The sequence below is a fragment of the Quercus robur genome, chromosome 9 (genome assembly GCF_932294415.1).
Source record: "Quercus robur chromosome 9, dhQueRobu3.1, whole genome shotgun sequence".
Classification (NCBI taxonomy): domain Eukaryota; kingdom Viridiplantae; phylum Streptophyta; class Magnoliopsida; order Fagales; family Fagaceae; genus Quercus; species Quercus robur.
The window spans coordinates 28,467,624-28,522,425 of record NC_065542.1 but is presented as its reverse complement, the minus strand read 5'-3'; the positions used below and the strand labels follow the sequence as shown (position 1 = coordinate 28,522,425).

Genomic DNA, 54,802 nt, shown 5'->3' with positions numbered 1-54,802 from the left:
AAAATTGTTTTTCAATCTTGATAAATTTTTTTTATGAATACTTATTCCAATAAATATCAGTTTTTGTCATGGCATTACCAGTTGAATTGCAAAAGTACTAAATTAGCAAAATTCCCAATATGTATTAGTTCAATCTATGCTGCTTTAGCATAAAAAGTAGTTTGGAAGATGATTTTTATGTATCTTTTTCTATTTATTTATTATTAATTTCTAAAAGCTAGTTAATGACTTGATGCTAACTAAGAAAATTACACTTTAAAAATATTTAGGTCATAAAATCTCTTATTGGCATCAATGTTAAACATTCGTTTTTTCTAAATAAACATGTAATATTCATAGAAAGAAAAGACTTAGAAACAAATCACAGGGGGAGGGAATTAATCCCTTCTCTATCTTGTGATTTAAAACGAAAATTTAGTGAGGAAGAGATAGTGTTAAATCTCTCATTTGGCTCCATTTTATGGGCAAAAACACTAGCCTTCCTAAAAATATGATTTATAAACCCAAAAAAAAAAAAAAAAGAGAGATAGATATTAGAAGGATCCCCCTAATTAAAATACAAATAACCTATTTTCGACTAAAAAAAATAATTTTAAATTTTAAATTCATTTAATTAAAACCAAACTAAATTCCAGGTTCAAAAAATGAAATTCACCACACACAAGAAAAAGTGAAATCTTTAGTGGTGTGTTTTACCTGCCCATTCCAAATGGCTTCTGATCGATGGTTGGACTGCAACGTCAACACTGACGTGTCAATGGGGCCAAGCTGCGCATGGTTAATCTGTCCAGCATTTGCAGCAGCCATACTGCACAAAAATGATAAGCAATTAGCACATACTAGACATTATTGAAAACAAAAACAAAAACAACCTAAAAAATATTGTCAATAATAATACATAATGAAACAAGGTATGCATTTGATGTTACATCTAACTTTTTCTTTTATATAGGTTATTTGAACAAACCTCTAACAAAACCACAAAATACAAATAATTATTACTTTCAAGTTGCATCCATCTAATAGGTCAAAAATAGAGCACAAAGGAACAATCTCTGTCCCAAAGCTTTAATTAAGCAACTTGTTGTTGTGTATGTATTGCATGGTTTGCAGAGTGCATATGAGAGAGAGAGAGAGAGAGAGAGGGAGAGAGTTCAATAATTTGAATAACTGATTATTGACAATTATATGGCATTAGATTTTTTATTTATTACAATATGCAAAATACGAGAAATAATTTTAAAAAAGAATTCAATATGCAAAATAATTTAGTTTAGTTATCTAAAAGAATTCAATATTCAAAATGCTAAAGCTTGTTATTCCCTAGAATCATCAACAGCACTACTCAAGATGAGCACTTCGTTACAGCCTCGCTCCCTCTTCGGTTGTCAGTATGATGTGAGCAAAGGTGAAGTGGCATTTACATTATTGAACCATTACCTACAGGTACTCTCTGTCTCTGTCTCTCTTTTGATTTTTCTGTTTTGATAATTTGGTAGTTTGAGGAGGAGGATTTTAAGCCTAAACATTTTCATTAGAAACACCAAGAAGCGCCAATTTTCACAGCAATTCCAAATCACAGCAATTCCACAATTTTAAAATTTTCTTTAAAGCACGTTAATATTCATAAGAATCTTCATTTGTGTGTATCAAATTTCAATGACATAATTACCTAGAAGCCAAATTTCCTGATGTAAGCTTTCTTCCATGTATACACTAAGTTTTGGTACCAATTTGTATGATGAATTTTCATTTCAGCCATCTAAACTGAAGTTTTTCCTTTCGTGTTATCTGCACTTTCATTTTCCTTGCCTTCTAAACCTTATTTCTAGCTGTTTGTCTTACCTGAATATCATTTATTTTTATTTTACCATTTATCACTGTGCCCAAAACAAGTCTAGTTTCTAAGAATCCTATTTAAAGTTGGAGAGTTTTGTTTTCTTTGGCCAGGAAAAAGAAAAAAGAATTGGAGATGTTGAATTATACTTCCACATAAAATAAAAGAAAACAAATGCATCTCTCTCTCTCTCTCTCACACGCACACACACGAACACACCAGCATCTTATATATTGGTCTGTCAAAGAGAAATTTGGATTTTTAAGTGCTTTGCTTATTAATTTGTCTTATTTCATTTCTAAGTGTTTATCTGCACAGCAGTACATTCTACATTTCTTATGGTCTTTCTAAAACCTACCAAAGATGAAATCTGAAGCATCTGTGTTATCTGCAATCAAATACCCAAATTCATCCCCTTCAAAGCTACACCACATGTCATGCCATTTTTTTGTCCTCCTTCATCACAATAATATACTCAAACAAAAAAAAATAAAAAATACTGATGTTATCTAAAATGGGTCTTCGAAATTTGTCTTAATTCGAACATAAAATTCGAATCTAAAAAAGTAAGTAAGTGAGAAATGGCATACTTGAAAAATGGGAAGGAATTGAAGCAACAATCTGGGAATGAAGAAGAATGCTTCTTATACAAAAAAATAAATAAATAAAATAAAATAAAATAAAATAAAAACAAACAAACAAACAAACAAAACGAACTGATTACATTGCAAAATGCATAAAGGGACTCACCTTTTTTTCTTCTATTTCTTTCAGATACCGCATAGGTGAGCGAGAGAGTGACAGGGTGACTGAGACTGGGTCGGTGAGGCTGAGAGGGTGAGTGGGTTGGGGCCGGCGTCGGCGACGGTGACGCTGAGAGAGTGAGAGAAGGAGAGGGTGAGTGAGAGTGTCGGTTTGCTGACACTGAGGCTGAGGGGGTGAGTGGGTTGGGGCCGGCGTCGGCGACGGTGACGCTGAGAGAGTGAGAGGAGGAGAGGGTGAGTGAGAGTGTCGGTTTGCTGAGACAGAGAGGCGTTTGACTGATGAGGGAGAGTGAGTGGGTGGGTGACTGAAAGAGAGGGTGACTGGGTTGGGGCAGGCGTCGGCGACGGTGACGCTAAGAGAGTGAGAGAAGGAGAGGGTGAGTGAGAGTGTCCGTTTGCTGAGACAGAGAGGCGTTTGACTGATGAGGGAGAGTGAGTGGGTGGGTGACTGAAAGAGAGAGCGTTAAATTCAAAAATATGCTATTAGAAATCGACTTTCATAGACTCGGTTTCCAAGTGGCTTCCACGTGGGTCCACGTCAGTCCACGTCAATGGCACGTGACACCAACATGGAAATCGAGTCTCTGATAGTCGATTTTCAGATAGCTGCCACCTGGCAATAACGCCACATCAGATGTCACCGACCATCAAAACCGACTCTGTGAGAGTCGATTTACACACCCCAAAATCGACTGTCATAAACTCAAGATGTTACTAACCCAATTTCTTTCAAAACCGGACCTATTAACTAGATAGTTGGGAAATTATGCCTATTTTCCCATTTCATTCCGTTGGGCTCCTTGTCAAGTTCAATACAGCAAGAAAGTCGCTACCCGTGGCGCCATCAAATTAAAACCACATTGCTTTTTCTTTTTTTCTTTTTTTTGAAATGGGGACATTAACATTATTGATGTTACCCAAAATTGAATCAATTATCAAAGTAAGCCTAAAAAAGGGAGCTAGCCTAAAGAAAAGGGGGGGGGGAAATCAGAAAAAAATAAACATTTTTTAAAATTATATTTTAATTAACTTAGAAGTATTAATCCACTCTCATTTCATTCTACTACTTATAAAGTCTACATGGCATATGTATAACGACATCCTAGAATTATTTAAATTCTAAACTCAAATTTTACGTATACATTAATACATATATGTAAGAGTAGACAATAATCTTCAAGTTTGAAAAATTATTGGGAAAACATATGTAACAAATTGTATCATTGCTCCAAATGACTACAATTTGCAAACGAAATAATTTAAAACACAATTTTTGCTCCACAGTTCTAAAAATGGATAGATTGTGAACAGTTAACAAAAAGTGATAAATCCATATAAAAATAATTCTATTAAAATTTTAGATGGACTCAATTATCCTCTTTTATCATTGGCAATTTGATTCAAGAAATTCAAATTGAACTGACAATTGGAATTAAGAACTGACAATTGGAATTCGTTAATGAATCCTTTGGTTTTGTAAAGACGTTTTGTAAGCTACATGACCCTCAGCTTTGGCAAAATTGAATTTGATAGGGATAGCACCAAAATCAGAGACACCGAGATCAGAATCAGTTTTAATAGAATATTGATTAATATAAGCTGTATTGCTACTACTGTAACAACGGGAGAGGGATTCCTTAAAACTGCGTATGTTAATATAGATATGGTAGTAAGAACAAAAATGTGACAATTCCTTGCACACTGTAATTTCATTACAAGGGCTTATAGCCATGATTTCTCAGCAAACCCTCACCTTACACTTAATTATCTTGAGCTTGTTGGTTGTAAGCAGCCTTCTATAATTCAAAATTCTACAATTTACAGCTTTCCTAGAAAACCCTACCAAAATTGAAGCCCCAAGCCCATATCTGCTATACCAAATATGTAAACCCTTGGGAAAAAAGAGAATCATTCTCAGCTAGTGTACAACATCAAAGATACTCCTGGAGGCTTTCACCACTCAAGAACTCCATGTCCTTGAGAATCTCCTGTGCTAGAGATTTAACAGATAGCTCTACATCCTCAAGTAATTCGCCAAGGAAGGGGATGGTTTCAGCCAATAACACTAGATATTCTTCTTTCAGATTCTCCAGAAGATATTTAACAATTCTGAGGCCCAAAATTCGAGTCCGCACCATGTCAGAACGAGTTTGCAACAAAACCTGCAATAACATTTTTTGAATGGCAAAAAGATATGAGAGTTTGCAAACTATTGTTCCCAATTTTATTCCAATATGCAAGAACATTCCTAACTAGTTAAAAGACATAGCAGTTATATACTACCGGTAATTGAAAATATAAGATGACGAGCACATTTGAGCACATCTTTCTCCAATTGTGCAATTAATACATAAGATGTCTTGCATTTAATTTTTAGCGTTTAAACTCAATTATTTAAAGCCCAAGAAGCTAGACTCAAGACGCTGAGCTTTCTTATGAAACCCAATGAGAGATTGCAGCAGACTAGTGTAATAGCTTGTAAACTCACCTCATGGTTCAAGGGTTTCCACAAAAGGTCAGTTCCTGCAGTCACAGCCATCTGACCTATGCACACAACCAATAAGTCATCAACTTCCTTTGTGGATGGTACATTTTGATTCTCTTCAAGAGAAGAGGGTGGTTCTATGGCAAGCTGTGAAACAATGGGCTTCAATAGAACCTGTGAAAAGGCATTTAAAGAATAAATCAGTAAAAAGACAACCAAGAAATGAGATGTCAATAGAATTAGGACATGTTAAAAATAAAAACTCCAATAATTTTTTATTGCTTCAATTTTTGGTCCAAAATTTCAGAGGATTGCATCGGAATCAGGTAATTCATATCTCAAACTAACTATTATGCTTTAATGTACAATGATCTATGAAAAAATAGGAATAAAGCTTTAATCAGCCCAGTATAACAGCCATTATAATGCAAAACATACAACACCCATTCAAGGTTAAAATGCATGGAAATTACTTTATCCAGGCAGTAAAAGCATTTGTGTATTTGATGAATAGACCAACAAATGATTTATCCAGGCCCCACTAGTACAAATACCACAAAGGTTGCAACAATTACTTGGAAACATGAGGAACTATCACTACCCAACATGTGCGCATGCATTTTTTTCTTTCGATTTCTTAAACTTGTGAAATTGAAAATTTTATTATGTGTGACAAATAAACAAGAGAAGAACTCAAGTGATAAGACATTCCAGAAGCTCAATCATGAACTACAGTGGCTTCAGTGTCAATAGAGGAAAAATCCCAACATATAGGAAATTAAGAGCAATGCTACAACAACTGCTGTTAGTGTCCACAATATGCAACTCAAAAATTCCCAAACAAATATCTAAATTTGGAAAGTACTGGAAGCAGCTGCTTTTTGTTTGTTAAAAATGTATTCCACAGTCTTGAAAATTGTCAGAGAATAAAGTAGAAATTGACTAGCCTGAAAATTTGAAGAGTCAAGAAACTTCTTGCTCCCAGTATCATAGAGAAAGCACTTATGTAATGATGACAAGACCAATGCCCTAAGATGCCAATTTCTTAGTGATAACACACTGTTTTCCTCGTTCATATTGCCTGCTTCCATAATCTTGGCCTTCTTTTTCTTACGCGTCAAACCAGAAGTTTTTGCATCTCCAGCATTAGTAAGATGCCGTATGCAACCGTCCAGCAAATATTTAAAGTAAGGAACAAATAAAGACCTGCATCATAGAGAAGTATAATTGAGATGACTGGTTATAATGTAAGAATCGATAGATAGATACAAGTTAATTAAATCAAAATTACAAGTCTCTGTCCCTCGTACTCTTAGAAATTTAAAAAAAAAATTGATAGGTAAAACTTTCATTGAGAAAAAATTGAACATTATGTTCATGATGGTGAACACTTTGAACAAGAAAACAAATACAAAAAGATCAAGAGCTAAAGGAAATGGAAACTAAAAAATCAGATACAGTAGTACAGTTCGTACACCCCCAAACACGAGCCCAAAGAAACAGAGTACAAAAAAGGAGACATTTTAGATGTTCTAATGTTCTCGCCTTGTCTTCAAAAATGCGGGCATTACAGTCCTACCAGACTAACCACATTAAACATGCCAGGGTCATATTCCAAATGGTTGAAAGATGCTTTCCAAACCAGTTTCTCCAAATAAAGAAAAAAGAGCTGGCTGACCTTGGCATTACCCACTGGATCCCAAACACTGCAAAAACTTCACACCATAAGGCGTGAGAGAACTTACAATGAAGAAGGTGGTCCACTGATTCCCCATCGCAGCTCTTAGAAACAGAAAATCAAAAACAACTTTGACATTTTAAAAAAAAAATTACTTACAAACAACTACAAATATTTTATTTGATGAGTGGCCCCAAGAGGTCAAAGAGGGGGGAGAGTTAAACCAATAACCTCCAATTTATGAGGCCTGGTCCCTAACCATTGTGCTAGCCCTTAGACTTATTAACAACCACAGATTTACTTACAGAGTAACTATGGTACAAGAGATGTTAATGATAATTGCAGCCTTGCAGGGGAAAAAGAGGAAAAAGAGGGAGAGAGGTTGGGAGAGGAGGAAGCAGTAACTCGGAATAGATTATGATTTTTGACAAGCCCATACATGCAGCTATCTTATGTTTTGAAGATAAAACCAAGGGTAGTACAAAACTTGTACCATTTACATACACACTCATCAATAAAGCATTGTTACTTATCAAAAAAAAAAAAAAAACCCATTTAGATACACACAATCTAATCCTTTCAGAGCCTAGAGAGGGAAGAAGAAGAAGGAAAAAAAAACAAACATGGAGAATGTTTGCAAAGAAACTCAATAGATGTTTGATGATACAATTGGCAGATGAGAGATCAACTTAAAACTACTAGAATTCAAGAGAGATGAAAGGATAAAATAGAAAAGAAAAGATGCAAACTGAAAACTACAAGCTAAAGTAACTAACTGTTCATCTCTAACTAATTTTATATTTCACCTAACTATATGTGCAATTACATACACTATAAGGGACAAATTATTAAATCCGGTGCTTGGAAAGGCATCATAATTTTGATCCCATTGAATTCAAATCTAGGGCAAACAGTTTCAACGAACAACACATAGATTGGGTGTTAAAAGACCAGGTAACCAGCAAGAAAGCAAAACATGAAAAAAAGAAAAATTAGATCATTAAAAAACAAAACACTGGAAACCATAAATAGAGCAACACCAAGAGCATATACAAGATGTTTACTCACCGATGGCTCTCTGCAAGTTTGTTCATCAGGCTATAAAAACTTATAGCCCTATCAATATTTGAACTTCCCATACTTTCAGTTTCATCCACATCTGAGTCTGCCCACTCAATACTCCTAACAAAAAGAGGCTTGAACATGGTCTCAGTAAGTCGCATGGTCAGAACAATAATTGCATTGATGACATTGTTTTCAACAACATCAATATTTTGAACTGAAGGTGGGTGTTGACGGCGTAGATCAAGAGCGAGCAAGCAAAGGTCAAAAATATTTGCATGGTAACCGCTAACAGATGATTTATCCATTGAACCAATAAAGTTAGCAAGCATTTCAAAAGCAATTGCCAAGCTTGAATCTCCAGATTGAACAGCATTGGAGTATATTTTTAGCAAAGGCGGAAGTGCAAGCCGTACCTGGACAAGAAAAACAAGGTTTGATACAGAAAAATAAACAAAAGCCATCTCAACATAATGGGTTCTCAGAACATGGTCATATATCAGACTATGATAAAAGGCTTACTGGGATTTTCTCAGTGAGCAGTTTTCGGACTGCATCAGCTTTCAGTTTCAACTTTAGGTCTGCCTCTGATAAATATTCAGGATGAAGCACCAAAATTTTCATGATATCTCCAAGATATGGGTTCAAAAAACTACCAAGCTTGTCTACAACTGCCTCCAATGTGATAAGAATAGACAAAATAAGAGAATCTTTGGAAGTTGATACTGCAACAGGGGTGTTGTCATCATCACATTTTGTTTTCAGACCTGAGCATGAAGACACTTCGCCAGAAATCTTTATCAAATTCTCCATTATCTGAGGAAGCTCAGCTAGTGACCTTGTCCCAAGCACATTGATCAAAGCACCAGCTGTGCGAAGGCAGCTAGAAGATACGGCCAAGTTGTGCGAAGTAATACCTTTTGTGACAGAAGCAAGGGACATGCTATAGATGGAATAATTAGAAGGAAACCTGTTGGCCAAAACTTCTAGTGCAGAAACTGCTGCCAGTTTCAAGGAAGCATTTGAATCGTCAGTAGACTCATCAACTATCAGAATAATTTCTGAAGACATCTTCTCAAATGTTTCAACTGAACTCTCATCCATATGAAGCCAAGTACTACTTGAATTTGGGTTGATACGTCTTCTGCCCTTATGCTTTAATTTAACTGTGTCATGGTCCCTAACTGTTTCACATAGAAGTCCAAGAACCTGCATGAAAGTATTATTTATTATGTAAAGAGATTTTACTCTTATTGCGCATATGCCGTAATAGACAAATATAAGTTTTTTTTTTTTTTTAAATGATAAGTTCTACATGTACCCAGTGGTCTTAAACCCATACCCTCACCTTCCATCCAATTATTATGTGATGAGAAAGTGCCAGTTGAGATATCACTCATTGGTGACAAATATAAGGTAGAGCAGAACCACTTTTAGACCATAATTATCCAAATAAAATAGCAGTATAGGTGTGATATATGGTGCCCAGTTAACATATTTTACTACTGTCACTTCTTGGTCCTCTTACGATATTTCCTTTTTCCATTTCATTTTCACAAAGACTAGTACAATTTACATACAACTCAAATTGTTTTCATATTGGTATTCCACTTTTACCAGATATCAGAAGAGGGATCAGTAACGCATATTAATAAAGAAAGATGCACTTGATTTTGAATTCCAGTCCACGATAATCTATAACACTCAAATATTTCCAAAATTGCAACAAAAGTAACAACAACAAAAGAAAAAATATATATATACATATATATATAACTGATTTACAACTGATTTACAGTGAAGCATAGTAAGTATTCTATGAGAATCCTATATGTCAACAATCTCTGGTCCACTAGAGACAAGAAAATATGCACTCCAGTCACAGTTCCAAATTTACATCTTTCTCAATTATCTTATATACAAAATGCATCATGGGAAATACCTTCTTTTTAACATTTCCATCTGCATGGCCAAGCAATTTGATGATGCCTCTGAAGTATGCTGAAGGGATCATATGCATGGTAATAGTCCTCAAGACAACGCGCATACACTCCTTTAATTCTTTCCTGATAGCAACAGGAATACTTATTTGCTTCCTACTTTCATCCACAAGTTGCAAGAGAGGAGCAACCTGTTCCATGAGATCTTCAAGTTTCCTCTGAAATTAAAGCACCAATCACCATCATTGAAATTATAAGTGCTCACTATCATACCTACCCACAAAAAAAGGGGTGCAATAAAGATAGCAACAGATATAGCGGACTTCAATGTCACAGTATCCTCCCCTGATCATACTTATAAATAAATAAATAAATAATCTCCCCCTACTCATTCAAACATACTCTAACATATATAAAAGATGTTTTTTTAAAGGTAAGTAATGAAATTTTATTGATAAAGAAGAAAAAATTATGTACACGGTGATGAACACAAAGGATAAAAAAAATTTCGATTGCTTTGATCACTAAACATGTAAAATAATGACCACAAATAATTTATGTATAAAAGAGTGGTCACTAAACATGTCAATTGTAAAAAAGAATTAAATTTATGTAGACTACAAAAAAATAAAGATACGGTCACTGTCATGTTAGCTCAAACATAAACACAAAGGATATGGGTAACTGAAGTAGTGAAGATAACATTCTTTAATAATTAATCGCAATTTTTTTTTTGGGGATAATTCAATAATTACAACAAAGAATGGGAGATTTGAACCCTGAATACCTCCATTGATAACACCAGCTATAACGCTCTTGGCATAATTAATTGCAATTTATTATTAAAAAGACACCAACAAACTTGAAGTCTGATTGGCACCTACCATCACCACCCCACCCACCCCCCAAAAGTTCCCAGTCACTGTGTGGCAGATTTGACCCACTCCTTCCTCTCCCCAAAAGAGCAACAAAAAGAAATAATAATAATTAGATACAGTTGTCGTATGTGGGAAGTATAGAGAAGATTCACAAAATCAATCCATACAATTACAATGATCTAAAAAAATCCAACAAAGAGAAAGAATGGAATCCCCCAAGTGACTTCATTCCGTCTATAGAGATCTTGAGAAAACAAATCAGAGATCAATCTAAATATTGATAACTCTAGACCATCAAAAGTTCTAGCATTCATCACCCTCCAAATAAACAAAGTTAGTGTCATCAGTCAGATCAAAAGTGGAAGATTTCATTAAATTCAGAAAAAAATTGAGAGATGAATTATATCTCACGTCTTTATAAAAAAAAAATAAATAAATAAATAAATAACTCACATCTAGTGACATGCATATAAATATGGATCAACCAATCAAGAATATAATTGCAAAAAAAACCAGCCATTTCCAATCCCTTCTCCAAGAACTTTATTTATTCATAGACTTATTTTAAAGTACGTATAACGTTATAATCCACTAGATGATTCCCGCTGCACTACATTTCTATCAGAATGGCAATACAACATCTGTTGTGACAATTTCAGAGGAATCCTGCAGTTTTATCATTTAACAGGATAGCAGGGTACAATAATGTAAGGATGCAGATAGCAGGACATAATCTAGCCAACAAGTTCTTGGAAAACAACCCAAGGCCTTCAAAAAATAAAAACACTTAATAATTAACAAAGCTAGAGGAAAGAGAGTAAAAGACACATACCTGAATGTCATCAGAACATTCCCCTGACTCAAGCTTGAATGCAAATTCTGGATCTTGCATTTTGTGCAGAGTGAACTGCATGGCAAACAACAATTCCATAAACAGTTCTTGGCACAGATTACCTTTCCCTATTTGTTGAAGCAGCATAACAAGAGCAGGGAGCCATATCTGGCATGAATATTGCTCACAAATTTGCACTGCAAAGACGTACTCCCACTCTCTATGCATCAATGACGTGAAACTATCTGGATTTTGCAAAGTTTTAACACAAGGTAATCCTTTCCTTGAAACCAATGAACGGAATAGCAGGACAAGCAACGAAGGCAGGCTACTACATTCTCCCAGAGTCCTGAGGATAAGAACATTAACGTAAGCAAGAGATGAAGAACCAACAAGAGAAGTACAGTTAAAAAAAAATAACAACTTGACAGCACCTTAATAAGTAGAAAACAATTGACAGCCTCCGGTGCTCAGCAACTTCAGGCAACACATGCATAAAAACCTAAAAGACAAACTCAACCAAATTAGAAAAATAGCTTACATACAATTACGACCAATGGTGTAGAAGAGATGCTAATGCTAAACACCAAGGTGAAAAGTTTACCTCAAGTAATTTTTCCACGTTGTGCATCTTAGATAGCCAAAATGGAACAACAGCAGATATAAGATCCTCAAATACATGCCGCGAATGACTGTCAATCTATAGAAAGATTGAAGGGATTAGTACAAATCTAAGGCAAAGAATTGTCATCCCAAGAATGGAATTGAATTTTAGACAATAGTCATTGGACTAAACGGAATCTCCTACCCCCATAAATAAGGGGTAAAGGTTGAGGTCATGGGTCAAACCCATATGGGTGCATAAGTTTTGTTTACCAATTTACCCAATGGGGGGACATTTAACATCAGGCTGGCAACTGACACTCTATGGTGCAGACAACACATTTTATGGGATTAATTCATCTTATATATATATATATATATATATTTTTTTAGGTAGGGATTAATTCATCTTATGTGATTTAGGGATGGCAATGGGGCGGGGCGGGGCCGAAGGATGGGGTCTTCGTCCCCGCCCCGTATGGTTTTATCTTGCCCCATCCCCGCCCCGCCCCGCATGACGGGGAATACTTTCTCACCCCATCCCCACCCCTTGGGGCCCCACGAAGCCCCGCCCCACCCCGTAAAACTCTACTTTTTGTTAATTTGCCCTACAACTAGTATAATTTTTTTAATGAAACCTGTTTCATTAATAAAAATATACTTGAAATTACAACTAAATTTATCCTATCAAATCAAATCAATTTTTAGAAAAAATTGAATAATATATCCAAGTGTTTATCAAGACAATCATTAAAAAAATAAATAAATAAAAATCTCATAGTATAACACAACAAAATAAAGGCAAAGAATCACATTGGGTAGAATAAAATATGCTAATATTAATATGTTTGTTTAAATAGTAGGGTTTTAGGGTATGAAAATTTTACAATTATAACCTTTAGTAACGCGGGCGGGGCGGGGACGGAGAGGGGCGGGGTGGGTCTAAAAAGCCTAAACCCATCCCCGCCCCGCCCCGTGATGCGGGGCTAAAATCTTGCCCCATCCCCGCCCCACCACCTTTGCGGGGCGGGGAAAACCCGCGCGGGACGAAGCGGGGAGGGGCGGGCTAAGTGGGGTGGGGAAAAATTGCCATCCCTAATGTGATTAGATTATTTTATACTTCATTTTATTTTGAATTCAAATAGGTAGTAGGTTTCATATCTTTCAAGATAGGAATAAGTTTTTAGATTATCTTTAGTTGAGAGCTTAATGGGACATGATCCTTTATTCCTGGAAACTTTACAAAAGGCTCCAGGTGGTGCTTTTTAAATATGATTCCAAGCAAACCATCAGTGGTGAGGCCTAAGGTTTTCAGGCTGCTCTAGGTCGTGAAACCTAGACTGCCCTGCATCACTCTTAAGTCTTAACCCATACTTGTAGTCACCACTGTTATGTACACACAAAAATGTGAGACATTAAACCTATTCAAGGAAAGAAAATATATCATCAAACCTGTGAGACAGCAGATTCTCCAATGACAGTAAGAATATCCAGTATATGCTCCAAAACTTTTTCAGGGGCAACCTTTGCAATAGAGGAAATTAATGAAAATATAAGGTTGAGGGTAACTCCATCCTTCGCAGAATGGGCACACTCAACCAACAATTTAATGTTGATTTCATTTAAGATGTCATCCTGCCATGAAAATGAACCACGTGTAATTAGAATAAACAGGAATTAATACTGAAATGGCAGACCAACAGAAGCCGTAATCATCCTAAATTTCCAAATCCAGAAACATGGGTGGCATACCTTAATTGGAACAGCATTGATGAGCGAAGCACAAATATCTTCCAAGATTATTAACAGTGTCTGTTGAATGTAGCATATTGTACTGGACATGGACTCAGAAATGCTGGGCGATACTTGGACTAACTTATCATCCCGAGTAAGAGTACCACCTATCCACTCATCTGAAAAAACTTTTCCAAGAAGCTTGAATAAGGGTCCTATAAGAGAATCCCTGAAACGAATAACATGAAACGAGTTAGTATGAGAATGTACAAGGTCATGGCATTAGAAGTGGCAAGTAATATGCCAACCCCAACAGCATGACTTTAAAAATCCAGAATTAGACACATTAATAAAAGCATATACCTATCTGCTATGTCTTTCTTCAGTAGCAAAAAATCAAGAAGAGAGCTAAGAAAAGAGAGTGCATCTTCTCCTTTACATATCACATCTGGAGACAGATTGGACCAACTATGCACATTTGATTTCTTTTTCTTGCCATTCACTGAACTAATTGCAAGACTTTCCTGCTTGAAAACAAAATCAAGCATCTTCCCAACAGTAGAACAAGAAATCTGCAAAATCTAAAGCATCAGTTATGTTTACATTACTCAAACAAACAAAAAAGCAAAGATTTTGAGGGAATTTTTCTTTTTTTGATAAGTATATAATTCATTAATTAAAAAATTGACCCCACCCTCTAGAACTAGTTAACAGGTAATCCAGGGGATTTTCACCCCTAACGGGCTAAGCAGTTTATCCTCATTTCCAGGAGGCAACTATAGACTCACTATTTCTTGCAATACGATACAAGTTGGGATAACTCTCCTTAAGCAGAGCCTCCCCCTGCCACTAATCATGCCAAAACCAAACTATAGAGCCACCGCCAATATCATATCTGATGAACTACAGGAGGTTGTCCCAACCTCCGAGAATATACTTTCTCCACAATGCCAGTACTTTGTGCATATAACACCACAGCAATTTTCCCAACAAGGCTTTATTTAAGCCCAAGAGTTTCTTGATACCCAACCCCATTTGGCTAATTAGAGCTCAAGAAGTATCCCAATTAACTAGATGAACTTAAAGGCACTGCCCATTCAGCCCCACTGAAAATACATTTGAAGTTTTTCCATCCTATTAACTAGATGATACAAGACAAAAAGTTGAGAGAGTTTTGCTAGAGCCACCAATTTTTTTCCCCAAAAAATCACCCTCACACACACACCCTACTTGGGCCCCACCCAACACATATAAAAAAGACATGGTGTGATGTTTTTGGTGGAACAGTCTGTCACTCTAGAAACAAAGAAACATCTAGCATGATTCACATTTTAAAAAGCTATCAAGAAGATTAAATTGCGATTATGGATGCAAAACAAAAGTCTAGATTGGCAGGCCACTCAAAAAAATTTGACATAGAAACAACAATTTTGTTTGGGATATGCTTTTGTTTGTATATATCCGATCCCTCAAGCTCAAAAAATGGTGAATTAAATAGTCACCATCTTAAAATTTTAAATATAAATATCCTTCATAACTCTCGGTAGAGTGACAACTATCAAGCTTCATCCTATAATGTTTTTTTTTAACCATGAATAACAACTTGTATGTAGGTACGCACAATGAACATAGAAAAAAGAGGGCTGCTCAGTAGGATTTTTTTTTTTATCTGCTATATTTTATTCTTAGAAGGAAAAACCATATGCAGCTTATAAAGGAAGTAGATAACCCTCTGAGAATCTTTTATCTGCATAATTCCCCATGTGAAGGCTTCCATTATTTTAATTTTTAAAAGCTTAAGAAACTATTCTTCTAAGAGCCATATTAATCTTTTGCACAGCAGGACAGATGCCCAATTCAGCTCCTTCATGCACAAACCAACCTCACAATAAACAATTAGTGTTTGTGACCATCACAATTAATTCCTCTTCTCCCTCAGATTATCAAATAACAGTCTCCAATTTATCACACACACCCAGTGGGTCCTAAACCCACGCCCTCACTCTCCTCCCAAATAAAGGGCAACTGAGCAGCTCACCTGCAACTAGCAGTCTCCAAAATTGAAGTAAATACGTGGCATGAAAAAAAAAACATTCAACCAATAGAATTCATATGCTCAAAAAACTATAGAATAACAAAATATGCTGAAAGTACTACAACAAAAGAAAAGACACTGAAAAAATTAAAGAGTAAGAGACAAACATTTAGGCACAGTAGGGCCTCTCTGGTTGCATTTTGTACATCACCATTAGCATTCCGAAATAAAAATACAAGCCGATAAAACAGAAGATCCTGCTCAGACCAAAAAAGAAGAGAGAAATTTTTAGCCCTTAACAGGAGTAATTAGAAATATTCAGTGTTTCAAAGAAATGATTACTCCCATGTAATTAAAAACTCACGCCTACAGGTCATTCTTGACAATTTTTTTGTCCAGAAATTGCAATTATATCTTAAAAAATAATGCTAAAAAAAAAAGATTCAGGCAGATTCCAAATATTTTAATGAACAAACTTAAAATACAGATTGGGGGTAAAAAAGGCAGGGGAAAAAGTTATGCAGTTAATGCATTTTAAACACATAAAGTCTACGAACTCAGTCTTTTTAATTTAAAAAAAGAAATCACTTTTTAACCTTTTTTTTTATGATTTATGTACAAGTATTCAACAATTACATGCAAACTTGATACAAAAGTAGAACAATGCAAGCAGGGTACATATTTCCTTTTTAACATTACCAAACATCTATCTGATATAAAAATATATATATGTCATAACAAAAAAGACAAATTATAAAAGATGGTATCAGAAAAGACAACAATCACTTAACTCAAGCATTTATAAATCAAAAATGTCTTTTTCTATCATTACAATCGCTTGTATATTGCATAGTGACAATTTTATGTTACTCTAATTATAGATGCAAGTGGCATGCATTATTTTAAAGCCTATCATGGGTACATGAACCATGTCGTTAACTGTTAGCCTAAAGTAATATTATTTTCTTTTATTAAATAATGGCACCCTGAAAGTTTTTTTTATAACTATTTTCTCTCCTTTTCCCCAGAATTTCATATGTATCTATACATATCCAGACTCCAGAAGGACCAGAACAATCATCCTAATAATAACTAGCTGGTAGTGGCATGTCAAAACATACATTCAAGAATCATGATTTCCAAGCGATATGCTGTGTGAAGTCCTGGTTAATTAAAAAAGCTCACCTGCATATCTTTCTTCAACTCAGTGTATAGATCACCATTGAGCTTCTTTAAAACAGTGATACAGGGCTGTATAATAGCAGGGTCTTCTGAGCCCATACTGTCCAACTGAGAGACCAAAATAAGATGTCAATACAAGCAAGGTAACATCAAATTCCAGAAAATTAGAATAATATCTGTACGAGTTGCAAGTGACTTCTTACTCGCAAAGCCTGAAATAAATGGTCTTCGAGAGCATATCCACCAGATAGAGAGGGCACAGCACAGATCTAATACAGCACATTATGAAGTGAAATTAAACACAATTACCAGACAAACAAAACAATCATTCAAAAACATCCATTGACTTACCTCCAGCAGAAGGCATAGCATTTCAATTTCAGATTTTGACAATTTCTGGCATGACTTATCCAAGTCAAAGTAACATCGACTGCGTCTTTCCAAAAGTAAACTTAAAACTGAATAAACATCCTTATAAACCATAATGGTACTGCCGATTCCTTTGAGTAACGATAGAATCATTAGCTGCAAAAGACATCAACTCTAGTTAACCTTATTTTCCTGCCAAACTTATATAGGAAAGTTCTAGTGTGTGGACAAACAAATATGTGAAAATAGATAAGAGTGCAAACCTTTCCATAATTAGACATGCTTAGAGCAGAACGCAAAAGAAAGGCAAGAATCTTTTCTTTTGTAGATTGATCAAACCTGAAAGGGTTAAGAAAAATTCATATACACAATAATAGACGTAAGCATAACATCAAACACTTCAACAAGTTTCACAATTGACCTACTAAGATGATGATGGTAATTTATCAAACAGAAAAACTGCAGGAGGAACTTGAAGGTTTCCTAGATATGAGAAACCATAAAACATGGAAAATGCAAAAAAATTTCATTTCCAGGCAAAAAACCATTAAGAAGCTAATACGCAATAGATGGGGAGAGAGAGATAGAGAGCGCGTGCTTGTGTGTCAATTATAAGGCTCTGTAGCTCAGAGGGCATTATGATGAAGCCAGAAACACAAGGCAAGAAACATTATTAAGGTGTGATTTTAAAATTGAAGTCTTTTTCTTTGTTATTTACTGACATTTGTCAGTAGTGTTCAGGAATCAGGCTCTACAAATAGACTATATCAACTAAGCTACCAACATGACAAGGTACTGAATCAATCAAATATAATCATCTATAATAAATTGAGCAAATTCTTCAGGGAGAGGGTTCTACTATAATTTTATAAATCCATGAGGTAATTATTTATTAAATCATTAAAATTTGGATGTTCAGTATCCATAGTAATCACTTAAACCATCCCTACTATTGACCAATTTGCAAACACAATACTTATCATTGACAGCTTAGAAATATCCATACTGTACATGGAAGTATGGTCAGAGATGTACAATGTACAGTTGGAGAAAAGTGAAAAGAAACCCCCATATAAAGACCTGTTCCAACTTCCAACAGCCAAGTGAAAAAGCAGCAAAACAAAGAAATATAACTAATATAACATAAGCAGGAGAAGGATCAATTCGTTTATAACATATCATAAATCTTCCAAGTGATGAGAAGGATGAATTGAGATGACAAAGATGGTGATACAAAGCATTAAAAACAACATTATTATAAATACCTCTGCTGAATACTTTGTGGCACTAGAAGACTACTGCAAGATGAGCTGATCAAAGATTCCAACAATGACGGGAGAAATTGTTTGTCTGATAATATAAGCCTTTTTTGTTGAACCATTATGCCCAAAAGCTCATCAAGAAAATGGCTCCAAATTGCACTGCTCCCTGTTGATTAACAGATTACGAATATAGCCATACAAGAGCAAAAAATATATATAACCAAGGAGGGTAACATATAACACGTAATTATGACAGCAGGAATACCATTTTTCTTGCTAGAAAAGTCAACACGAGCCCACTGTGCTTGTAATCCTTCAATGCAGTTCATCGCAGCAATCTTTATATCCTGAAAGTAAAGACAAACATCAAAAATCTGTATACTTACAATGCAACAACTGCAGGAGGAAAATAAACAACCACCTCACTTCATAAGAGAACATTTAGGAAACATCTTTTCTAAAACCCAATACTTCGAAGAGGCCACAAAAGCCATTACAGTAAGAAAAAGTAATAATAATTTGCATTGGTACCTGATTATCACTAGCCAATGGAACAAGAACCGAAGGAAAAAATTGAATTGACAAGTTATCTTGTAGATGAGAACAAAGAAATGAAAAACAGCGGAGACTCTCAAGTTTGACAGCAACGGGACCACCTACAAGAAGTAATAGACAGCATCATATCATGTGAATGTAAACTGATACTGAACAACAATAAAATAGAATAAAATAATAATAATAATAATAATAAATTTTTTTGTTATTAACAAGTTTCTGAAATATAAAATATACCTCAAAAAGTGAAATTTTCCAGGAAACAAAATAAATTTTATGTTCATCATTCAGATGATTGAAAAACAATGATTAAAAAACAGTACCCAATAAACCTGTTACACAACACTGAAAAATGCATCGGTGGACAACACACCCATTTTCAGAGTTTGACACATATCATTCAGCTGTTTTATGATCCAACACTTGCATGTCAATGAAAAAATAACTCTCAATTCTTAAAATTAAATAAAACACAAAAAAGAGTCAACCCTCAATTTTATCTCTACACACATTATGAAACTAACCAGCCACCAGCAAGATCTTTACTTGAGCCAAACATGTCTCTCCCTAAGCCCATTACCAGTCATTGCAAAGGTGCTCAATACAGAAAAAAATGCCCCATCATTATGGAATTTGATGCAAATTGACAAATTGTCCAGAAATAAAATTTTATTTTGTACAAATTTAAGATAATTCTTTCATGACATTGCCCAAAAATCTGACATTGCCCAAAAATCAATGTGCTGATTCAGCAAATGATGATTGTCATGCTCAGCAGTGTGAATCATGGCCAAGCACCACCCTAGGGGTGTTTCTATCTGAGCCTGGAATCTAAGCATGTACAACAAAGTTTTATTGTTCTTCAAGGTAGATTGAAGAATGAAAAGGCAGTTGCAAAGAAGGAAGCCAAGGTAAGCATTTCTAGAAAAACCAAAAACAACCTAGTATGTTTTTTAGGTAAATAAAAGAATAAGAAAGCAAGTAGTGAAGGGGAAAACCAGGTAAGTACCTTCTTCCGTAAAAAATCTGGACAGAAAACAGGCAGGAGCAATAACCTTGCAGCTTTTGACAAGGTAATGAAGGTGTTCCTTGAAAATATGCTTATATTGAGAGGTAGAGAAGAAAATGAACAAATCTTCAAGAATACTAACCCATTTGTCATTATCATCCTGCAATAATAAAAAGTTATACATTCAGCTGAGACCACATTAAAAAGTCATGCCACAATGTCAATGACCAGTCACCAAAGTAGTCTTAGAAGATATGATAGATAGACCCAAAAAATTCACTAACCACTAAAACATCTCCAGGTATTTCTGATAATGCCTCCAGTAACTTCCAAAATATGAAAATCAAGATATTTGTATTTAATGCTCTAAGTTTAGTATCAGATAGCTGTTCTAGGAATCTTTTGCCATCCCAATTTTGAATTTCAGATTTGAACTGTCAATCAAACACCAAAGACAAACATTAGACATTGAAAAAATAATTAGAACTCAGCTTTGTCAAGATGAACAGAGAAAACAATGCCAATCTGCTGCTAATTTCCCATTGTACAATTGTACCTCTTCCACAGAAACATCACCCGCAGATTCAAATGCTTCCCACTCTCTCTTCAGAAATGGAAAGACAGCTTCAAAGAGTATTGAAAACTGGCCTCTTTCTAACATGCAAGAAAATACAAAACTTAGTATCCTACTATCATAATTCAAAGAATCAGAGCAGCATAAGTATAAGAGGCAAGGATCAAGGTAACAATAAAAGCAGAGTCTCACAAAAGTGAATAAAAGAGTTCAACAACTTAACATACCATGCTATGCAACACCCCAGCAACAGGGAAACAGGCAACAGTGAAGTAAAACCAAAAAGCAACAATAGTAGCTCAGTAGAATAATCTTTTAGATTGTCTTAATCAAGAAAAGGCATTATTGTGCATCTTTTGGCATGTTGGATGCAATTTAGTAGGCACCAGAGTAATATGACTCAAAACATGGTCCCATTATGCTTCATGCAATGCATTTGAAGTACATGCTCGCAGTATTGTTTGCACACACACCACATATTCACTATAAACATTCCCCATTTGATAAGGTTTGTCTACTGTGAAAACTCCCCAATGCTGCTGAACACAATTTTTTTTTTTTTTTTTTTTTTTTGCTATTGGTAATTCAGAACATCCCCATCAAGAACCCCAGATTCCCCTTGTGAGTTGAGAGGGGAGTGGAAACCAGAGTTTTCCACTGTGCCAAGAGGCTCACGCAACAAAAGAAAGTTACTTTCATAAGGACTTTCAATCTTCAATTGCCTTCCAAGTGTCCTCCCGCCCCAAAATAAAATCCTTCACATGTCCGTTGAAACAGATCCATCTTAATCTCCTGCAAGCAAATTACATCTCCTCTCCACTCTAATAAATTTTAGTAGAAGGTAGAAGAATAACTCAAGCAGACAACAGGTATACACTGACTCTAGAAACCAATATCTAAAGTTGTGTTATGCCACAATCCATTGTGCAGCAGCCACCCATATTTCATAGCTCACATTACAGCCAAACAGACCCTTTACCACAAGTAATTGCCTCTGCAAGTGTCCTATGCATCACCCAACATACTCCTAAAAGAGTTGGCACTAAGAACTATAAATTTCTCACCACCCTACAATGAAGTGAAAAATAGTCTACCAACTCACACTGCCCTTACACTCTTTTTTTAAGTAATGAAGTTATATTGAAAGGGGAAAAAAAAAGGTACTTCATGTACACGGCAATGAGCACAAAGAATCTTAAAAAATTACAACAAATACAGAAAGAGAATGAATTTTGGAACTCAAAAATAAAGTTAAAATGAGTAAAACCCCACACACGAGACTATTCAAACAAAGTACGGATTAACAAGGATTTCAGCTGATCCAGAGGTCTCTCCCTATCCTCAAAGTGCGATTATAACATTCTTTCCACAATAGCCACATCAAACAAAGCAAAGTAACATTCCAAATGTCCAAAGAATGCTTCCCAATTTAACCACCTTGGGCTCGTCTGCAATCTCAAAGTGTTGGACCCTCTCACCACAGACCCCAGTCCTTCCACATCTCAAATCAACATCACACCTCCAAAGATGACTCTGCTCACCCCCAAAACACCAAAACTACTCCCCCACCAAACATTGATTAAAGGGTGTCACTTTTTAATGCCATATTCCAATCCATATTACAACATATCCCTTTGTGGTGTTTCCTATAGATTATCCAAGGAACAGAAATTGTAAACATAGACATAAATGAGTAGGTAAACTAGAAAGCATAGTATTAATCAGAGTGACTCTTCCACCTTTAGATAAAATACCATTTCTTCACGATAGGCTAGCACAATGTGCTTCTTTTAATAAATTTACCACTTGCAAAAGTAAAAACAGCAAAATTAAGTTTAATATTATAAAGAAAAAATTGGATTACTATTCTAAATCACATAAGAAACCCCACATCCCACCATGATTAAATGTGCTAGACCCAAATTACTTTTCACAAGAGGGAAAGAAAATAAGAATGTCCCAAATACAAACTTATAAATATGGTTAATGATTTTTCTATTTAACTAGCTCTAACACAATTTTCAAGAGAAGAGCTAAATTACAGACTTGGGGTTTTATAGGAGCAAGGAGAATGAGACATATAGAGAAAGCGAGCATATAAAATATTTAATATACCATTACTTATCAAAAATCTATATATATTTAATATACCATGCTTTCAACAAAAAATTAATAATAAAATACCTTCTAAAATACAGTGTGTGCTAAACATGTGTACAAAGTTCAAAAAGAGAGAGGATCACAACCATTAAAACAGAAATAATAGATCAATCAATTCTCAATTAAAGGAAAAAAGAGAACACACCATTTTTCATCATAATAAATGACTGCATCAGCATAAAGAGTAAGTGTGTCTTTAACAACTGAAAATCATCGTTAATCTTGTTAAGCCAAGCCATATGTTCTTCAGGGTGCATCAAAAAAGCCTCAGCCAAACTAGTAACCGTCTTCATATTAATTGAAGAAAGGGTTCCAGATTGCAATGTCTGCATTTCAAATGCAACTTCATAATTCACGGGAGAATAAATAAATAAGGAGATAAATACATAAACCACCATAAAAACATATCCGACAGACATGGACCATAAAATAAAAATATCAGACAAAGTAGAATAACAACTGAATGCTAAACTATCCACCGACATGACCCTAAAATCATGTTTTATGGGTCAAGCCAGCCATCTCATCGAGGTTCATGGTAAAACACACTCAAATCAAAGTAGCTGGCCCTAATGCATATAAGCAATGGCAATTTTTTATCCACACCAACAATTTGAATGCCAATGTCGTAAGTGGATTTCCACATAACATTAATATTTCTTTAGATTGATTTTAAATGAACATTTTCCAACTACATTGCTGCTCCTTGATCTCATCCGCCAATCACGTAGTCCTTTCCCAGAAATATATAAATCGTTCATAGCATGATATTTGGCAGTGCTACTACTCACTCATGAATTGAAAACTCCAAACCTAAGTTTATATTGTAGGGGCACATGAACAAACAGGAACCCCCTTTTGACTATGGCCAATACACACACATAGAAAGTTATTAATATTTTCCTTTTCTATGGAAATCCAAGAATGATCAGAAGATCAAGATAATCTATCAAACATTACACACAGGAGTTCTTGTGAAAATATAGACCAACTCAATATAGCGGGCTAAACAGAATCTCACAAGTCAAAATAATTTACCATTTCTGCACTGGGGGCAACAGCAAGATTCTGGTAAAGCGGCCACTTTACTTCCTTGGCTAACTGCAAAGCCTTCAAATTTAGCCTCTGTGTCTGTACATAGTAAGACAGAAAAAATAAAAGAATCAACAACCAAACAAAATGAAAATATTAAAAAAAAAAAATTATAAGATGCATGATTGATGCCACAATGGAAATATTAGAAAATCAAACATAAGGTCAACGATAAAGAACAAAAAACCTTTGGTAGAATTAAGAGTAAAGGAAACAGCATGGCAGCAAATGTCTTCAGATAATCATCATCATGACAATACTTTGAGTTGGCATTCTCCAGGCATAAGATAGCTACATCAGTAGCTAGACTATTTTTATCTGATGAACCTGCAAACAGAAACAGAACAACAAATGAGACATGTTTTACAACGGACTAGACCACAAAGAAAGAAATTTAATTAGCAATTTTATTTTATTCCCTAGTCTGCTAGTATATTTCTAATGTGTTTTACTTATTTAGGTAGAGAATTCAATAAAATCTAAGATTGATAAATACTTCAAGAATTTCCATGAGAATCTTCTCTGACTAGTTTATAATTTCCTAATGCCAATTATTTAATAAGCCCATTCTGCCTCTTTTTTTCTTCTTTGTATTAGTAAGTTACACATGCACCAAGTAGGTCTTAAGCCCACGACCTCACCATCTAATCCATTATTATGGGAGGAGGAAGTCAGTTGAGCTATGGCTCAACAGACCTATTCTGCATAGCATTTATGTATATCTTCAATTCATAATTGCTCAGACATTTTGCTTGATGGCATGCACACCACAGACTCAAATTCTATAATTTGATGTATAATATGAACAAAAAATAAACAAAAGCATGGGTTCATTAAGTCCCCAAACATGTCCTAATAGGGGACAAATTTCTTGGCCAGAAAAGCTACACTGCAATTTCCTTCTAAGCAGAATAAAACTATAAAAAAAAGTTGATTCCCTATGCCTTTTTTATAGGCAGACCACTCATTACAAGTTCCTTTACCCCTTTGATTCTTCTATGCTTCCTGAATCAACCTTCTTCTTCCAACAGGGAGAAAAATAGATAAATAAAGTTTTAAAGGAACATCAACTGTCATAACAACAAAAAATCCCTTAGGCTCTATTTGGTTGGAAAGATGGAAAGTAAGAAGATGGAAAATGTTGGGAGAATAAAAAAGATTTTAGTTTTTTTTATATAATTCAATAGTTAGTGGAGGGGGGACTTGAACCTTAGATGTCCCATTTGGAAAAACTAAGAGGTGCTAACCAATTGAGCTACAGGGCTCTTGGCTAGAAAAGATTTTAGTTTTCCACCATATTTTTTTGGTAGGAGATAAGGAAAAGTGAAAGGATAGAAATTATATTATTAGCATGCCCTTATTTTAGTTTGAAATAATGAGGTAATAGGGGTAATAATGCCTTTTGAGTCTCACATTTTCATTGCCATTTTCCTTCAAATTTGGGAGTATAAGTTTTGGTGGGCCTGGGTGGAAGACATCCCCACCCATCATTTTCCATCCACCCAACCAAACAATGGAAAACTACCATTTTCCTTCCACAGTTTTCATCCTCCCCTTTTTCTACCCAACCAAACAGACCATAAGTGAAACAAGAAACTACTCACCAGCTCCCTAAAATTCAAAGCTAAATTTATTGAATGGTACAATCTTGATGTTCAGACAGCCTTCTAATGCAGAATATAAGGCCATTTTTAATTCAAATATTGACCAACAGACGACATTGGGTACAAGGGGGCAATATCCAAACTTGCACAATTAGGAAAAAAAGAGTCAGAACCACCCATTTAAACTAATGTGATTCCAGAAAACAATAGGCCATCATGGAAATTTCATGAACTATAGCACCCAGATATAAGCTGTGCCCCTTCTAACTATATTTGATAAATTTTTTTTTGATAAGTAAGAAGAGAATATTATTAATAAAAGAAAAGCTAGAGAAACACAAAGAGTTCACGGTAGTGAATAATGGAAAAACGAAACAGCAAGACAAAAACAGCCCCTAATCTATTCTAAAAGAAGAAATAAAATCCATAAGGGTAGAACAATCCGAGAAACCCCAACAACAAGACCAATCAAATAGGGTCCTCTGGCAAAACTCTAATAACTGAACCACAGTTTTCTCCTCATCCTCAAAGGCCCGCCGATTCCGTTCAGACCAAATAGTCCACATTAAACAGCCTGGGACCAAATCCCATATATCAAAACTATGCTTCCCAAGCCAATGAAACCAACAGAATAATATGTCCTCAACTAAACCTGGCATGACCAAATCGATCCCAAACAACCGGAGCATATGCATCCACAAAGAATGAGTTATCGGACAAAAAAGTAACAAGTGATCCACAGATTCCGCATTACAACAGCACAAATAACATCGATTCACCAAAGGGCAACCACGAAGCATAAGGTTATCCAATGTTAGAATCTGACCATGAGCTGCTGTCCACATAAAAAAAGCCACCCTTTTAGGAACCTTAACTTTCCAAATACCCTTCCAAGGGAAGGTGGAGGGAGCTGCATTACGAATCTTATGATAGAAAGACCGAGCATCATGTGACTTTCATTTTAACATAATAAGAGTAGCATATTAGTGCAATGGCAGAAATAGTGAAGCATATAGAATAAAAAGATTCAGGGCAAAGCATTCTAATTACGGTGCAAAACACCATCATATTCATCATGTGACTTTCATTTTTAACATGATAACGGAAGCATATTAGTGCAATGGCAGAAATAGTGAAGCATATAGAATAAAAATATTTAGGGTAAAGCATTCACTATATCTTCATACTCACTTGACATTAGAATGCCAATGCATCTTTTAAGCACATATTGCAATTCTTTTAGAAGATCAGAAGAACTTATCATATCAGACAATCCATCTAGAGATAGAGCTGCCCGAACCACAGTTAGATCATCATCGTGAAGCTGTCGTAATATGGCATCTTCAATAGTTACAAGACTCTAGTACACAATAAGGGGAAAAAAAGTATGAATAAGAACCAGATCTTCAATAGTTACAAGACTAGTCCACAAGAGAAGATTTAATTTTTGTTTATAAGTAATAAACTTTATTAGAAAATAATTGAGTCACAAGAGAATAGAAGGAAATTATGATTGAGAACCAAAGATTTTGAATCTGGAATTTTGTTGTCGAATATATATATATATATATAACACATCATTTTCTTGATATTTTAAAACCCTATAATAATGTAAATGAAACAAAAGGCTCACACACGTGTATTTCTGTGTGTGCATATATGCATATAGCACTAGATACTACCTGTGAATCAACAGCCTTAACTTTCAGAATGCCAGAGGAGTTTAAACGGGACAATGTAGCACATCGGACCACAGCCTATGCCATATGTTGACAAGATAAAAGTGTCAAACAAAAATAAAGCAAAAGCATTAGCAAACCCAGCCCCAAAAAAGATGTCAAATAACTAATACCTTTGGATGATGCAATGCCAACCAAAATTTTGAATCCGATATACCCAGTGACATATCCAAATTTGTATCCAACACCTTCCCCAATATCTCATATGTTGACTCCCCTTTCTTAGATTGCGCTTTAGTATCCTATTGAAAGTGGCGAAAAGATTAGAGCTGGAACTAAAAACAGAGAGGGGGGGTTGAGAAAGAGAGAAGGTGGTCAATGGACCTCAAGGAACTTGCGAATTGCTGCACGTAGTTCAGATGGATAATGCTTGTTCACAACCACCAAAATTCTCTTTGCCCAGCTTCCTAATTAAAAATTCAGAGTCGTGGTGAGAAATAAGAGCCAACTACATAAAGATACTTGTAGCAAATGACAAATATTCAGTGAAGTAGCTCTAAAATCACTTTCTTTTTCCAAACAAAAACAAAGTGACATATCTGAGGAAGCAATCACCAAACAAACATTCAACAATATAGAAAAAATTATGACAGAAGATGAAAAGGCAATCAAATAATTGAGTCTTTACAATATACACCAGTGCTGTAAAAGAAAAACACCAAAAAAGGTGGTATGATAATAGCATACCAGATTCAGATGATCCTGGATCGCCCATTTTTTGTGACAATTTCATGCAGGACAATAGCACCTTACTGACTACATGGAAAACTAAATCTTTTACAGGAACTGTCTCTATTATTGATACCAAAGCAAGACGGCACAATTCATCAGAAGAACTGCAAACACATAATCATCATTTTCAAATACTGAGTAAAAAAAGTGACAAATATGAGGACAATTGGAAAAAAAGAATCGATTTCCCACCTGCAGTCAACCAGGGCCTCCAAAAGCATATGAAGGAATCTATCAATATTGAACTCCTTCGACAATCCCAAAAGAATCACAGCCAAATCCCTACAAATTGGAGCAGGAAAGAGTTTTAGAAAGCACAAATGAAAAATCAACAAAAATATTAAGCACTTAATAAGCTCAAGCATGTTTATGGTAGTGAGGAGTACCTTATATCCTTCAAAATATCCAAAGCCTTCTTTGGAAACATATCAAAAGTTTGCATCTGACAAATTTTATGCAAACTAAAGTGAGGAAAACCACAAACAAAAAATTGATATTCAGCAAATATAAAACTACTTCAAAAAGCTTTTGTGTATTACTAAAAAATGACTCTCAAATAGACACAACAACATTGGCAGTTCTCTCCAATAAAAGGTACATTCAGCTCCTATGTTGAAGAAGAACCCATTAGGACCATTGATAAACAACCACTAGTCCCAAAAGATAAAGATTTTAGAAACTTATGAATTTAATCATTAAAAATTACTCTAAATACTCCCCCCACACATGTGGGAACAGACTCCCCTTAAATAAGTAAAGGCCAACATATAGGATTTTTAACTTTTTAGATAAGAGGTACAAGATCTGAACTCAATAGTCATACCACTTGGTACAGGGGTAATAAAAAAAAATTTTAAAAAGGGGTATACTTTGCTAAACACATATCAGAATCGCGGAAAAAACCTATAAAACATTTGAAGATTATCACAACTTAGGTAGAAAGGGACGGAGCATAAGTACAAAGAAATTGACTAATACTTCTAAGTTTTATGCAACTGGAATGTTAATTGACTATATAAAACATGAGAAGATTATCGCAACTTAATTAGAAAGGGACAGAGCATAACTACAGAAAAATTGACTGATGCTTCTAGGCTCATGCAACTGGAATGCTAACTAATTATACAAACAGTGGTACCTGAACAAGGTTAATTAAAGCCAAAAGTGACAACCGAAACCATTGCAAATCAGTTGATTCTTTTGCATCCTCTCGAGCAAGCTCAGAAATTGACCGAATCAAACTCTTCACAAGTTTAGGGGACAATGCAACTTTATTTGCAAGTAAACCAACAATCATCAAAGCACCCGCCTACATATGAAAGAGAACTTTCAATTAAAAAATTTGATAGCAATAACACATGTTTAACCCACAACCCTAGAGTTGAGGGAGCAGATCTAGGCAGAACAAAAATCAAAAGTCAAACCATGCTGACTTAGACAATATGCAGCCGAAATTCACAATTGACTAAGGAAGAGAAATATATTTGCAAAATACAGATCAAAGCAAAAACAATTTTGAAAAATATTAACAAAATAACAACAAACACATACAATATAACAACGAAATTCCAAATCCATCACATCAAAGAAAACACAATAAGGACTTCGATTTCATGCTGGTTTGTCATTTATCCAGTTCTGAAACAGATGTAATCACAAAGGTGTTTCATAAATTGAGTGGCATCATTCAGAAAGAATTATCTTCATTGCCTCATAAACATTATGCATAATGATAACAGAAACAAGAGTCAAAAGTGTCTATCCCATTTAAGGGCAGCATGCCTTTAAATCCCACCTTGTGATCTGACCCTCCTTTTGTGCCAGGCTGAAGTCCAGAAACTACAAACGGAAGGATTCTCTTTACAACATCATCTTCAACAGTTGTAATGGAACCCAAAGCCTCTACAACAACTGCCGTGCAAAAGCTGATAACGAACCTTGAAGGCTGATTCTTCTTTGACGGAGTTGCCTGCAGTAGAACAGTCAAGTATATAACCACACAATAAACAAGTAATCAAACAATCAACTACATCCAAAGTAGCCCATCAGGGGTGAATGCCCCTAGCTTACTCAGGCAACTGATTTGCTCGTAGACAAGTTCAAAGGGCTCTTCAAAAAAAATAAAAAATACATATCCGAAGAAAATACTCACATAGTCACATATAGCTTCCAGAACCCCCTTATCCCGAATACATTGCTGCACTATGACCTTTCTAGGTGGCGGTGCACCAGTGGTCTTCACACCATCAAGAAACTTCCATTTACTATTTCTAAATCACAATAAGGTGCAAACAATCAGATTCAATTAGCTTAACTAAACCGCCATTAACGAAACCGCATACAACAAATTGAAAGTAACTCCCTAACCTCGTGTCGATTAACTGTACTATTCGAACAAACGCATGTGTGTCATGGTATGGCAAAGTACATAAAATCAATTCCTCAAAATTGTATATATGAATGCTGCAATTCCAACCAAATTATTAATATATATAAGCAGTAAAGTTAGAATCATAATGAAGCAGCAATAATCAAAGAAGCAGAATATTTACTTGTATCGGCGAATCAAGTACTCAAGCGTCTTGAGGGCCGAAGGAAGTTGAAAATAACCAGACAATAACCGCAAGTACGAACCGATTGAGGCGTTAATTCGATTGTTTTCCTCTATACCTAACAAGTCTCTATCCAATTCTCTGCTTTTATGGCTAAACAAATCGTTCTTGTAGTTTCTGAAACGCTCATCTGTATCTACCAAAACCTCCAAACCTGAAAAAAATGACGAGACTGAATTATGAGAATCTATTTTAACTGAAATAATAACCGAAAACCTAACTAATTGTTGGAGGAAAGTGAGGGGGGGGGACCTTGGAGAGCAATGGAGAGAATGGTATCGACATCGATGTCGGCGGCTTCTTTGGGATCGTAGAGAATGGAAGGGCGAGTGAAAGGGCGCTTGAGAGGCTGAGAGTCTCCTGGTACGAACGATTTTATGACTTGTAACTGCGCGGCTAGAGAGGTCATCGCCATTGAAGAGGGTTTTGGAGTTTACCGGAGAAGTGAGAAAGCTAGCTACAAAGAGAGAGAGAGAGAAGCGGTCTCTGGTTTTTGTATTTGTGTTGTGTGTGAGTGGGAGGGAGCACTTAAACCCTAAACTTACATGAAAGAAAGGTGGAGGGTTTTGTTTGTTTTCTTGCCAGGTATATGCCCAGTGGGTCGGGTCCAATATGCCCGAGCTGTCAAACAACCCCCTTTTCTTTTCTTTTTTTTCTTTTTTTTCTTTTTTCTTTTTTGTTAACATTAAAGAGGTCCTAATAAATCATTTTAAGAAAGTTTTAATACGATTCTCAAAAAAAAAAATTTAATACTATTTTTATGGAAAATATAAAAATGGTTAAGAAGTCGCATAGTTTTATATATTTTATATAGTATTTCATAAATCAATCTTCTAAAAGGTATTTGTTAATTTTTCATTTAAAAATGAGTCTTTCTAATATCACAATTAAGGTAGCAAACTGTGTTTGTAAGTGACTACCTATAACTTTTTATCTATTATTGGCAATTAGCATCAACGAGGTTGTGGCAAAAATTGTGTCCACATTGTTTCTCTTCTAAAAATGTGGCTTGATTTTGGATCATGTGGTTTTTTTTTTTGGGGGGGGGGGGGGGGGGGAGCTTGGATTTATAAATAAATAAATAAATACTTAGAGATGGCATGGCTTAACCAACAAGGGAAAGTCTATGAACACATAATCTATCACAACTTGCACATGTATTAAGTGTTGACTGGAGTACTTTTTACTAAGTTACCGTTGTTGATCTATATGTTAATGATGTAATATAATAAGAAGTTGACACATGTGCAAGTTGTGGCAATGTGTGATTTTAAAAGACTACCAAGTAGTCACTTTAGGGGCATAAAAGCGACCATTTTACAAATTATGCAAAAATTTACAATTCTATGCAAAATTAGTGCTAAGAATTATGCCACTACATATTTATACGTTTATGAACATTTAAATATTGTTTTTAGCCGTTTGTTATCAACTATAACACTTTATTAGTGGATTTTGATGGTCTATATATTGCTTATATTTTCATTATTCACCCTAATGATAATTTTCAAAAATGTTAGAAGCCTTGTGAGTCTTCTTCAAAATTGCTATTTATAAAACCCAATAGGCCTAGTTGTATTGAATAAGTATGCAATAATTTGATATCAACTAAAGTGTGGGAATATGTGTGTGGTTAAAATACTTAGTATTCTCAAAAAAAAAAAAAAAAAAAAAAAAAAAAAAAAAAAAACCCTCAAGTGTAGGAGCAAATATTGTTTAAGGAAAAATGATTTCATTGTGCTTCCAAGCCATTGAAGTTTCCTTGTTTGTTCATTAAATTTTGTTCTTTCTTCCATTGTTGCCATTTTATCCCCATTATAAGCCCCATATCAGATAGCCGTCCTTTATTGAAGACCCTTACTGAAGTTGATAGGGTCTAAGTCAAGGACAGTCAGAAGTATGCTACAAATTTCATGGGGCATAGCTGAAAAATTGAATCACCATTTGATTTTAGATTAAGAATTGACTACTATCACTCTTTTCAAAGCATCATCTTCTAACATCATAAATGGATTTTTTAATTATATATTGGGTCAAATCTTTGCTTTTATATGATTAAATCAGGATGTGAATTTCAAATCTATAATTTATATAAAAGGCCAAAGATATTTGACTTTTGGTTTATCTCATATTATTTTGCCTAGGAAATTTTTAAAGTCTCATAATTATAAATATTTATTATTATTATATATTTTTAATTAATTACATTTAAACTCTCTTTTAAAATCTTATCAAATAATATTTTATTTAAATAGTAGAGTATAAAATTTCATCTACAAACACTAACATAATAAATACCTATTAATATTTATCATAATTATTAAATTTGATATTTAAAAATAAAAATAAAAGAGTGATAAAATTATATTTTATTAATGAATATCAAATTGAAAAATTCCCCGTACTTCTCTAAAAAAAAAATTTGAAAAATTCCCCGCAATGCTTCTGATGCTGATATATATATATATATATATATATCTACAGTCAAGAAATGTTTCTATTTCATCTTTTTCTACTATAGATTCTGTTCCATTATCTGAATTGCAGACCACATTTTCTTCCAAAACAGCAGTAACATGATCTGTACCTTTACTGATGTACTTATAACATTATTTGCTGGCCTTTGACTGATTACACCATTCAACATTTCAGCACAAGATGATGATTTCACGAACAAAATATTTATAAAAAAAAAAATCATTTGATATTTTTAATTATAATTGAATATACTTAATCAAATGATAACATATTACAATTACTTAAATATTTTAATTTTGCTTATAAATTAGTAAAATTACAAACAATATATGTTAATCATGATAACCTTTCAATAGGACTAATCACGGATTCTTACTTGAATAGAACAATATACTTTGAGAATGAGAACAAGGGAAACCATGATGGTAAAAGTGCCTCCTCATGCTTAAAATAATGTCTATCCCTATTGAAAACCATAATAATAATAATAAAATCTACCATTAATTTCCCAAAAGAAAAAAGTTCAGTGGACCTAAACACTAACATTAATTTTAGAGTGTTAATGTTAAGGAATAGAAACATCAAAGATGTACAAGTACCAGCTACATGTTATCATTAACATATTCAATTCCACGATTTAATCTAACCAAACACTTCACAAGTCCAAATTCATTAAAACCCATTTTCAATACAAGAATCTAGATAAGTTTAACCATTTGACTATCAAAATTCATGGGTTTCTAAAATAAAATATTAAAAAAAAAAAAAAAAAAAAAAAAAAACTATCAAAGTTCATGTATATTCATTTAAAAAGTCTAAAAACACATTATCATTTATTGTAATTTAATATGATCCTATGAATCTTTAAAAATCATTTTCTTATAAACAGCGAATGAAACATTAGAACACTATTTCAAACAAACAAAAATTATGAATACTTTAATCTTCCTAATGACATGTTGGTGGAAATATTTTCAAAGGTAGGAAATGATTCAGCAACACTATTAGGAAATATCAAGTTAAGGTATAACAAAACAACATTTTCAATGTATATATACTAATTTATTTCCCTCTATATAAGTTATGCAATCTATTAATTCAATTCTTTCCTTTTTCTTAATCAGTTACAAAAGCTTCAACGAATTAATAGAAAACAGATTGGTCCTCCAAAGAATTTGACTCACTCCATATTTCAATCACCTAGTCCTACTAGATGAGAAAGCAAAAAAACTTATTTTTTTTCATGTTATGAAGCAAAGAATCCCCATGCACTACTCATAGTGGGAACATAAAAATACTTCTTGAATAAAAAAATCATTGAAGGGTAAAGATTGATTGAAGAAGCTGTTGCATGTGGCGATTTCATCGCAAAGTATATTCATGGAGTCATTCTGCTTTCTAAATCAAATTCGAAAGGCATAGGTAACCTTTTAGAAGCCTATGTTCATCATCCAAAACTTCCAAAAGGTTACATATGCCTTTAGGATTTGATTCACAAAGCATAATGACTCCATGAATATAGGTTGCAATGAAATCGCCACATGCAATAGCTTCTTCAATCAATCTTTTTCCTTCAACGATTTTTTGATTCAAGAAGTATTTGTATGTTCCCATTACGAGTAGTGCATGGGGATTCTTTGCTTCATAACATGAAAAAATTCAGTTTTTTTTGCTTTGTCATCTAGTAGGATTAGGTGATTGAAATATGGAGTGAGTCGAATTCTTTGGAGGACCAATCTGTTTTCTGTTAATTCGTTGAAGTTTTTGCAATTGATTAAGAAAAAGGAAAGAATTGAATTAATAGATTGCATAACTTATATAAAGGGAAATAAATTAGTATATATACATTGAAAATGTTGTTTTTTTATACATTAACTTGATATTTCCCAATAGTGTTGTTGAATCATTTCCCACCTTTGAAAATATTTCCACCAACATGTCATTAGGAAGATTTTGTAAAGTATTGTTGATGGCCATTTTGGAAGTCCAAGTGGAAAGAAAAAGCCCAACAACGCGGACAGAAAAGAGTTGGTAAATGGATAGAAAACTCATTAAGCTCAAGCGGCAGGAATAATGGATCACAGGCCCATGAGATAAACAAATGGGCCTTGAAGGGGTAAATGGGCTTAAAGGAGCCCAGAAAGAGAGAAAAAGCAAACCATGGACAGTATATGATGTGGAAAAGTGAGAATGAGCCACGACAGGCCCAAAGTAACGAAAGCAAAGAAAGTAAGGGGTTAATGGCAAGCCCATGAGCCCCAAAGATGAGGGATAATACAATTGGGCTAGAAAAGCCCAAAAAACTCAGTAAAAGCTCATGAGAATGCAAAGTCAAGAAAATGGCCAAGGAAACTCAAGGAAAGCAAATGGGCTAGGGACGCCCAAGAAAAAACAAATGGGACACAAGAGCCCGCCAGTGATGTAATAAAAGAACCAATGGCTGTACTGGGCCATTGGGAGAGGTATAAATAGCAGGCCTAAAGAGGGCCAGTAGGACTGAGACAAATAACTTCGCAGCAGGAATGATAGAGTGGTATGGCAAGAGATGATAGCAGGAAAAAGGGTAGGCTGAAGAAAGGCAAAGCCCACCATTAAACAAGGCCCAGCCCCTAAGTAGGGCAAGCCATAAAAGAAAGCGGAACCAGAAAATAGTAAAAAATGGACGGCAGACTGTGCAAGTCAACCACGACAAATGCATGAGCAGCAGGCAGATTTTGGACATATATGGAAGAGAGGCACGTGTAAGGCCTATACCTCACCAGCCTATACCCAACCAATACAGGACATGGTGAGGTCATAGGTCAAAGGTAAGAAGGCATGGTTTGGCAGTGGGGAGAGGGGAAAAACCTATTTTGAGGTTCCTGCTTAGGTTCTTTTGGGGGAAGTATCCTGCTGGGATGAAATACTACCCAAAAGAAGCAAAGTTGAGTTGGAATCACTAGGTGCATGCCATGAGGGTTAGGGAGAAAGAAGACACTCACACCATAGCAGGAAAGAATGCCACAACAGACAAACAAACAAAATAGTTTTCTTTTGTCTGGCGATGGGGAGTGGCACACAGACAGACCAGTGGTGGTCAGCAAGTACACTCAGACCAGATAAAGGTGGTTAAGGACTAAAATAGTAAAATCGGGTCACAGCAGGCACTATAAAAAGAGGCCCTTACCGTGTACAGGGAACAACAACGACAAGCACCATGGTATTAGGAATTTGAAAACCAAGAAATAGAAAACAAGTATTAAGAAAAAGAGGAAGAAATAAAAAATATAAGAAAGGGGAATAGAAAGGAAAGGATAGAGAGTTAGAGCGGCAGGCATGCATCAATAGGTTGATTCCCTCTCTCCCTCTCAAAGTCTTGCTCTCTGCTAGAAACAAAGAGTTCTCTTGCGCATCAACCATTCAGGTCCGTTTCCCTCAAAGTGATTAATTTCCACGGTAAGATTTCCCTGGGAGGTTATTCACTTTGAGAAGAGACGTTCTTCCCTCTTTGGTTTTGGTCTTGCGGATCAGATTTGATCTGATTTCTTTCTTCTTTTAATTAATTCATATACTACCCACTTATTCCCTTTACTTTCTTTATAAAAGTAACTGTTGTCAAACTGTGATTATCTTTTTTTGATTAAGGATTATCTAATCACTTTAATTAAGAAATCAAAGTACTTTCTTTTGTCTTATTATTATCATATCTGTCTGTCACGACTTATCTAAAACAGCTCTGCTCGCCGTAAGCGCGCTCTTAGCGAACGAAGCATAGTTTGCGCACAAGCCGAACCAAATTGAGTTGCAGGTGGACCGGTCTCAACTCCATTACTCAGAATATTTGGGCCCAGTACCGCAGGAGGCAACCTAGCCCAATATAACCAAAAAGGCCCACTACAAGTATTCATAATTTTTGTTTGTTTGAAATAGTGTTCTAATATTTCATTCACTATTTATAGTAAAATGATTTTTAAAGATTCATAAAATCATATTAAATTACAATAAATGATAATAATGTGTTTTTAGATTTTTTAAATGAATATACATGAATTTTGATATTCAAATGGTTAAACTTATCTAGATTCTTGTATTGAAAATGGTTCTTAATGAATTTGGACATGTGAAGTGTTTGGTTAGATCAAATCGTGGAATTGAATATGTTAATGATAACATGTAGCAGGTACTTGTACATCTTTGATGTTTCTATTCCTTAACATTAACACTCTAAAGTTAATGTTAGTGTTTAGGTCCATTGAACTTTTTTCTTTTGGGAAATTAGTGGTAGATTCTTGCATGACAACTTACAAAGTTCATGGCACTTGTGAAGAGACACGATTTCAATCTAAATTCATCTAATTAAAAGCTCCACACTTCACCAATAATCACTATTCTTTAAAACTGTTTTATTTAAATGAAAAGTTTTATATTGAATAAAAAAATTATTGAGCTATAAATTCAACCTATTATATATATTTTGATAAATTCGAACTATTATATCTTAATTGCATTCTTCGGCAACACTCGAATGTAAAGAACCCTATAAATCATAGTTTTACATCCACATCCAATTAGTAGGAGCTCTTTTTGGAATGTTATAGCTATAGGTGTAGGCATTGGAAGTCTAGTCTAATAGGGAGGGTGATGGTTTTGATTGTACTTGTGTTAATTATAATGGAAATTAAGCACTGGATCTAGATTCTAGCCTTCCATCCTCCCGACTTTCACCCTCATGAAAAACAAGAACGTAAAGCCGAGTTAAAAATGGAAAAATCAAAAACCCAATGTACAAATAAATGTGAACAACACTTCAAGCTCGAAACAAAAGCATTTTAGCTTTGCATTATGGTCTGCATGATCTCGAGGATCGACCATACTTAGATTTTATCCATGATTTAACTAAGTTCATGAGTAACACATTTGGCTATGGTTTAATATTCGTACTCCCCCCCCCCCCCCCCCCCCCAATCTGTTATGTGCATGTCTATATTTATTACTATGAAGAGAATATGATTTGACAATTTCTTATTTTAATTATTTATATCTATGGTTCTATGAGTCCGTTTGGGAACAGTTTATTTAGTTAAAACTGAAATTTTTTTACTGAAAGTACTGTAAATAAAGTTAAAAGGTAATTGAAATAGTACGATGAAACCTATGAATAGTACAAAAAAGTGCAATGGGATCCATGAATAGTAGTAAAAATAAGCTAAATAGTAAAAAAAAATTGATTTTTTATGCCAAACACAACCTATATCTATATTTTCTATAACTATAATTAGATTCCCTTCTTTGGACTTTCAATTTTCAAATACACATTCAAATTCATAAAAAAGCACATTAAAAAATTGTTTAACTCACCATTCATTCCAATTCAATGTCTATGTTCTATTTAAATTCAAATACTAGGCCTTAGCCTATTGCTCCTTTTAAAAAAGAATTCTTATCCTTATCCTTATCTCAATCTTTTCTCTATATCTCTATATAGAAATAGATTCCTACAAATACAATCCAACACACACATGTTGATCAGCTTTTAATTGAATTCAAATTTCCTAATCCCTCACCCCCATCTAAACAAAAAAGAAAAAGAAATATATATATATATATATATAAATCAATTAGAAACAAATGTTATAAAAAAAAAAAAATCCCTATCTTCAAATTTCTTATTTGAATTCAACACCTATTTTATTTAAATTCAAATTTCTTACCCCCCATCTGATCAGCCATTACAAGCTTTAAAGTCCATGCTCTATTTGTATATATATATATCATGCTTCAGTTTTTATTTTTTTCAGACCGGCTTTGAATTCCTCAATTTCTTTTTTCAAATCTTCACTATCTCTTCATTAAGAAATGTACATCTCCTTTGATATTGTTTTAATTATAAATTTGTATTTTTCATTGTATTTTCCCTTTCGTTGAAATAATCTCATATTTGATTTAATCTTCTATTATCTACTTTTTTTTCTCATAACTTTTATCTTTCTTTTCCAAGTTCTTCCCACTACTCACTACAAAAAACTAGGTCTATAGTGGTGTTCGTTAAACGCCACTATAGGTCCTAAAAAGGCCATTATAGATCCTTTTGGGTTATAATGGCATTTATGAATGTCACTATTGTACCATGACTATAGATCTACAATGTTGTCTTACAAAAACTCCACTATAGGGTTCATAAAATGTTGCTATAGGCCAATTTTTATTTTTTTAAATAAGCTATAGTAGCGTTGTATAAATGCCACTATAGGGTATGGACCTGTCATTTGTAGTTTTAACAAAGAGTGAGATAGAAAAGATTATAGGCCTGTTTGGTAATGTTATTTGAATAATAGTTTTCGTTGCTTAAACAATACAACACGTATTTTCACAACATTTTTTCACTTACACGTATTTCCACAATACTTAAACAACTTTATTAGAAATCTCTTACTAAACAACACTCAAGATTAAAAAAAAAAAAAAACCATTTTCTTTATTTTTGTTCTTTTAATTAATCTTTTCAGTTTTATTTCTTCTGACAAAGATTTTGTTTTAAATTAAAATGCCTAGGTGGCTTTTTAATACTTAAACAACTTTATTAGAAATCTCTTACTAAACAACACTCAAGATTAAAAAAAAAAAAAACCATTTTCTTTATTTTTGTTCTTTTAATTAATCTTTTCAGTTTTATTTCTTCTGACAAAGATTTTGTTTTAAATTAAAATGCCTAGGTGGCTTTTTAAATATTTAAATATTTAGTTTTATATTATTATATTAGCCACGTGTGTGCCAATAATGCAAATCATTTTCCATTAGTGAGTTAACGATAGAGACCAAATTAACTGCATCTTGAAAATAATAGGGATCAAATTGACTACTACTAAAATATAGGGACCAAATTGACAATAACCCCAAAATATAAGGACCAAAATGGTGTTTTTGGCCAATTGTTTAATCTGCTTTCCCTTATGCTATGTTTGTTTCAATGAAAAATTTTGTATAAATATAGTTTTCAGTATTTTTCAATGGTTGGTAGTATAAGAAAAAATGAGTAAAAAAAAAAAAAATTTAATCAACATAAAAAATATAGCTTATTTTTAAAGATTGTTTTCTACTAATTTTATTTGAAAAATAATTTTATCTTTTACAGCAAGTTAAATAAGAAAAGTTACGAGGTTGTATTCCAACAAAGGAAAATTAGATAATTTCATAAAAAATGCTTTTTAGAAAATGACTCAAGAACTATTTGGTATTGTATTTTGAATAACAATTTTCAGTGTTTAAACAATAAATCACATATTTTCATACACTTTATCACCTATACAAATTTTAAAAAAATTACCACACATAACCTTATTTTCTAGAAAATATCATTACTGATGCAATCAGAGCGTTATTGTCCCCAGGATTAAAAGTGTATTTTTTTTTTTTGGGAGAAAGTTTTAAAGTTGTAATTTCATGAGCAAAAATGGTCCTTTCTCTTTCAAAATTTAAAACCACATTCCAAGTTCCCGAGGCTCAACCGATCAACCATATTCCCATTCATTCATAGATCTACACAAAAAAACACACTCTCACTCTCAGTCTCTGGTAGCAATGAACCAAATCCACTACGAATGAACCCAAATGTAATGTACATAGAAATAGAATTAGGAATTAGGAATTAGGAATAGCAATTGGTCTAGTCCTAGTCCTATTTGTCTAGCATTTGATCTATGAATTTGAGAAAAATTCAGTGACTGCGATGGAGTTCACTGAAAGCTACAAGCAGACTGGGCCCTGTTGTTTCTCCCCCAATTCTCGCTTCATAGCCGTCGCCGTCGATTATCGCCTCGTCATTCGCGACACTCTCTCCTTTAAGGTTCACTTTTTTCTTTTTCTCATTCCATTAATTTCGATTCAATTCATGTTTTTTTTTTTTTTTTTTTTTTTAAATATAAATTGTATGACCAAAACGTAGTTACAGTTACATCGTTGCATACTTTATATTCTCCAATTAAATTTAAACACGCATTGCATTGGCCAATGCACACTTACTGTACCTAAGCAACTGTCATTTGGACTCGCCTCTAGCTAGTAAAACCTACCTGCAACTGATCCCACTCACGAAAATGGGTTATCCAAGGGCAGTCACCCTGGCTAAGCAGATTATGCTCATTTGTGCCTAAGAGCATTTGTGTATTAAAATAGATTGCGCCATCTATTTTTGGAAATATTTTTTCAATTCTCGAGAATTTTTTTTCCAAAAATGGTTAGTTATTGTGTGACCTTTGGGTACACATTAGCAAAATCCTTAAATTTAAACACGTGTTGCATTGACCAATGCACACTTAACTGGGAACCTAATATATTGTACCTAAGCAACTGTAGGTAAGTTAGAAGAGTCATTTGGGCTCGCCTCTAGCTAGTAGAACCTACGTGCAACTGATCGCACTCGCAAAAATGGGTAATCCAAGGGCATTCACCTGGGCTAAGCAGATTATGCTCATTCATGCCCCAGAGCAATTGTTTCTTAAATTTGTGAATTTGTAATGCAGGTTGTGCAGTTGTTTTCATGCTTGGACAAGATAAGCTACATTGAATGGGCAGTTGATTCTGAATACATTCTTTGTGGTCTTTACAAAAGACCAATGATACAAGCATGGTCATTGACCCAACCTGAATGGACATGTAAGATAGATGAAGGTCCTGCTGGTATTGCCTATGCTAGGTGGAGTCCAGACAGTCGTCATATACTCACAACTTCGGATTTCCAATTGCGGTTGACGGTTTGGTCACTTGTCAACACAGCATGTGTGCATGTGCAGTGGCCAAAGCATGGTTCCAAGGGGGTTTCTTTCACCCAAGATGGTAAATTTGCTGCCATTTGCACTAGGCGAGATTGCAAGGACTATATCAATCTCTTGTCTTGTCATTCCTGGGAGATCATGGGTGTTTTTGCTGTTGACACTTTGGATTTGGCTGATATAGAATGGTCACCAGATGATAGTGCTATAGTTGTCTGGGATTCCCCACTTGAATATAAGGTAATGGAATTATTCCTTTTAATTTCTTTGTGTGCATCTGTATTAGCTTTTTGCTGATTTGCTAATTTGTTGAAAGTGGGCAAAAGTACAATTGTAGCTAGAAAAGGGAGCTTTTAGAAAGCTACACACAAGCAAATAAGCTAATAACAGCAACAACTAAGCCTTAGTCCCAAAATTTTGGGTTCGGCTATGGATCCTAAACAGATTAGTCAGGGTAAGCCACATGTATATCTGTGGATGCATTGATAGATTTGTACCTAGCTTTGGCTGTGCCAACCAGTACAAGAGTATCTCCAATTCTATGGCTACTTAATGCATTAGGATGTATGTTAATTTTGCTTGTCCTGTAGGTTTATTTGTAACTGTTCTTGCTGAAAAGTGAAAACTCAAAAGCTTATTGTTGGTGTGGTTTGATACAGGTTCTAATTTACTCTCCAGATGGAAGATGCCTATTTAAGTATCAAGCATATGAAAGTGGACTGGGTGTAAAGAGTGTTTCATGGTCTCCTTGTGGCCAGTTTCTTGCAGTGGGTAGTTATGACCAGATGTTGCGGGTATTAAATCACCTGACTTGGAAAACTTTTGCTGAATTTACACACCTATCTACTGTTCGTGGTCCTTGTTGTGCTGCTCTATTCAAGGTATTTGCTTTTCATTATTTTCTATGCAGCCAAACACATTGATGGTTTATATGTTAATATCTCACCTCTTGTCTCTTAAATTCCAGGAGGTCGATGAACCTTTGCAACTTGATATGTCCGAGTTATGTTTGAGTGATGATTTTATACAAAACAAGAATGGTAAGCATGATATTAGTTGAGTTTTTGGGATGTGATGTTCCTATTCATTTTCGATGCTCCACTTTTGATGTTCAAGTTTGTTCATAAAAAGTGTTATTTAACATGTTTTGCATCAGATTGTATATGGTCTACCCACCAAAAGAACTGTAAATTATGGGACACTAGTGATATAATTACCCTTTTTTATTGTTGAAGTAATGGTCTAGTTACCCTGCCAAGAGAAAAAAAATTGATAATTGAGGATTTTTCCTGTTTAGTCATTCTTAGTATGTGTATTTTGACCTATTAAAAGAACAAAAAATAAATTTAATATTGGCAATTAGCTTACTACCTTCAACATGGTTTTAGTTTGCATATTGAGGTGATACTTGGCAATAGCCTTCACCATATCTTTCAATTGTTTATTTCATTGAGTCTATGTAAAGATTCAGCCCGCTAAATTTTACTTCTTTTATTAATTGCAAAAACTGCTTTTAGCTTGAATTTCTTTCAAAGAAATAGCATCTTGGTTTTTATAACCATTGATACTTTTCTATGAAATTTTAGTTTATTATTATTTCTATGGCCTTCATTTGGTTTTTGGAGAGAGACATGGTAAGGAGCATTTGGAAAATGGAGTCTTTTTTAGTTTTTCAGCATTTTTTTTTTTTTTTTTTTTTTTTTTTTTTTTTTTTTTTTTTTTATAATTTTCAGTATCTTTGCAATTGTCAAGGAAGTGTGTCTCTCTCAACAATTGACTTAAGATAGGTAATCCTAAGTTCAATCAACGGTTTTGCCTCAGTTTTTATATGTTCTTTTTCTTTATTCTGGCAAGATATACATTTTATTTAATGAACTTTTATATATGAAAATTGTTGCAAATATAAGTTGATACATTTCTCATGCCATGTCCATATAAATCGTAATGTAATTTATAATAGATTTCAATTAATCATGATTTTGTAATTGCATAGAATGAATTTGGGGCGTGATAATCTTAAAATCTTAATGAATCCCCTTCCCTCTCCCCTTGGGTCAAATCTTATAATTTTTTTTATTAAAAAAATCTTAATATCAGCCACCAACTTAATTTCACATTGTATTCATGGATGTAGATCCAAGTCATAGGACTTCACAGCTCGTACTAGATAAGAGTATTTCATTCTATTTCTATTGGGATTTTACAGCATTTTTTGTCTCTCTTGCTTGTCATTGGTGTACTAGGAATCCTTCTTTTGCACAATTGATCCATTAGTTAATATTTGATATGGAAAATTCAGTGTTTCACTCATTTGATCAGGCCTTTCTTTCTTTTTTTAACCTTAAAGAAGATGCTTCAGAAGGACATTTTGGAGTCAGATATGAGGTTATGGACTTACCCATCGCTTTGCCTTTCCAGAAGCCTCCTGCAGACAAACCAAACCCTAAACAAGGAATTGGTAAGCCCCTGCTTCCTCATTTGCCATAAAGATGACGATAAGTGCAAGTTTTATGTTTTCCATTTGATGTTGTACTCAGTAGTATGAAATCTGAGGGTAGAATGCCAAAAATCAGTGTTCTAGAATTTGGACTGTTCAATAAAACAGAAAAGTGAAATGGTCAAGGGTAACTGGGTAAGAGGTTCAACCATTGGGTTGACTGTTCTTGAGCATTGACATTATTAATATATTAAAAAGTTAAACATTAATTAGTAAATAAATATGAATTCTGTGTACATGTAATTGAAGACAGAGTCAACAGTGGAGGGATCTTTGGCTAGTGGAGGTGTTACTAACTAAATAAAATTAAGGAGTTTTGGTGTTGTTGGAATGCAGTTTTGAGGTTTTTGTATGAAAAACGCATTTTTTTTAGTACAAAGCTTGAGCAAACACCTTGATAGCCTGGTGGCAAAGACTTTCAATGCTACTACTCCCATGTCTTAAGTTGAATACCTGCCAACTCTATTTATTATTTTCTTTTTTTTACAAAACAAAACCAAAATGAACCAGACGGACAAGAAGTTTTTATGCGGGGCAACGACTGGACATGGTCAATCCTATTCTTGACAAATAGTGGCTGGTCAGCAGTTCAATCAGTCTGACTGCCCAGTCCAGAAAAAGTTTTCAAACCTTAATTAGGATAGTATAGTTGATATTGTTCACACGGTATGCTTGCTAAGCAAGGCTTTCTGGAAAAGCAACTGAGAATATGATTTAGAAGCTGCCTATACACTCTTCTTTTCACTGTAAGAGGAAGGGTCAGCTCATAATACATTAGCCCGGCCATCAGATGAGATCATCCTCGAGACTCGATTGATTTCCTTAATAGGTCTCATCAGGTGGCGAGGCAATTATAAGGAGACTTGGCTTCTGATTAAATCTAGATATATCTAGGCTTGATATTAACATTAAAGTCAAATTTGTTGTTGTGGATATTCCTGACAGTTGGAACTGCTATGAAGGCATCCTTGCCCTTCATGATCTTGCATATTAGCCATTGAATTGCAGATTTTTCAAGAAGGCATCTGTGATCTTTAATTTATTTTATTATTGAGTTATTACCCTTATATATTCTTCAGTCATAACTGTTTGGTAACCAACATTTGTTGCAACTTGCAACCCCCCTCCCCCCCTTTCCCACCCCCCAAAAAAAAGAGTGCCCTTTTTTCTATCAACTAAATTCAGCTATTCAATTTTACATATGTCAGTAGAAATTTAACTCTTGCCCACAAAATTTCTCATAAACATATTAAGTTCACATTATTTTTTGTATGAGATGGATTCAAATTTTTTTTTAATTGATAATTACATATGCACCTGTTGAGTCTTGAATCTACAACCTCACTCTCCACCATGCTTTTACAAAGGGAATGAGATTCCATTTTAGCTAGATCTCATTGGCTAGATGGATTTAGCCAATTACATTATTGAATTCTGTTGAAGTTTAATATACTATTGTTAGTGGACTCATCATTGTCTGGGGCTTGTTCCCCAAATGACATGCACATATTGAAGGTAGAAATTATGGATGTTTGTAGACTACAAGCTTTCTCTTTCTTTATGAACACTTAGAAATAGGTGGAGTTAATATTGAATGTTATTTTGAAGGTTTATTTGCCTACAATAAAGTCTAATGGATGAGAACATTAAAAATTCTGGTGGCAAGGTAGTACTTACTGTTTAGACTATTAGCCCTCTAGGATGTCATAACCACTTTTCTTTGGATTAATGGGTTCATTGTGTTTAGTGATGACTATAAGTTGTATTAAGATATTATCAACTTGTAAGTAGAATTGCTAACTGAAATGTCTGCCTAGAGTGCCAAGTTCCGATTAATATGTTTCCATTGGGCTCTATATGAAGGTTCAATCTGGTTGAGAACTTAAGATATGTAGTGTGACCCATATGGCTCAAGCCCTAGTTTCTGTTGCAGGTCTTATGTCATGGAGTAACGATAGCCAGTATATCTGTACTCGAAATGATAGCATGCCAACTATTCTCTGGATATGGGACATTCGCCATCTTGAAATTGCTGCAATCTTAGTGCATAAAGATCCTATTAGAGCAGTTGCTTGGGACCCTACATGCGCACGTCTTGTTCTTTGCACTGGAAGCTCTCACTTGTACATGTGGACCCCTTCAGGTGCTTACTGTGTGAATATTCCTCTGCCGCAGTTTACCATAACTGATCTGAAATGGAATTCTGATGGTAGCTGTCTTCTCCTCAAGGACAAGGAGTCATTCTGCTGTGCTGCTGTACCTGTACTGCCAGAATCTAGTGAATATAGTTCAGATGAATAAAGGTTTTTTTCTTCCTCTTAGACTAGATGACTCGGGCATCTTCCATCAATTGAGCTGTTCTGAATTCTCTCTCTTTCTCTCTCATTGTAATGCCTTATTTTGGAGGGTTTTCCATTAGTTATAGTTAGGAACCTAGTGACTGCTGTTATGATTTTGGTTTGAATCTTGGGTTGCTGCAAGCGTAGCTGCATTTGTTGTATGTAGTGGGATGTATCAGACAGTTTTGATGTGTTATTAAATCATGTTGTATGGTGGTTATTCAGCATTTTGTCTTGTTTACGTTTTCACTTTTTTAGAGAAATGTTATTTGGTGCTTGATTGATTGGCCCAAAGGACAACTATGGTCTTTGAGAAAAGAATCAGCATTTTGATAGATTTTCCACTAGTAAGTATATTATGGCTATGGATATCTTTGGAACGGAAAAGATTGAGAAAGAACAGAGAAGAGGAGAAGGTTGTCAAAATGTACCGATTTTTAGTATAGCCCTATCATCTTTCCCTATCCTCTCCCTCTCTCCCCTTCCATCCAAACATAAGGCTAAGAGGCCAAGATCTTTATAATAGTTACAGTAGATCTTGGTTGCTTGTACAATTTTGAAGGCCTTTCTTCAAAATTGTTTTTTTTTTTTTTTTTCAAGGGGGAAAGAAGAAAAAAAAAAAACAAAAAACTGTATTTATTGGTATCCCAATCTGTCCTGAACTCAGTTCTGTATTACTACCCTACTGGTCAAGACCGTTGAAAAGGAAGGTATTTGTTCTTTAGGTTCTATCAATGTCCCTAACTTTGTTTTTTGTTAATAAAGAATTAAAGATACTTTAATTTATACCTATCAAAAAAAAAAAAAAGATACTTTATTACGGTTGTACTTGTTTATTATTATTATTATTATTATTTTTTATCAAATGAACATAATCCTCCATGGCATACAATTTATATTTTGCTACATCTGAGGGTGAGGGACTTTTTTGTTTTTAAGATTATTTGGCTATCCTTGGTGCGACTTTGGGAGGAATCCAGGTATCCATCCTCCACCTCCTCCTTCTTCCCATTTAAAAAATATATAATAATAATAATAACATTTTTATTATAAATTAATTCCCGACTTCATTATTGAGAAAACCTTAAAAAAACAAAAGCCTTCATCACTTCCTTGAATACCAAAGGAGGGAGGGAAAACTTGCAACAAGCAAATCCTATTTGCAGAAGCAAACTTAAGTGGAGAATGAGTAGCATTATTAGCATCCCTTCTAAGCCAACTAAATGCACAGATTATCAAAACAACAACTAAGCTCTACAACATTTCAGCATAGTAGGTATAGACCACTTAAGCTTAGCAAGCTTAAATTCAAAGTATCAAAACAACTTTTAGCATCACCCTCCACAATGATCTTATGCAAATTCTCAATTTCTGCTGATTTTAAGGCCGAAAGGATAGCTATTGCCATTGGGTCACAAAGTACATGCCTGTTAGCCCATGCATATAGGACCTCATCCTCTTCCTCTCAAGCCACTACAACCAATGTTGTGAATTTATCATTGTCAATTTGACAACATCATCAACCTTGGCGCTAATTAAGCTTAATTAGTTATTAATTGTTAGTGTACACTACTTGTTGTATGCTGTACACACAAGTTTTTTTTTTTTTTTTTTTTTTTTTTTTTTTTTTTTTTTTTTTTTTTAACTGGTAAAAAAAAAATTGTGTGTACTTTGTGTGTAATAGGGTAGTGTATAATAAACCTGCCCTTATCCGTTGGATAAGGGATAAGCATTATTCTTCTCGTGGAGGCAGTGTGCTGATAGATTGATAGTTTTTACAATGGAGCCTGCGGATGCTGATATCATATTGGAGAAAATATGAGGAAGATTTGTGTATTTTTGCCAAATCTGAAGAGAAGCTGCAGTATTTTTACCTTTTCCTCTGTTGGTCTTAATTTTGGCTTTGTTGCTCACTTGCTCTATAGTTTTATCTTAAATGGTCTTCATCATTCATCAAACTCATATATTATTTAGGCCAAAATTAAAAAAAGAAAACCCATATAATATTTTTTGACATTGTCTAATCGTTTGATTGAAACAAAGAACCAATAAAATATTAATGTTCTTCTAAAAATAATAATATTAATGTTATTGCATTGGCATTGCAATAGGTTACAAAATAATAATAATAATAAATAAATAAATGTCATTTTTCTTTCTTATGCATTGGTCTGTAGGTCAAAGAATTAAAGATAGTAGTAAAAATGGTCTTATGACAGGTGGACGTAATTATATATATATTTCACTAAAGATTCTGTAGTTATATAAAAGTGTTTGGAATCTAGAAGGAAAATAATTCTAGCATCAGGATTAATAGTTGTAATTATGAATATTCCAACCGGACCAAGCCACTTACTATTCTTAAGTTCTCAGTATAAGTAGCACGCTCCGCTGAATTTGTTGACCACAAAAGCATATAATAGATTGACTTGCAGCCTTCTGGTCCTGGAGGAAGGACCACCCCTTACGTTTGTTGGGTAGGTTTGTCATTTGCGGGACTTTCCGCTGCACCAAATAAACAAGTAGAGGCACCGCCTTCAATTGACACCACTTTTGGTAATTATATTTATATGATTCTATCCTTGCCAATTGCCACTATGGAAACTGTGATCCAAAAATATGAGAAAAAATTTACCGAGTAATATTATTAGGACTGCAATTGTATAAGTTGTTACAGAACTTTGTTTTGAGTTTAAAAATTAATGTCGGTAAAAGGAAAAGTTTAAAAATTAGCGTTTGTAAAAAGAACAATGAGAAGTTACTGTTACGAATCAGAGTTTTGAGTTTTAAAAACGTTCATTTAAGCTCTCACAACACCTAACCAAATGGATTCTAAGTATGCTATAACTTTTATAAAGCGCTTGGTTCTTACTTCTTGCCCCATAAGAGTATGATACTTTTTAGGAAAAATTTTTTTTTGGATATTTTTCCCAAGGAAAATATATTTAAACATAGAAATGGTTATAAACAATATTCCATAAACTAAGATATAAAATCTCTTAGAAGAGATTTTAATTAAAATTAAAATTTTAAGATGGCGAATGCCACATATTTAATTTTGGGTCAAGCTTAGGTCCACTGTTTAGTGACATTGAACCCATGGTAATATGTGTCCACTTTTAAATACGTATCACCATCTAATTAGGTCAAGTGTATTAGATGCATTAGGCTTAAGCTAGGTACGTACTTCAATTTTTCTTCATATATAATGAACACAGACCAAGATGTGTTTCACTTTCACCACAATAAGTAATATCCAGTCAGTGATGATATATTTCACATGTTTGGCAACTGGGAACAATCTTACAGACATTTTTCTCACGTAGATCCTGATTAATGAAAGATGCAGTCTGTTCCAACCAAAAGATGAGCAGAAACCATTAACGACAGGCAGAGAGGCTCCAATAATGCATATGTGGGATATTACCATAGACTACAGACAACAAATTAGGTACACAATTATAATTATGGAAGGTATTCTTGTCCTATACATGTGTTGGCTCCTAACTGCATCATTTATATTCTGATCCAAAATGGTACGTAAACTGTACAATAATTATTAAGATCTTGCATGAAGGTCTAGTCAGGTCTCAATTAGTAGATACCAGGGAAATTTGATCATGTGCCAGGTTGCCAGCCACTATTCGCCTGTGCAAGAATGACTGCTAGGTTGTACTGGCACATGCTTCCTGAACTCATCCTTTTGTTGTTGTTGTTGTTGTTGTTGTTTTTTTTTTTTTTTTTTTTTAAATAAATAGAATCCCAAGAAAGGAAAATCTTATTACTAATTATTTACTGTACATGTTTGGCTTAATTCTGATACTTTTTTAATTGAATATATCTTTTTGTTTTAAATATACAATAGTAAGTGGTAGTGAGTTTTAATCTCCACATTTTATTTAGTTAGTAGACAGGGACGGAACCAGGATTCATACCTGAGGGGGGCAAAGCTTAAAACCAAAAAAAAAAATTATGAAAATAAAAATTAGCATCTATTTCATATTCAACAAAATACTACATACAAAATAAGTATTTCTTAAATATTTCATATTATAAAACACATCAACAAAGTATAACATACAAAATGAGTGTTTCTTATTTTGTGTGCGATTTTTGTTTAGTCCATATTTATTTATTTATTTTGTTTTTGTAGTTAAAGAGGCATGAATTTTATTTATTTATTTATTTTCTTGTAGATCAATATTTAAATATTTTAGAAGAGGAGAGACAAATATATATATATATATATATATATATATGGGGAAATCTTAATTTTTTTATACTAGTTTTTTTTTTTTTTTTTTTTTTTAAATTTTGGGGGGGGGGGGGGGGCAATTGCCCCCTTCTGCCCCAACGTAGATCCGTCCCTGTTAGTAGATGATGTGACAGTTTCTTATTATAACAAAATGAGATTTTAGTTAAAAAAAGTATTGAAAGTAAGCCAAACCCTTATTGCACATGCTGTACTCACAATGAAATCGTGTTTTAAACATTATATTAGTTAAAATTGTGTAATCGCCACGAATTTAGTCAAGTGGCAATTTATGTGTAGAGTGAGTGTGTGAGATTACTCAATCCAAAATCTAAGACAGGGATGCTCATGAATAACTTTTTTCCCCCTTCTGCCTAAGGAGACTCATAAAAATAAAAATCATGAAAAACATTTAAGCAGATGACCTTAAAGCTTTTAGATTGAGGCTTTTAATAATCGAGCTTAAGTCGTTTACAAAGTAAACAAATACTATAAATAAGTTTTTTCTTGAACTAAGTTTGAATTATTAAAAAATAGCTAGATCGTCTACACCTAAAATTTTGAAAATTCCAAACAAAACTTTGAGAGAGTTCGAAATAAATGCCAAACATAGTGCAGCAGAATGAACAATCAATGATGTTCGCACTACCCCCTCATTCTTTGTAAACTGTAATTCCTTTGTATTTAACTGCCTTTTTTTTTCTTTATTTGAATATCATTGTACTCACTTTACTAAAATAGAAAAGAAAAATACTAAATTTTTATAAATTTTGTTATATAAAGTTTATAAACTAACGTGACAATAAATGTAATTGACGAAATTTTTTTCTTTTTTTTGAAAAAAGTGATTGATGGACTTTAATAATATATATTTTTTATTAGAGTCATATTATATAGTATGAACATGGTTTTTGACAAGTGTCCACATCTCAATGTATCCAATAAACTGGATACTAAACACAAGCTCAACCCTCTTTTACAGTATATTTATAGTATATAAAATTGAGTTCCATTTTTGTAGAATTTTTATTGAAAATTGAAAAAGTTGTCAAAACTTTTTCAATTTCCAATAAATTTTTTTCAAAATTGGTTTATTATTGTGTTGCTTTGGAGCACACGTTAGTAAAATACTATAAAATTTTTGGAGTGTAATTTATAATAGGGAAATGTTAACGAGTACCCTTAAGGCGGAAAATTATTAGGTACTCCCGGAGTACTATAAATGCGTACTCCCTCCTCTCACATGAATGGTGGGTCCTACCATGAATTTAATTAGTGAGACCCACCATTCATGTGAGAGGAAGGAGTATACATTTATGGTACTTCGGAAGTACACAATAATTTCCCCCTGACACTGGTTAAGAATCTAGTTAAAAAAAATTTTGACATTACTTTTATAAGAAATAAAAAAAGTGTCAAAACATTAATTACTTTTTTTTATTTTCCTATAAAAACTTTCTCTAACTAAATTCTTCTATAATATATCTATCTAGCATCTTCTGATAGAAAATTCTCTAACGCACCTGCAAGGCTTTGACTTGTCACAATGTCGGTAATGTGTCCATTTTAAAACGAGTAGACGTTGTGCAAGCGGTTCTTTATTTATTGAATTATTGACCTGATCTAAATGGACAAGTGTCAGTTAGGAGGAGAAGTATTATTTTTTATTTAAATTTTATTTTCTGTAAACAGAAGCGAGTTACTCCAAAGTTCAAAGTTGGAATAAAGCTTTTCAAAAAAAAAAAAAAAAAAAATGAAATAAATTTTTGAGAAACGCCAAAGAGTACCCTTTATGCATACCGACCTTGAAAATTGGTCTTTGAGAAACCAAGGCTGCATTTGGTCTCGAAGACCAAAAAGCATCATATGCCTCAGCTCACCGTTGTAACCCTGTTGCCTACTTTTTGTTTTTGTTTTTTTAAAAAAAGACACACACACTGAAAGATCTAGAAATAAAGGAATTATCTTTAAAAAAATGGTAATTATTAATTTACACACTTTATTGTACACACAATTTATTTTACGAAAAGAATGCAATTTTTTAAAATATAATTATATGAGTTTTAGTAATGTATGTCCTAATAAATTATTTTAAGAAACTTTTTATTAAAAAAAAAAATAATAATTAGATTTTTTGACAAATTTTTTCAATTTTCTATGAAAATTTTTAAAAAATAATAATTAATGTATACTATATGCTCTAACGATATACATTAACTGGACCTTAATTATATTATTACACCATTTATTTTTAAACAAAATAAATAAATAAAAATATAAGTTATATGCCATATGTACTTCTTGCCTGCAACCCTACATTTCGTATTGCCAATATATATATATATATATATATAAAAAGTTAATCCTCTCGAGTCGCTACTATTTTATTTATTTATTTTTGTCTACCATTTTATATTTTGGGTTACTCATTTTTGGCATTGTGTAGGCCTTTGTTTTTGTTTTTACTTTTTATGAAATGTAAAAACTTTTTAAGAATTTGACAGCATCTTTGAATTCTGAAGTTGGACTTGTGAGCCATCCTTTTCCACGGAGCCAAACGGCCATTTCAGTACCGACCTATTTAACGCGCGCATAGCCGACGCGCTTATCGACATTGTCGATGGGTTGGGATCTTGTGCAACGCTGTTCTTTATTGAGATGATTAGCTTGCCAATTAAATCAAACTAAGGCGATATCAATACAAACTTAAAAAACAAACAGCCCATGTCCTATGTCCTTCACAAATCCACCTTGAAGCCACAATAAATACTTAGGAAAGCAATATATATATATATATAGTGGCGGAGCTAGGAATTTATTTTTAGGAGAGCCATATACTTTTTTTTTTTTTTTTTGGGGTATGAAATGTAAAATAGTAATGTGCAATTTTTTTTTTTGTGTTTTTTTCTTTTTGCTTGAAATACCCTAATATATTGTTAAGTGGACCAAATTATGGACCAGAGTTTAATTTTATCGGGCATAAAAAAATCTTAGGAGGGTCACAAAACTTTTTTTAAGGGTAGATAATGTTTATTATCAAGTATTGGGGGGGGGGGGATGATAAGGATATTTAAAATTATTTAAGATATTTCCATTTTTTTTTTCAAAAATTTTGGGTGGCTCGAACCCCCCTCTGTCCTTTAATAGCTATGCCATTGTGTGTGTGTGTATATATATATATATATATATATATATATAGAGAGAGAGAGAGAGAGAGAGAGAGAGAGAGAGAGAGAGAGAGAGAGAGCCCACCCCACAACAGCAACCTAAAGATCCAACCATCAGGTGCAAAGAATCTTAGATCCGGAGCAATCCATACTAATTTTTGACTAATTCCACCTCCTAGGGGCATTTGAGGGTGACCTAAATGCTAACTAATGGAGGAGACACAACCACACATGATTAGCTTAAGACTCACAAATGAGACAGTAGCAATCACCACAAGAGAAGACAAGACTGAGAGGCCTACAAAATGGCAGAAAAGCTCATTAAAGGGATAGAGAGAGGCTTACGCCGGAGTAGACCCTTAGAACATCTTTATTTTTATTTTATTTTTGTTTTAATTTTGAAAATTCTAGAAGTTGATTCTATATTGTATACACCAAAGTGAATATTAATTGATTACACGTCCTTTTTTTTAAGTTACTAGTTAAATAATTGCAACTCACACATCCACCTTTTATTAATTAAAGTACTTATATTAAGGGGAAAAAATAACTAGACAAAATATGTAATTGGTTTCTTAATAACC

General features: G+C 34.0%; 2 protein-coding genes across 5 annotated transcripts; one reads left to right on the top strand and one right to left on the bottom strand.

Annotated features, from left to right (window-relative positions):
* Positions 1-4,234: 4,234 nt before the first annotated feature.
* Positions 4,235-31,290, bottom strand: LOC126700348 (uncharacterized protein At3g06530). Of its 3 annotated transcripts, none has more exons than XM_050398446.1 (39): positions 30,991-31,290; positions 30,679-30,892; positions 30,494-30,589; positions 30,279-30,396; positions 29,922-30,095; positions 29,265-29,435; positions 28,513-28,568; positions 28,319-28,408; positions 28,082-28,230; positions 27,719-27,801; positions 27,508-27,636; positions 27,338-27,412; positions 26,847-27,015; positions 24,239-24,378; positions 23,998-24,090; positions 23,105-23,285; positions 20,782-20,879; positions 20,510-20,659; positions 20,226-20,385; positions 19,193-19,317; positions 18,927-19,008; positions 18,665-18,827; positions 17,663-17,738; positions 17,382-17,555; positions 17,234-17,299; positions 17,034-17,138; positions 16,016-16,105; positions 14,177-14,394; positions 13,832-14,042; positions 13,532-13,714; positions 12,081-12,176; positions 11,911-11,978; positions 11,477-11,825; positions 9,769-9,984; positions 8,349-9,035; positions 7,833-8,242; positions 6,034-6,292; positions 5,090-5,260; positions 4,235-4,763 (listed from the first exon to the last, which is right to left on the bottom strand). In XM_050398446.1, the coding sequence occupies exons 1-39, from the start codon at positions 31,151-31,153 to the stop codon at positions 4,533-4,535; spliced, it is 6,489 nt and encodes a 2,162-aa protein (XP_050254403.1). In that variant the 5' UTR covers positions 31,154-31,290; the 3' UTR covers positions 4,235-4,532. The 3 variants fall into 3 exon arrangements, with proteins under 3 accessions (XP_050254403.1, XP_050254404.1, XP_050254405.1); XM_050398447.1 differs by having other exon boundaries at positions 14,177-14,385; XM_050398448.1 differs by having other exon boundaries at positions 24,239-24,369.
* Positions 31,291-40,612: 9,322 nt separating this feature from the next.
* Positions 40,613-47,026, top strand: LOC126700345 (uncharacterized). 2 transcript variants are annotated; one of them, XM_050398443.1, is made up of 6 exons: positions 40,613-41,038; positions 41,715-42,203; positions 42,623-42,844; positions 42,931-43,003; positions 44,314-44,421; positions 46,394-47,026. In XM_050398443.1, the coding sequence occupies exons 1-6, from the start codon at positions 40,922-40,924 to the stop codon at positions 46,759-46,761; spliced, it is 1,377 nt and encodes a 458-aa protein (XP_050254400.1). In that variant the 5' UTR covers positions 40,613-40,921; the 3' UTR covers positions 46,762-47,026. The 2 variants fall into 2 exon arrangements, with proteins under 2 accessions (XP_050254400.1, XP_050254399.1); XM_050398442.1 differs by having other exon boundaries at positions 44,311-44,421.
* Positions 47,027-54,802: the final 7,776 nt, after the last annotated feature.

Bases quoted from the DNA above. Each gene is read 5' to 3' on its own strand.
- LOC126700348 (XM_050398446.1), bottom strand. From the start codon at position 31,153: ATGGCGATGACCTCTCTAGCCGCGCAGTTACAAGTCATAAAATCGTTC. The intron at 24,091-24,238 runs GTTTTTTGTTCT...TACTATGTACAG, and splicing joins TACTCTTAATTCTACCAAAG to ACACAGAGGCTAAATTTGAA. The intron at 12,177-13,531 runs GTTTGATGATAT...ATCTTTCTATAG, and splicing joins GAGAATCTGCTGTCTCACAG to ATTGACAGTCATTCGCGGCA.
- LOC126700345 (XM_050398442.1), top strand. From the start codon at position 40,922: ATGGAGTTCACTGAAAGCTACAAGCAGACTGGGCCCTGTTGTTTCTCC. The intron at 41,039-41,714 runs GTTCACTTTTTT...TTTGTAATGCAG, and splicing joins GCGACACTCTCTCCTTTAAG to GTTGTGCAGTTGTTTTCATG. The intron at 42,845-42,930 runs GTATTTGCTTTT...CTTAAATTCCAG, and splicing joins GTTGTGCTGCTCTATTCAAG to GAGGTCGATGAACCTTTGCA.